At 40.7% G+C, this 72,089-nt stretch overlaps 1 pseudogene; it reads left to right on the top strand.

Annotated features, from left to right (window-relative positions):
- Window positions 1-47,427: 47,427 nt before the first annotated feature.
- Window positions 47,428-64,889, top strand: LOC129086134 (60S ribosomal protein L8-like; annotated as a pseudogene).
- Window positions 64,890-72,089: the final 7,200 nt, after the last annotated feature.

Here is a 72,089-nt window from a genome sequence, read left to right as displayed (position 1 = left end):
TGAAAGAAGAGATAAGGGGAATCATATAAAATCTATAAAATGCTTAACTAATACCAGAGAAGGCAGAAAAATGGTAGGGTGAGTGGGAAAATAAAGAACAAATATAACAAATAGAAAACTTTACAATCATGGTAAAATTTAATCCAACTATGTTAATAATCACTTTACATGTGAATGACTAATATACATCAATTAAAAGACAGATTGTCTAATAATCACTTTACAGGTGAATGACCAATATATATCAGTTAAAATACAGAGACTGTCAGAGTGTACTTAAAAAAAAATTAAACCCAATTATACAATATGTTGTCCAGAAAAAACCCAGTTTAAAGAATCAGATAAAGGTAAATGGATAAAGAAAGATACACCATGCTAATACTAACCAAAAAAAGATGGATTAGCTATATTAATTTCAGACAAAGTAGATCATAATAAGAAAGTGTTTCAAGGATAAAAAAAGGGCATTACAAATAATAAAAGGGGCAAATTTTCTAAGAAAACATAACAGGCTTAAACATGTATGCATCTAACAAAACAATGTCAAGATACATGAGGCAAAAATTGAGAGAACTGAAAATAGAAATACATAAATCCAGTTAAAGATCCCTCTGTCAGTAATTGATATATTGAGCAAACAAAAAATCAGTAAGTATATAAAGATGACCTCAACAGCACTACAATTAACTTGATTTAATTGACACTTATAGAATACTATATAGAATGTGCTATTTTATAAATTATATAATATTATATATTCCATACATTATAGAACAACATCAAACAAGAGAATACATGTTCTTCTCAAGTTCACATGAAACAGTCACCAAGATATACCACATTTGTGCCATAAAACACACCTTAACAAATTTAAAAGAATAGAAATCATACAAAATATGTCTTTAGATCACCATGGAATTAAATGAGAAATCAATAACAGAAAAAAAACTTTAAAATCCTCAAATATTTAGAAATTAACCTACACACTTCTAAATAATCCTTAAATTATAGAAGAAGCCTCAGGATAAGTTAAAACCTATTTTGAACTACATGAAAATGAAAATATGATTAATCGAAATGTGTCCAATGCAGCAGAAATAGTGCCTAGAGGGAAATTTATAGTGTTAAATGTGTATATTAAAAAAGAAGATCTAAAACCAACAACCTACACTTCCACGTTAGGAAACTAGAAAAAGAAGAGCAATAAAGCTTAAAATAAGCAGGAGAATTAAGATAATAAAATTTAGAACAGAAATCAATAAAATTTAGAGCTGTAATCAATAATTTTAAAAACAGGAAAACAATAAAGGAAACAAAAACAAATATCCAGTTCTTTTTAAAGATGAATAAAACCAATAATCCTCTAGCTAGATTAACAAAAGAACGGATAACACAAATTGCCAATATCTGAAATGAAAGAGGGTCACCACTAATCCCACTGACTTAAAAGGATTATAAAGGAATATTAAAAACAAATCTTTGCCCACAGATTTGCTAACAAGTGAAAAGGTCCAATTCCTTAAAAGAAACAATCTACTAAACTCATCCGAGAAGAAATAGATAACCTGAATAGCCTTGCATTTTACCTAGCCCTGTATCTATTTTAAAAATTCAATCAAAGCAAAGGAAACCATCAACAAAATGAAAAGACAACTTACTGAATAGGAGAAAATATTGTGAACCATATATCTGATTATCCAAAATATATAAAGAACTCATACAACTCAATAGCAAAAACACAATCTGATTAAAAAATGGGCAGAAGACTTGAATAGACATTCTCCCAAAGAAGACATATAAATGGCCAACAGATGCATGAAAAGAAGCTCAACACCACTAATCATCAGGGAAAATGCAAATAAAAACCACAATGAAATATCGCCTCACACATGTTATAATGGCTATTACAAAAAGACAGTGTTGGCAAGGATATGGAGAAAAGGGGGTAAGTGAATCCTTGCACACTGTTGATGGGAATGTAAACTGGTATGACCACTAATGGAAAACAGGATAGGGGTCCCTCAACAAATTCAAAATAGGACTACAATACAATCCAGCAACCCCACTTCTGGTTATTTATTCAAAGAAAATAAAACACAAACTCAAAAGTCACATGAACCCCCATTGTTCATTGCACTATTATTTACAATAGCCAAAATATGGAAACAACCTAAGTGCCCATCTGTGGATGACTGACTACAGAAATTATAGTTTATCTGTACACAACAAAATATTATCCAGCCATACAAAAGAATGAAATCTTGCTATGTACAATAATATGGATGGACTTCAAGAGCACTATGCCAAGTGAAACAGGTCAGACAGGAAGCTCATAGATAAAGAGAACATATTGGTGATTGCCAGAGGGAGGGGGTAGAGGGTAGAAGAAATGGGTAAAGGAGGTCAAAAATATTTAAATTTGAATAAATATTTAATAACCTTCCAAAAATTTAAAAACACTAGCCCCAGAGTGTTTCACTGATGAATTCTATCAAATATTTAAGAAAGAAATACCAATTCTTCACAATATTTTCCAGAAAAATACAAGCTGAGGGGATACTTTTTAGCTTATTTTATGAGGTAAAGAACAAGGCAAGGATGTACTTTCTCACCACTTCCATGCAACATCACACTGGAAGTCCTAGCTAATGCAATAAGATTCTTTAAAGAAATAACAGGTATACATGTGAGAAAGAAAAAGAGAAGAAAGAAAGAAAGAAAGAAAGAAAGAAAGAAAGAAAGAAAGAAAGAAAGAAAGAAAGAAAGAAAGAAAGAAAGAAAGAAAGAAAGGAAGGAAGGAAGGAAGGAAGGAAGGAAGGAAGGAAGGAAGGAAGGAAAGAAGAAAGAAAAAAAGAAAAGAAAAGAAAAAGAAAGAAAGAAAGAGAAAGAAAGAAAAGAAAGAAAGAAAAAGAAAGAAAGAAGGGAAGAAAGAAAGAAAGAAGGGAAGGGAAGGGAAGGAAGAAAAGATTGTCTTTATTCACAGATGATATGATTGTCTATATAGAAAAACCCCAAAGAATATAAATAAATACATACTTACATACTCCTGGAACTAATAAGCAAGTACAGCAAGTCTCAGAACACAAGTTCAGTAGACAAAAGCTGAATGTTTTTCTCTATGCTAGCAATGAACAATTAAAACTTGAAGTTTTTTTAAAGTACCATTTATAATGGCACCCAAAAAAATGAAATATTTAGGTATAATCCTAACAAAATATGCACGTTCTGAATGCAGAAAACTACAGAACACTGATTAAATAAACCAAAGAAGATCTAAATAAATGGAAAGATATTCCATGTTGATGAATTAAAATTTAATATTGTTAAGATTTCAGTTTTCTCCAACTTAATCTATAGATTTGATACAATCCTAATCAAACTCCTAGCAGCTGTTTTGTAAATATAAACAAATTATACAGTATATACAGTGCTTTGGACTGAATTATGTCCCCCTCAAAACTCATATATTAAACCTAACACCAATTTGACTGTAATGGGAGATAGGGTCTTCACAAAAGTAATTAAGGTTAAATAAAGTCATAAGAGGAAGGCCCTGATCCAATAAGATTAGTGTCCTTATAAAAAGAGCCACCAAGGACACAACTCTCTTTGCTATGTGAAGACAGAGTGAAAAGGTGACTGTCTGCAAGCCAAGAACGACACTCTTACCAGAACTCTTACCAGAATCAAGCTGGCACACTGATCTCAGACTTCCAGCCTCCGGAACTGTGAGAAAAATTATGTCTGTTATCCAAGCCTCTCAGTCTATGGTATTTAGATATGACAGCCCAAGCTAACTAAAACATGTAGAAAGTCAAAATACCTAGAATAACCAAAACAATCCTAAAGAAAAACAACAAAGTTAGAGGTCTTATGATACCTGATTTTAAGACTTAAATCTACAGTGAGAAGCACAGTATGATATTGATAAAAGAACACATATAGATCAGTGAAACAGAAGTGAGAGCCCAGAGATAGACCAACACAAATAGGGTCAACTGATTTTCACAAAGGTGTAAAGGAATTCAACAGAGAAAGAATAGTCTTTTCAACATGTGCAAAATATGCACCCAGACACAGACCTTACACCTTACCAAAAATTAACTCAAAATGAGACATAGGCCTAACCATAAAATGCAAAACCATTAAGCTTCTGAAAAAAAAGGGGGGGGGGAATTTACGTGATAATGGGTAAAATGATGAGTTTGTTTGTTTATTTATTTATTTATTTTTTAAATACATTTGTCTCTGCCTCCCTACCACCACTTTCCCTTGCCCCCTCCCTCCTTCCCTCCCTCAGCTCTTCCCCTTTGGTTTTGTCCATGAGTCCTTGCTATATGTTCCTTGACTTTCCCCTTCCCTTCCCTTTCCCTGCCCCCCGCCTTCCCTCTTGTCTCTGTTGATTTCTTTTCCTTTCAGTGTTGCTGGTCTTATTTTCCTTGCATCTTTGTTTTGTTGGTTAGGTTCTGCTTATAGGTGAGATCATATGGTATTTGTCTTTCGCCCCCTGGCTTATTTCACTTAGCATGATGCTCTCCAGTTCCATCCATGCTGTCGTGAAGTTTACTAGTTCTCTTTTTCTTTCGGCTGCATAGTATTCCATTGTGTATATGTACCATGATGTTTTGATCCAATCATCTACTGATGGGCATTTAGGTTGCTTCCAACACTTGGCTATTGTAAATTGTGCTGCTATGAACATTGGGGTGCAAAGGTTCTTTTGTATTGGCGTTTTGGTGTTCTTAGGGTATAGTCCCAGCAGGGGAATCACTGGATCAAAAGACAGTTCCATTTTCAGCTTTTTGAGGAAATGCCACACTGCTTTCCACAGTGGCTGCACCAGTCTGCATTTCCACCAACAGTGTACTAGGGTTCCCTTTTCTCCACAGCCTCGCCAGCACCTGTTGTTTGTGGATCTGTTTATGATGGCCATTCTGACCGGTGTGAGGTGGTACCTCATGGTGGTTTTGATCTGCATTTCTCTGATGGCTAGTGATGCTGAGCATCCTTTTAAATGCCTCTGGGCCCTCTGTATCTCCTCCTTGGAAAAGCATCTGCCAGGTCTTTTGCCCATTTTTTTATTGGATTGTTTGTCTTGGAGTGGAGTCGAGTGAGTTCTTTATATATCTTGGAGATCAAACCTCTATCTGATGTATAATGATGAGTTTTTAGATACAACATCAAAAACACTATAAAAGAAAAAAATTGATAAGTTGGATTTTATTAAAATAAAACTTTTACTCCATGAAAGACACTGTTAAGAGAATGAAAAAACAGGCCATGAACTTGGAGAAAATATTTGCAAAATGTATATCTAATAAATGACTTGTACCCAACACATACAAAAGACTTTTCAAAGTCAACAATAAGAAAACAAACAACCCAATTAAAACTAAAGCCAAAAGCCCAGTAGCAAAAGTTAAAACAATTTGAGCAAGAAAATATTGTAGTATTGATTATAACTTAAAGTATAAAATTAATATCCATGAGTCCATACTGCTGTAAATAATTGGGGGGAAAGATACAAATTCCAAATGCAGAAGAATTCCAAATAATTTATGTAGATTCTGTGCTGTGGCACATAAGTCCCCCCTCCTTAAGTGTGACTTCCTTCCAAATAGTGACTTCCTTCCAAAGGATTTAGCATGGAAAGGGGTGAGGGTGTGAAGCAACTTCTTTCTACAGAAGAAACCTGACACACATTACCTCAGCTATGTAATGAAGGTCACTAACAACAGTGATATGTCATGATGATAATATGCACCCTTGACACGATGTGATGATAAAGGGCGCTGTACCTCTTTGGCCTTCCTCCCAGAAACCTAATACCCCAGTCTAATCATGAGGAAAACAACAGATAAATCCCAATTGAGGGAGATTCTACAAAATACCTGACCCACACTCCTTAAAACTGAAAATCATCAAAAACAAAGAAGTCTGAGAAACTGCCACAGCCAAGATGAGGTATAACAACTAAATGAAATTTGGGATGAGAAATATGAAAAACAAACAAAAAAAGACTTTAGGCAAAACCTAAAGAAATATAAATAAAGTATAGATTATGGTTAATAATAATATATCAATATTTGTTCATTTATTGTGACAAATGTACCATACAATGTGAGAGAGATGTTAATAGGAGAAACTAGGTGTGGGATATTGGGGAACTCTGTGATTTATTAGCAACTTTTCTGTAAATCTAAAGCTGTTCTAATATTAAAAGTATATACATATTCTTAAAACTATATAATAGTAGTTTTGATTATTTTCCCCATTTTAAGATCAGGAAACCAAGGCTCTGAAAAGTTGGGTGGCTCACTGAGGGCCACACAGCTAGCCAGCTGCCCATGGAAGCCAGATGACCATGACAAAAATTAAGGGGGACAGGTCCAAAAAGAAGGAAAATAGAGCCACTTTGTAAGTCATTTTAAAAGGTAGTGCACGGGGCTTTGAAAATTACCAAAACATTCTCAGTACCAAGCTGGGAATGTGGCGCTGCAGGGCTCCACGCCCAAACTGGGTGCCTCTCCTAGATCAGGCCAATCCTGCAGCTGTGACCCGGCTTCACTAGGGTGTGCCACCCCAACTCTAATCCCACCCCCATCCCACCCCCACACACACCTGCTGCCAAGCATTTGTGCAGCCTCTGCCTTCAGCATGGGAGGCACGTCCCTGTGGTCAGGCAGAATCTTTTCAGCCCTGGATGCCTGCCCACCAGCATGCTGCTGCCTGCCTCGTGGCCACCTCCGAGACCTGACGGCAAGCAGGGACTGCCATCCAGCCAGGTGTGGGGAGCCTGCATTTATCCCCAACGGTGCTGCTCCCCTTTTGTCTTCTGCAAGAAGGAGTGCTTGAGCATAATAGGCCATGTTTAAATCTCTCCATGCGCTGATTGCTCACTCTGTAATTGCATCTTCCCTAGGTAACTTCTCAGAGCTCTTCTGATTTGCGACCTTTTTTTTCCCTTAAACTTGAAAAACACTGCCTCCCTTGCTAGCTCACTTTTGGGATTTCTCCAAGGTGTCTGGGAATGAAAGTGGTTTGCAATCTCATGCTGAGGTACCAACTTCCCCATATACCTCCTGGGGCTGTAACATACTGGGCCTGAAAGTGGGTCTCCAGGGCCTTGTCCACAGGGCCTCCTGCTCGGGGACATGTGGTTTCTCCCCCACAACAGCAATCACTGCCCCAGGGCAGGGGGGCCCACAGCAGCTTTGCTTGAGGTCAGGCTGCCACCGCTTTTTCGGAAAAGTTGAAGTGGGCTTACTGGCCCCAGTCACCACCTGAGAGGTGATCCTGAGCTGACCTACGTGACCCCCCATTCCTGATGCTCTCTGGAATGCTAATCATTCTGCCTTTTCGGCCTGAACACCTTCCTAGTCTTCAGGGCCAACCTTTCACGTCACCTCCTCTAGACAGCCTTCGCTGTCTTGGCACTTTAATTGCTTCCCACATCACTGGGTTGATTCTGTAGATGTGCGTGTAACCTGTTTATCTACCACAACCACCTCATGAGATGAAATGAGCCTTCTCTGGCTCATTTCCCACATGCCTAAGATCAGAGCCTTGAATTTACTCCCAACCATTGTGTGGGGGAAGCAGGGCAGGTTAGAGAGGGGCAGTGGGACTCCCAGGATTGATCTCCCGTGTTTTCCATCTTCCTCCTGCCTGCTCTGGCTCCCTGTAGGATGTCTCTTCTTGCTGCCAGTAACCCCAAGGCCACCCATACTCTGTGAAGCCACTGGAGCTTGTTGCCCTTCCATACTTCTCTAGTCTAATCTGCTGTCTCCCCCATAGAAAGGAGCTACGTGGAGGCAGGTCAGGGTGGGGAGGGCTGCAGATAGCAGCACAAGGAGGACCTGCTCCTTCCCTGTGCTCAGCATGGGGCTGGGCTTAGAGACTGAAGTCAGGTGCTGGAAGAACATTAAAGGCCAAAGCTGGGGTTGTGTCCATCCAGGACGGCCAGACAGAGACAGAGGACAAGGCCCACATGAAAGGATGGGCCAGAGGTATGTGAAAGACAGGCAGACTATGAAGTGTACATTTTAGGGCCTCCTCTAAATTTAAATAAAATTTTAAATAAATAGAAAGATATTTCATTTTCTTGGTAGACAGAGTTCTTACAAAGATATCTATCTCCCTGCATTAATCTATAAATTTAACATGATCAATACTGAAAGAAAATAGTTGGGGAGGTGGTGAGGAGCAGAAAGAGGGTAAGATATTCATATAGACATGAATATCTAAAATTCATATCAAAAATAAAATGCAAGAAAAGCCACAACATGCCTGATAAAGAGGGATATGAGAGAAGTATTAGCCCTAGCAAATACTAAAATGTTATAAAATCATAGTAATTAAAATATTCTTGTCCTGTCTCAGCAACTGATACACAGAGGAATGGAAGTGAATGGAAAAGCCAAGAGGAGATGCCAGAAATGTGGTTTATGTGGAACCAGCTTTTCAATGCAAGGGGGGAAATATATGTTATTCAAAAAATGGTTTGGGTTAACTGACTAACTGGGGTGTCCAACTTTTTGGTGTCTCTGGGCCACATGGGAAGAAGAAGAGTTATCTTGGGCCATGCATTAAATACACAAACATTAACAAAAACTGATGAGCAAAAAAAAAAAAAAAAAAGGGTTTTAAGTAAATTTACGGTATTGTTTTGGGCCGCATTCATAACCACCCTGGGCCACACGCGGCCCACAGGCCATAGGTTGGACACCTCTGGTAGATAATCCAAAGAGAGAATGAATCCCTTCCTCATTTCTTTATATCCAAACTAATGTCAGGTAGAAAAGCTATTTAAATGTGAAAGCCTAAACTATAAATTATTGGAATAAAACACAAGAAAGGTGTTTCGGGGTTTTGTGGGGGTTTTTTATACTTTAACAGGAAGGACATCTTTAAGCACAACACTAAACCCAGAACATATAAAACAGTGGATAAATATGACTGCATAAAATCTAAAATATCTTCATGACAAACATAATATAAACCAAGTCAGAAAGCAAGCAATAAAGAAAAATATTACAAGAACATGAAAAAAAAAATTAACTCCCAACATATGCAGAGTTCTAAATAAATAAATTAGAAAAATAAAAAATACCCAATACAAAAAGTTAGTGAAAAACATCATTATAGGGAAAAAATTGCAACTGGCTTTTAATTATGTGAAAGGACATTTAATTTTACTCCCATTAAAAGAAATGCAAACTTAAATCATGAGATTTGATTTTATTTTTTGCCTATTAAATTGGCATAGAGCAGTAAGTTTAATAATGCACTGGTTGGGGCAGACATTCCAGTGTATTATTGTTGGGAGTTCCAAACAGTACAAACTCTTTGAAGGACAACTTGGCACTATTTATTAAAATTTTAAATTTCACCACTAAAAATGTATCTGATAGTATACATACATATGTTCATTGCAGTACCATTTATAGTAGCAAAAGAAAGAAAATCTAATGCATGTCAATAGGAAACTGATTATGTAAAATGTGGTATATCCATACAATGGAATACTATGTAAGTATTAAGAATAGGCAGACCTACACTATGGAAAACAGTATAGTGCTTCCTCAAAAAATTAAAAATGGAACTGCTTTATGACTCAGTGATTCCACTTCTGGGTACTTATCTGAAAAAAACCAAAACCGTAATTCAAAAGAGTCTATGCACCCATATATTCATTGTAGCATTATTTATGTAGGCCAAGTGTCCATCAATAGATGAGTGGATATAAAAGCTGTGGTACATAAATACAATGAAATATTACTCAGCCATAAAAAGAATAAAATCTTACCATTTGTGACAGCATGGATGGACCTAGAGGGTTTTATGCTAAGTTAAATAAGTTAGCCAGAGAAAGACTAAGGCCATATGATTTTGTGTATATGTTGAATCTAAAGAACAATATAAATGAACAAACAAAACAGAAACAGACTCACAGATACAGAGAACAGACTGATGGTTGCCAGAAGAAAGGGGGTTTGGGGAACTAAAAAGGTGAAGGCATTAAGAAGTACAGATTGGTAGTTACAAAATAATCATGGGATGTAAAATACAAAGTAGGAAATATAGTAAATAATATTGTAATTACTATGTATGGTGCCAGGTGGGTATGGAAATATCAGAGGGAACACTTTGTTAAGAATATGATTGCCTAACCAGTATGCTGTATACCTGGAACTAATACAAAACAATATGGAATATAAACTGAAATTGATAAAAATTGTTTAACTAAATATCAACTAAAAGCTGCATATAATTAATTGCAAATAAAAAGGATACTTTTAAGTCTTAAAGTAAATATACCCTCCAAACAAAAAAAACAAAAACAACAGTAAATTACATTAAATGCAATAATGAATGGAGGCCAGTCAATGCAATATTACCTGCTCTCTCTTTAAAGTAATGGTATACAGAGACCCAAGATGAAAGAGGAGAAAGTGGAATCTACACTATATCTCCTCCCAGGACCAATCTGGAATTACAACTAAATTGTAGAAAAATCATCCAGAATAGCCAACTGAACAACCAGCTGGAGAGAAGCCTTATAACCAAGGACAGACAGAAGAAACCACTTCACCACAATGTGACTGGTAGGGAGTGCAGAGAAGATGCAAGAGGCTGGCTGGGCTCCATTGGGTGGCAACTGAAGTGCTGGAGAGAAATTTCAGTGGCCGGCGGGATACCCCTGCGAAGTGTGGAGTCAAAACCCCAAGCTGGGTTCCCCAGACTACAGCACCAGAGCTGGAAAGGAACCCAGATAACATCTAGCTGTGAAAAGCAGTTTCTATATGCCAGGGAGAAAAGGCTAAAGACACAGAGAGCCTCTTAAAGTGCCAATGCACACAATTTTGTTTGCAGCCACTTAACCAAGGCTCCAGCAAAGCAGGGACCAACTAGACTAGAGATGCTTGAGGAGAGACTGGGGCTGGTGGCTCTGGGGAGAGAATTGAGGGAGCAGCTGCAAGGATCCCTGTGCTGAATCATCCTCCATACTGCAAAAGCCATCTTGCTCAGGCAGACCACCCCCTATAAGAGGCATCAGCCTGAGGGGAAGCATTAGCCCCACCCACAAGAATTACTCTGCTTCACCCTGTGGTGCTTAAACCTTATTGCTGATTACAGATTAACTAGATCTTTTTTAAACATATAAATCATGTTTATTCTATTACAGTTGTCTCAATTTTTACCCCCTTTACCCCCACCCACCCATCCCACCCCTGCCCCTAGCTCCCACTGTCAATTCCCAATCTGTTTTCCATGTCCATGGGTCATTCATACATGTTCTTTGTTTAGTCCCTTCCTCTTCTTTCCACCATTGTCCTTTTCCCCATTGCCTCTGGTCTCTTTCAGTCTGCTCCATGTTTCCATGCCTGTGGTTTATTTTGTTAATTTATCTTGTTGAATAGAGTCCACTTATAGGTAAGATCATATGGTATTTGTCTTTCACTGACTGGCTTATTGCACCTAGCATAATATTCTCCAGTTCCATCCATGTTGTTGCAAAAGGTAGGAGTTCCATCTCTCTCTTTTTTTCTTTTGTTTTTTCTTTCTTTCTTAAATTCAGTTTGATAGTATTTATTTTTTAAATGTCAAAGTAAATTATAAAATAGTAAAAAAAATAAAACCATTATAAAGTCTCAGCAATTAAACCAATATGACACCAGCACAGAAATAATCAATTAGATCAATGAAATATAATGAGCATTCTAGAGACAAACATATATATCTGCCTAACAATATAATATATGATTAAGTTGATATTTCAGATCAATGGGGAAAATTATGCTTATTCAACAAATAAGGTGCATAGACCACTATTACTTGAAATAAAACAAATATAGAGCCCTATTTCACACATTATATAAGAAATATTCAGGTGAGTTAAAAATCAATATGTAGAATCTAAGGAGTTTTAGAAGAAAATAGAACTAATATTTTTCATGACCTGAAGTAAAATATTCAACCCCAAAAGCTATAAATATTGACAATATGACTATATTAAACATTTAAGACTATATAGTAATATACGCATTTTAAAAAAGCTAAAGGACAAGGAATACAATAGGAAAGTATTTGCAACACGTCTAAAACATGGTTAATAGGGTGTTTTTGTTTCTTTGTTTTTTAAGGAAAAAAGTTCTACAGACCTTTAATCAATAAATAGATAAAGAATACCAAAAAGTCATTTAAAGCTTTTTTAAAGATAATAGAAACAGGCAAGAAATATACAAAAACAGGTTTAGTTTCAACAAATAGTAAGGAACAATTAAAATAACATCATTGTCACAATCAGATTAATGACTATTAAAAATGTTGGTAATATCAAGTATTGGCAACTCTGAAAGGAACTAGGTATTCATAAACTCTTTTTCTTCATCTTCTTAAAGCAGTCTCCTTAGCATATTTTGCAATGCTGTTTTGGTGGAGGTGTATTCTTTTAGCCTTCTTTTGTCTGGGAAACTCCTTATTTCACCTTCCATTTTAATTGAGAGCCTTGCTGGGTAGAGAACTCTTGGTTGCAGGCCTTTGCTTTTCATGACTTGAAATATTTCTTGCCATTCCCTTCTGGCTTGTAGTGTTTCTGTTGAGAAGTCAGATGCTAGCCATATCAGGACTCCCTTATATGTTACTACCTCTTTCTCCCTTGCTTGCTTTAGGATTCTCTGATTGTCTTTGATATTTACCATTTTAATGATGATGTGTCTTGGAGTGGGCCTCATTGGGTTCCTCTTGAATGGGACCCTCTGTGCTTCCCAGACTTATGTGACTTTTTCTCTACTCCAGTTAGGGAAGTTTTCCATCATGACTTTTTCAAACAGGTTCTCTGTCCCTTGCTCCTCTTCTTCTCCTTCTGGTATCCCTGTTATATGGATATTATTACATTTCAGGTTGTCCTGCATTTCCCTCAATGCTTCTTCATTCTTTTTAAGTCTTTTTTCATTTTCTTGCTCTTTCTGGGAGCTTTTTTCTACTTTATCCTCCAGCTCGCTGATTCATTCCTTAGCTTCATCTAGCCACCTTTCAATTCCTTCTACTGTGTTCTTCAATTCAGCAATGGTATTCTTCATTTTTTTTTGTCTCTTATTGATAGTTTCTATGTCCTTTTTCATGCTGATATAGTTTGGAGTAAGTTCCTCATAGTTTCCCTGTAGTTTTTGGTAATTCTCTCTGAGCTCACTGAGCTCATTAAACTTCCTTATAACCGTTGTTTGGAACTCAATAAACTGATAGTTTACTTCTATTTCATTTAGTTCTCTTTCTGGTGATTCCTCCTTTCCCTTCGAGTGGGGCATATTTCTCTGTCTTCCCATTATTTGTGAGACTCTTCTCTTTTGCTTCTGCTTAAGTTGATCTTTCTTGATTTCCTGACTTTGTGGTGTGAACTTCTGTGGTTGGAGACTGCTGTTTTTACTTTCTGGATCTGCCTCTGATGTCAGATGTCATCCCTGTCTGACCTTAGGCAGTCTTTTTGAGACTTCCAGGAATCTACTGTTTGTGGCTTTCTCTTTCAGCTGTTAATCCAGTCACTCTGCACTCAGTAGGGTGTCTTAGACAGCTCAGGGCAGGGCAGAGTCCCTCCTGGGGGTTGGGTTATTGGGTCCTCCAAGTGTGGACTCCTCCTCAGGCTGCTGCAGTATGGGGGAGGAGTCCACACTTGGATCCCTCTGGCTACTCTCTCCATTCTCTTCCCAAAGCCTCTGTCCCCAGTCTCTTGGCAAGTGGCTCCAGACCTTTCTGCGCCCCCTTTAGCCAGGGATCTACTGTCTGTGGCTGCCACTTTGCACTCAGCAGGTGGCTTAGACAGCACAGAGCGGGGTGGAATTCCACCTGGGGGTGGGGCTATTGGGTCCTTTGACGTTGGTGCTGTTCAGGGGGAGTGGTCTCTGTCTGAGCAAGATGGCTGCTGCCTCATGAGGAAATGAATCAGCACCAAGATCCTGCTGGCTACTCTCTCAGTTCTCTCCCCAAAGCCTCCTTCTCCAGACTCTCTTCAGGGTCTCTAACCCACTCTGCCCCTGCCTTTTCCGGAGACCAGGGTAAGTGGCTGAAAATAAAAATTAATGCATTGGTCCTTTAAACAGTTCTTTGCATCTCCAGCCGCCTGTCTCTGGCAGAGAGCAACCCTGCCGCTTTTCGCAGCTGGCTGTTTTCTGTGTTCTTTTTGGGCTGTGGTGTTGTGGGCTAGAGATCCCTGCTTTTGGTTTAGACCCTGCTCTTCTCAGAGGGATCCAACTGGCCATTTCAATATCCTTCTGGTGCTGCTGCCCATGGGCGCCCCACCCGCCTTCTTGAGTCTCTCCCATACTCTTTACCAGTTTGATTGTGCTAAACCTGCTTCTGCTGTCTCTAAGGTTACAAGGCTCCTCTCTTGCTATTGTTCAGTTGTTTGTTCCAGGTGATTTCTCCACAATTTAGTTGTAATTCCAGGCTGGTCCTGGGAGGAGGTCAGTGTGACTTCCACTTACTCCTCCGCCATCTTGAAATCTCAAATTTTCAGATTAACTAGATTAACAACAAAAGGAGACAGCCACAGACTGTGGATCACTGGTAGTCTCAAACAGACTGCCTAGGTCCCAACTGGGATACCATCTCACATTACCAGTGGCGGATCCAGAAAGAGACAGTACTGAATACTACATTCTACTGAGATGAATTCCACAGTGGTCTTCTTCATGATTTGCATTATTTTCTCTCCTGCATAGCTGTTTAACATTCATTTTTTTTGTCCTCCAACCTTCTGCCTATTAGATCAGTAGTTTTTATATTAAAGTTTATTTCAAATCTCCTATTTTGCTCTTTCCTTCTCTTACTCCATTTTACTTTCTTTCCTCTTCTTATTTTTATTTTAAATTTTATTTTCTCTCTTGCTATGACTTGTTTCCATTCTGCGCTCTTACTATTTCTCTTCCCTCCAGCCTCTCAAAACCATTTTTTGTCATTAGTCATCTCACATTCTTTCTCCTGTTCTTAAATACCATTATTCTCCTTCCACCTTTATCAATCTTTGCTCTTTGGTTGTGGATATGGTGGTTGTTGTTGCATTTCTTTGGTTTTATTTCTAGATCTTCACTACTTTTGTATTTCAAATCTCAAATTTTACTGTTCCCCACTCACTCCCTTTTGTCTTCCTCTTGCCATTTCCCTCTCTTTTTATTTTTTTGTTTTAAGTTTTACTTTATTCCCTGTTCTAGCCTGGTTTTCACTCTTCACTCTTAGTATTCCTTCTCATTCTATCATCTCAAAGTCACTTCTCTTTCTTCTAGACATCTCTCAAGCTTTTCTTTCTTTATTTCCTCTTATTCCCATCCCACCCATATCAATCTTTGATTTTTTTGTTATTGATAGTGCTGTGGTGGATCTTTTTCTCCAATCTCCCTGGTTTCTTTTTTTCTCTCTCACTACATATTTTGTTATTTTGTTTTTAAACCTAATACTGTATGTTTATCTCCCTCAATTCCACCTTCTTCCCTCTCTTTTTAATTTACAATGTAAATTTTACTTTCTCTCTTCACCTAGTCACTATTCCCTACTATTATTGCCCCTCCCTCTACCATCTTAAAATCATTTTTCTTTCAGTTATTCATCTCATATTCATTTTTCCTTTTTTATAATAGTTTTAATCTCTTTCACCCTTTATTAACATTGGTTCTTTGGCTGTTGATAGTGTGATTGTGGGTGGGGATTATTTTTATAGGTGTGCATTTGTTTCCTGGGCCATTTGGTTTTGGTCTGGCAGCACCTGTACAACAGCATACAAAGAGGTTGTAGGCCAAGTGACTCCCAGTGAGCATGCCAAAGGAAAGGACCCACCAAAGAACAACCCAACAACAACCAAAACCCAATTACAACCAGAGATCCCAAATAAAACATCATAAAGGGCACTCCAAGAACATAAAGTCCAGGAGATCAAAGAGGATACAACACTGAATCCCACAGGTCTCCTACCACAGAAGGTCACACCATGAAGACAGGGAGTCAAGCAGATCAACCTAAGAAGAAACAAACAAGAAGAATCATCTAAAATGGGGAGACAAAGAACACCCAATTGAAAGGAAGGAGGAATCCCCAGAAAGAGTGCTAAATGAAATAGAGGCAAGCAAGCTGTCAGACATTGAGCTCAAAATAATGGTTATAACGATACTCAATGAGCTCAGCAAGAATTACAAAGAACTCCAAGAAAGCTACAAGGAACTTACTGCAAACTACACCAGCATAAAAAAGGACATAGAAACTATTGATGAGTCCGGAGGAAATGAAGAATACAATATCTGAAATGAAGAACACAGTAGAAGGAATTAAAAGCAAGCTAGATGAAGCAGAGAATTAAATCAGTGAGCTGGAGGATAATTTAGAAAAAAATTCCCAGATAGAGCAACAAAACACAAAAATCTCAAAAAGAACAAAAAAGGTTTGAGGGAGCTGTAGGACAGCATGAAACATAATAATATCTGTATCATAGGGATACCAGAAGGAGAAGAAGAGGAGCAAGGTGTAGAAAACCTGTTTGAAAACATAGTGATAGAAAATATCCCTAACTTGATGAGAGGAAAAAGTCATGCACCTCCAGGAAGCACAAAAGGTCCCAATCAAGATGAACCCAAAGAGGCCCACTCCAAAACACATCATAATTAAAATGACAAAATATAAAGACAAAGAAAAAACCTTAAATGCAACAAGGGAAAAACAGCTAGTAACATACAAGGGCACTCCAATAAGACTAACAGCTAATTACTCAACAAAAACAATATGAACCAGAAGGAAATGGTAAGAAATATTCCTAGCATGAAAAGCAAAGGCCTGAAACTAGGACTACTCTATCCAGAAAGGCTCTCATTTAAAATAAAAGGTGATGTAAAGAGTTTCCCAGACAAAAGGCTAGGAGGCTAAAAGAATAAATATCCACCAAATCAGCATTGCAAGAGATGCTAAAGGGACTGCTTTAAGATGAAGTGGGGATGGTGGGAACACAGGTACAAAGGAAAAAAAATGGCAATGAATAAGTACCTATCAATAATAACCTTAAATGGAAATGGATTAAATGCTCCAATCAAAAGACATAGGGTAGCTGAATGGATAAGAAAACATGACTCATAAATATGCTGCCTACAAGAGACTCACCTCAGAACAAAAAATCTACACAGACTGAAAGTGAAGGGGTGGAAAAATGTTCCACTCAGATGGACATGAAAAAGAAGCTGGGGTAGCAATACCTGTATCAAACAAAATAGATTTCAAAGTAAAGGCCATAAAAAGGGACAAAGGACACTACATAATACTTAAGGGAATAATCCATCAAGAAGATATAGCCTTTGTAAACATATATGCACTCAGTATAGGAGCACCAAAATATTTATGGAAAATCTTGGAGGACTTCAAGAAAGATATCAGTAGAAACTCACCCATAGTGGGAGACTTGAACATGCCATTGTCAATGATGAATAGATCTTGCAAGCAAAGAATCAACAAGGATATTGTGGCATTGAACAACACTCTATATCAAATGGATTTAATTTATATATACAGAGCCTTTCACCCCAAAAAAGCAAAATATACATTCTTCTCAAATGCACATGTAAGATTTTCAAAGACAGACAACATGTTAGGACACAGAACAAGCCGCAAATTATTCAAGAAAATTGAAATCATATCAAACACCTTCTCAGATTGCAATGGCTTGAAAATAGAAACCAATCTCAAGGGAACACTCAAAAACATTCAGATTCATGGAGACTGAAAAACATGTTATTAAATAATGAATGGGTTAACAATGAGATCAAGGAAGAAATCAAAGAGTTTCTGAAAACAAATGAAAATGACTCAACAGACTAAAAACTATGGGACACAGCAAAGGCAATCCTGATAGGGAAGTTCATAGTAATACAGGCCTACCTAAAAAAGATTTTAAAATCTTAAATAAACAACCTAACCCAATATCTACAAGAAATAGAGGAACAGCAACAAACAAAGCCCAGATTGAGTAGAAGGAAGGAAATAATCAATATCAAAGCAGAATTATGTGACATAGAGACTAAAAGAACATGTCAAAGGATCAATAAATCCAGGAGTTGGTTCCTGAAAAGATAAACAATTGAAAAGCTTTAAACCAGACCCAACAAGAAAAAAAAGAAAGACCCAAATAAATAAAATCAGAAACGAAAGAAGAGAAATTACAACTGATACCACAGAAATACAAAGGATTGTAAGAAATTACTAACAGGTATATGCCAAGAAATTAGACAACCTGGACAAAACAGACAAACTTCTATAAACACATAACCTTCCAAAACTGGATCAAGAAGAAGCAGGAAGCCTGAATAGGCCCATAACAACTAGTGAAGTTGAAGGAGTAATCAAAAAACTCCCAGCACACAAAAGCCCTGGACTCGACGGCTTCACAGGTGAATTTTACCAAATATTTAGGGAAGAGCTAACTCCTACCCTTCCCAAACTATTCCAAAAAATTCAAGAACAGGAAAGACTCCCAAGCTCTTTTTATGAAGCCAGTATTATCCTAATTCCAAAAACAGGTAAAGACACAACAATGAAAGAAAACTATAGGCCAATATCACTGATGAACATAGATACTAAAATCCTCAACAACATATTGGCAAACCAGATCCAGCAATACATTAAAAAGATCATACACCATGATCAAGTGGGATTCATCCCAGGGATACAAGGATGGTTTAACATTCACAAACACCACATAAAATGAGAGACAAAAATCACATGATCATATCAATAGATGTTGAAATAGTGTTTGACAAGGAACAGCACCCATCTGCGATAAAAACACTCAGCAAAGTGGGAATATAAGGAGTATATCTCAACATAATAAATACCCTATATGAGAAACCTACAGCCAAAATCATGCTCAATTAACAAAAACTAAATGTTTCCCCCTTAACATCAGGAACAAGGGTATCTGCTCTCACCACTCTTATTCAACAAAGTACTGGAAGTTCCAGCCACAGTGGTCAGACCAGGAAAAGAAATAAAAGGCATCTAAATTGGAGAGGAGGAAGTAAAACTATCCCTATCTGCAGACAACATGATAATGTACATAGAAAACTCTCTAGGGTCCACCAAAAAACTATTTGACCTAATAAGTGAATTTGGCAAAATAGCAGGGTACAAAGTCAATGTTCAGAAATTGAAGGCATTTCTGTACACAAAAAAATGAAATATCAGAAACAGAAAGTGGAGGGGGGGAATCTCATTTACTATAGCAAGAAGAAAAATAAAATACCGAGGAATAAATTTAACCAAGGAAGTAAAAGACCTGTACTTGGAAAACTATAGAGCACTGAAGAAAGAAATAAAGGAAGATACAAATAAGTGGAAGCATATACCATATTCATGGGTTGGAAGAATTAACATCATTAAAATGTCCATAGTACCCAAAACAATCAATAGATTCAATACAATTCCTATGAAAATGCCAATGGTATATTCCACAGAACTACAATAAATACTTCAAAATTTCTATGGAACCAAAAGACCCTGAGTAGCCTTGACAATCTTGAGAAAGAACAAAGTAGCAGGGATCACAATACCTGATATCAAACTATAATACAAGGCTACTGTAATCAAAACAGTCTGGTACTGACATAAGAACAGACACATAGATCAATGGAAGAAAATAGAGAGCCCAGAAATAAACCCATGTCTCTTTGGTCAATCAATATTTGACAAAGGAGGCACGAGCATACAATAGAGTAAAAATAGCCCATTCAACAAATGGTGTTGGGAGAATCGGACTGGTACATGCAAAAAAAAAATAAAACTAGACCACCAACTTATACCATACACCAGAGAAAACATAAAATGGATAAAAGGCTTAAACATAAGCCATGACACCATACAAGTCCTAGAGAAGAACATAGGGATTACATTTTTAGACATCCCATGCAGCAATATTTTCACTGATATATCCTCTAGGGCAAAGGAAAGAAAGGAAAAAATAAACAAATTGAGTTATATCAATTTAAAAAGCTTCTGCATGGCTAAAGAAAACATCAGCAAAATGAAAAGGCAATGAACCATATGGAAAAATATATTTGCCAATGATATCTTGGACAGAGATTTGATCTCCAAAATATATAAAGAATTCATATGACTCAACCACAGGAAGACAAACAATCCAATTTTTAAAAAAGGCAAATTACCTGAATAGACACTTCTCCAAGGAGGACATACACATGGCCTATAGGCACATGAAAGGATGCTCAACATCACTAGCCTTCAGAGAGATGCAAATTAAAATCACAATGAGATACCACCTCACACAGGTCAGAATGGCCAACATTAACAAGTCAACAAACAAGTGCTGGCAAGGATGTGGAGAAAAGGGAACCCTAGTATGCTGTTGGTGGGAATGCAGACTGGTGCAACCACTGGGGAAAACAGTATGGAATTTCCTCAAAAAATGAAAAATGGAACTGTCTTTTGAGCCAGGGTTTCTGCTGCTGGGATTATGCCCTAAGAATTGTGAATCACCAATTCAAAAGAACCTATGCAGCCCTACGCTCATAGCAGCATTGTTTACAATAGCCAAGTGCTGGAAACAGCCTAAGTGCTCATCAGTAAATGAGTGGATCAAAAAACTGTGGTACATTTACACAATAGAACACTATGCAGCAGAAAGAAAGAAGGAGCTTCTACCTTTCGTAACTGTGGATAGAACTGGAGAGAACTGTGCTAAGTGAAATAAGCTAAGCGACAAAAGACAAATACCACATGATCTTACCTATCAGAGGAACCCAATGAACAAAACAAACAAATGAGCAAAATAGAACCAGAGGTATGGAAACAATGAACAGAATGACAGTGACCAGTGGGGAAGGAGTAGGGGATAAGTGGGGAAAGAAGTGGAAGGGTCTAGTCGAGGAACAGGCATAAATGACACATGAACAGGGACTACTAGGTGGAGACTGACTGTGGGAGCAGGGGATGTGTGGAGCAGGGGAGAGCAATGAGGGAAAATTAGAACAATTGTAATAGAACCACAATAAAAAATAAATAAAGTAATGGTATGCAATCAATAAATATCTTAAACGTATTTACTGTTTTCTTTAAAGGGGAAAATATCATAGTTTAAAATTTATATAACTTCCATTTTTACCTAAAAATTTATCATTAACATTAGTTTCACAGTAATTAGATTGTCAATATCTTCTTGTTTACATGTGCTTTTCAAAGTAAATATTTCAATTAGTAAAAAAAAGAGAGAAAAAAAGAAAAAGAATAAGCAAACCTATATGTAGTAATATGGAAGAATCTCCCAAAAGTACAAAGGGCAGAATGCAAAAGTTTGTGTACTATTCTACAATTCATACTTTTAAGTGGAGTACATAAATATATACTTGTATATAAAGATCAGTATTTTTCATATTGGGTGGCAACTGTTTGTAGATTTCAAAATCAATTTAGTGGTGCTTGCCTTTTTATTTTGGGATTTTATGTGGTTTTATTTAAATATTTATGAATCATATTTGATATCAACTATTTTGTTTTTCTTCATCCATGTGGTATAATATGGTTTTGTGTAACTTGTTACAATTACGTAATTGCATAGTGGATTGTGATGGGCAGTGTATTTCTTAGTCTGGGTTACAGATCAAAAATGTTTGAAAAACAGCAGTATCAACTATCTCTAGAAACACAAACAACAAATGGGTAAATGGCCTTTGGGGACTGACATTGGGGACTATGGGGTCAGAAGTTGGAAAAAGAATGACTTTCCCCATATATCTTTGTACTATTTATATTACCTATTAAATTTTTTGAAGAAGAAAGAAATAAAAGTTAAAATCAAATTAAAAGATTTTTTACATTTTATTTTTTTGTAGTAATGAGAGTGCTTACTTACACTTCTGTTGAGTGCATGCCAGGAAAATTACAGAATGTTTGGACTTCATTGTTTTACCCTACTTTTTGGCCTTCAGTTTTACCCCCAACTCCAAAGACATCTTTCTCCATGTTATCAACATACATTTCACTCAGAATTACGTCAACATTGATGTACTTCCTTCCAGGAAGCAAGTCTTTTCAGTTAAGAACTCCACTGAATTTATTTAAATTCTCAATCAGTTTTATATACTGCCACATTAAATCATTTCTATTTTTGCATATCTTTTTCCTTTTAACAAAATCAAGTTGTATAAGAATAATTTTTATATCATTTTTAAAATATAGGATTCATTGATCAAATTTTGTTCATATCAAATAATTCATATTTCTGCCATTAGGAAATTCTCTTTGTCACCATTTTGAATAAGCCCAGTTTTCTTGAATTCAGTTTTGCCTATTTAAATTGTACCATGTAGATCCCTACCAATAAACCATGTGTAGTTTTATTTTGTGTTGGTTATTTCAATCACAGATATTCATTATGATTTGGCCTGAATGCTTTATAGCTAATCCATAAAAAAATTGTAAATATTCTTCATAAAATATTCCAGGCTCACCCTGTAGTCCAAGATTGGCCTGTTAGATTTTGAAGCCAATTTTTTGATGTCCTTCTGAACACTCTGAATGATGTACCCTATTTCTCCAATTCACTGCAGAAGCCAAGAACAAACAGCTCATCATACACTGGTATCAACGGCTCTCAATTTGATTGATGGTGTCAAAACACATTACGTGACACCTAACAGCAGACCATTGCTGTGGGGTCGAGGTAACCAAGCAGGCTCTTTGCCAGGGGATTGAATTGTAAAAATGAAAAGGCCAACTCTTTTTTTTCTTATTCTTCTATTCTCATGAGCTTATGTTTGAGCTCCTAAGAATAGGAATGAACTTTTTGTGGTGAACTGATGGAGTATGGAGCACTGAGATCTGTCCTCCTGGGAACTTTGTTCTGACTAATGTCACCAAGTGTGCTGGGTTAGGGCAGGTAAACACAAAGAGTGGAGATGGAATGAAGAGTGTAAAGCCAGTATCCAGGGAATCCTATGTGGACAATTAAATTTATGTTTCCTTCTATCTATTTCCTCTCTGGCCCATTTGTCTCTCTTCTTCTCCCTCTTGGAACCCAGATCTGGAACCAGAGCTTCAAAAATGCCTGATTTTTCTTACTGTCTCTTTCTATGACTTTTCACAACCTTCCACCATGCCTCCATCAAGGCTTGAGAACAGAGCCAGAGCACCAAGTAGCAGAGGCTGAGGGAGCTGACCTCCTGTGAGGAAGAGGACCAAAAGAGGAGGCCGGCAGTCTGCCCTGCACTGAGAATGCAATATGCCCGTCGTGAATGCCTGATTTAAATTGCACATTGTTTTTCCTTCCTTCAGGGAAGCTTTGGTTGGTTTGATTCTTAAACCATTTTTTCATAAACAATTTATGACCCTGGCAAATATTAATGCTAATCACAGCACTAATTCCAGAGTTTATTTAAATGCATAGTTTTGGGCTTTGGTCAAAATGCATTTTGTCTGCAAAGTTACCGTATTAATTTTCTTCATCGGACAGAATGTTTGACAAGATGATAATTGTTTTAGCAGCCAGTTCCCTGCTTAGAAACAGATGGAAATGCCCACTGCTAAAGCTCTCCGACTTGCCAGTCCTCTGGTTCTCCTCCTCAGAACTTTCTTTGCTGCATGTAGCTCACACCTATGCAAATGGGAAAGGACAGTGGCCCAGATGAGGGTGGGAGAGCTCTCAGTGAGACTCGCCATCCCTTCCACCTCTTGGGCTTGACCTGAGAGCACAGAGCCAAAGGGAGCCCACGTCTCAGGCATCCAGTGGTCACAAACCCAGCGTTTCCCACCACAGGCCACACCTGAAGAAGGCAGGGTGAGGAAGCAAACAGCACTCTCTGCAAGGAGCTGACTGCAGGCAGGAACTAATACATTGGAACATAGTGTTATTGCATTGATTTTAAATAGATGTTTCACTTCTTTTTAGTAAGGAACTGCAGACTCTGAAGGGAGCCAAAAGAAATCAAAAGAAGAAAAGAGAGGAAATAAGAAGTAAGAAAAGCAACCCCCTAAATGACTTCCTAGGTTAAAATTCTAGGAGGGTCTTTAAAAGCCTGTTCTGAATTGCTGGGGCTATTACAGCACAATTGTCATAAACTGGTAAATGTCTATTTATACCAAAACATAAAACCCATGGGTGGTTATTTACAGGACAAATGCATTCTGACAGATATCTAACTTTATTCCATTAATAGGATGTATTTTTGTCAGACTCTTCATTTCGTGTGAGACACAATTGCTTGGTTTCTAGTTCCATGCCGTGGTGGAAATGCATTTGTCAGGCCCTCCAGCCCCAAAGTCAGTTTAAAAAATTGCCGTTAGAACTCTGCTCGAAACCAAGGAAAATGGTAAACATCTCCTATTACCCAATTACTCAAGAAATATTACCAAGTAAATAACTTTGTGCATCCATTTGGGTAACAGAGAGAATTATTCAAAAGTCTTCAAAATAGACTGCTGGCAAATACCAGCCACCCATGGTACACTGAATTACATATGAGCATAAAAGGAAAGAAGGCTAGTTCCCTCAATGCCTAATGGGCAGAAGGAGGAGGCCCAAGGTTGTACTGGCTAAGTTTTCTTTTTTCATGTTTCAGCTCAAAAGTTACCTCCTCTAGGCAGCATTTTCTGACTCATCCAGCAGACTCAAGCTTTTCTTTATCTGTTACCATTGTACCTAGTCATATTTTCATTAGACCTTTTCATTGCTCTGCATTTCTGGCAGAACACTTGATTTTCATTTTTATATCCTTGATGTCCAGAAGAGCACCTAGTACATAATAGCTATTCAATGAAAAAATAATGAATGATTATCTCCTAATAGCATTATCACCTGAAATTTCTCTTTCACCTAACATTTTCCTCCACCTGATCATGAGTTACTTGAGTATGCAAACTATCTTATTCATATCCATTTCCTCAGCTATGATCACAGTGTGGCATATAGCAGAGACCCAGTAAATGTGTTAACAGTATGGATAGATTAGTGAGTGGGTGGATGAATGAATAAATGACTGTTTAAAGCTTCTAAGTATTTCTAAAAGTCACCAGTTACATATACACCAAATACCTTCCTTCCTTTAAGCTCCTAGTCTTTGGATTTTGAACTTCATTTTTCCAAGACTAGGTAGCGTCTGATTTTAAAACGTGTTTCCTGAATACTTCAAGAACGATTAGGGAGCCTTTAAAAGAGAAGACACCTTGCATGCCTTTTGTTGGAGCCTATTAAATGCCCCTTGATGTGCAGTCTCCCATTCTTCCCTAGTAATAAAACCTCCAAGTTTTAGCTCTGCACAAGATGCCTGGAATAATAACACTTTCCAGACTCCCTTACAGATAGGTATGAATATGTGACTAAACTCTTCCAATGGGATTTAAGTGGAAGGTCCTATGCAATTCCTGGAAATATCCTTAAAGGAAGGCAAAAATGGCCTTCTTCCCCCTCCCTTCTGCTAGAACACAGATAAGATGGCTGGATCTCAGGTAGCCACATTGAACCATGAGTTGAAAGCCACATGCTGAGGATATGAGACTAGCAAGATACCAGCCTAGGTTCCTGACCACTTTGTGGCCAGCCCAGTGAGACTGGACTCTAACTCTATATTTCTTCTACATGAGAGAAATTTGGGGCTTTCTGTCACTTGCAGCCTAACTAATCCTAACGAATATAGGCATCCTGCCAGATACGACATGAGAAACATCAAGAATCTTCCAACAAGCTGAATTGAATCAAACTGGCACTATGTACATCAGACATGTCCTTTTAAATAAGATAAACTTCACTGGAAACTCAAGATAAGAGATTTTTGAACTTGACAGTGCATCCCTGAAAATAGCTATTCTCATATCCCTTCTCACTCTGTTCAGGGCAGGTTCTCTCCTGAAGCTCATTTCATCCTTAATGAGAGAAAAGAAAAACAACTACTAATGCTACTGTTAAAATATCCCTTGGCTTCTCTATTAGGCACAGTCCTAGTCTGAAACTGTGGGTCAATCAACAACCTCCCTAATGGGGGAAATCCCTCAGGGAGAAGAGTTTTAACTTAGGGTTGAAAGTTCCCACCTCCAGCCCGTAACTGTGAAACATCTTGATTCAAACAGGCCAGAAGCTCAATTTCCATCTCCATTTAGAGCACTTTGACTGTGGTCATTTTTCTGATAACGTCTGGGAATTTCATGGCTTTTTAAGCAAGATGAGGTTGAATGGTTGGATTTACTGTGGATGAAATGCTGCCAGAAGAAACTTCAGTTTAGCAACTGTTATCATGGACTATAAATCGAGGACTCCTCGGAAGAGTGGTGCCATTGAAAACAGTTATTACTCAATGTTAATAAAAAAAAATCATGGATCTAATAAAAGTTAATGGGGAAGTATCATATGCCATTAAAACTGCAATCAAAGCAAAGAATGCTGGGTTGGGGGAGAAGAATCCACAATAATTCTGTATTTTCTGTGAGCCAAAATTGGCCATGTCCATAACACTTCTGAAGTGCAAATGGTTACACAAATCAAACTGAACTGCAGAATACTTAGTAACAGGATCACCTCCTTTTGTGAAAACAGAAAGGAGCAAATGCATTAACTACAAGTCAGTAAACTTCTTTCTTAGGAACTCTGTGTTTCCCAGCTAGGAACTTTGTTCCTCCAATGGGCATTGTCTCAACAGCGTAGCTATGTTTCTTAGGAATTTAAGCTTCACATAGCATCCATGGTCCTTACTGAGATGTTGGAAATCAAGAAATCAAAACCCTTCCCTCCATGCATCCCATTGCCACCCTAGTCAGGTCACCGCCATTTCCAGCTGGACCCGCCTCCAGCCTAAATGATCTCCCTGCCTCCACTCTTGCTTCCTTCTTTCTCCACCATTCAAATCCATTTTCTACATGGCAGCTAGACTGATATTTTAAATTTATGAATAAGGTATTTTTTCATCACTCTGATGTTTAAAATCCTTGAGGAACTTCCCTTAGCTCTTAGGATTAAAACGAAAGTTCTTTTTGAGACACTAAAGGTTTTGCCCAATTCGGATCCGACCCATTTCTCAATCTCATCATGAGCCACATGCCCCCACATCCACTCGTATGATGGGGGTGTGGCCCTGCACTCTTAGTTCTGGGAATTTCCAATTTCTGCTCCCACCTCATCCACTGTCTGCCAAGATCATCTGGACTCATCCTCAATTTCATCTTTCAATAGATTTCACCTATAAATCATCTTTAATTTCATTTTCTCAAGTATGACTTCCACAGCCTCCAGGTTAAGTAAACATCTGCTGATGCATGTACATGAGCCACTCTATACTTGCCCCTTTTATACAATTTAGTAGATGATTAATTATCTGCACAATGTCAATCTTCCCCACTGCACTTTAAGCTGAATGATAGGTTCCATGACTTTCTTATTCATCACTTTCCCTAGTACCTAGTCCAGAGTGTGTTAATTATAGGTACTCAAACTCTTGTTAATACAAATGAATAAATAATGAATGGATTGTCCCAAAAATCCAGAAACACGTTGCTAATGCCACCAGTTACAAGATGAAATGACTGCTTATAACCCTCTATAAGACAGAGATTAAGACATGGTGCTACAGAAGAGGTTTAAAAGCCAAATCGGGAAGGTGCGGCACACATGAAGGGAGAGGAATTTCAGGAGTAAGCAGTGTGTATGGCCCTCCTCCTGACACAGAAACTTTTCCAACAGCCTTAAATCACCTCTCAAGGTCAGGAGTGAATAAGCTAGGGAGGCCCTTTCACAGACATCCTCAGAGTGCCGAAGTTGGGAAATCATCATTTTGAAACCACTGGAGTAAAGAGTGGTTCAGGCAAGAATTCTCAGTAGGATGCTAACTATAGGGCAAAATTCTGATGCCTGCATGGACCTAAAGTGTTCCCCCATAGATAAATGATTAGTTGCAAAGGCAAAAATAGTAACTATACAATGAAAAAAATGAACAACCTTTTCACAAGTTGATGAAAATGAGGAAGGGAGAGACTGATACTGTGTGACTCCAGATGTGACATCCTGAAAAGGACATAACATCACTGAAGGAGGGTCTGACCTGGAACATGTAGCCCATCCAATGATGAAGCAGGATGAGATAAACCTAACATGAGTGACAGCCTTCAAAGAGAAGTGGGAGGAGGCTCTATATCAAAAATATCAATGCTATACAGGACAAAGAAAGGCTATGGAAGGTTTCCAGATTAAAAGAGACCAAAGACATGACACAATAAATGTAATACATCACCCTAGATTGGATCCTGCACTGGAGGGGAAAAATGTTCTTAAGGTTACCATTGGGTTAATTGACAAAACTAGAATACAGACAATGAATCGGGTAAAGATACTCTATAAATATTAAGCTGACTGAAGTTGATATCCTATGGATCTGTGAGAAAAAGGGAAAGCAAATACTCCTGTTTTAAGGAAATATACACTGAAATAGTTGGGGGGAAAGGGTCATGATGTATCTCACTTATTCTCATGTGGTTAAGAAAATATATTAGAGAAAGAAGACAAATAATAAAGCAAATGGATTAAATGCTAAAAATAGAGGAATCTGGGTATAATAGTTCACTATTCTTATTCTTGTAACTTTTCTGTCAGTTTGAAATTATTTCCAAATTATAAAAAAACTCAAAGGGGACTTCACACTGTAACAAGTCTTCTCCTTCTTCAAGATAAGCTTTCTGTGGCAACCAGGTAGAAGAAACAAAGCCCTGGCTCTCAGAGCCAAATCAGGTGAGGCACCAGAATCTTTGTCTGATATGGAACATCCCTGAAGATAAGGCAGAGAGGAGGAGAGCCCACACTCTCACACACAAAGCTCCCCTCTGCTGAGCCCCAGAACCCTGAGGGTCTTCAGAAACCTTCCCAACAACTTTAACATGCGAAGCACTGCTGCAGAGCATGGTGCTGCTTAAGAATGTCTGGTTGCTTAATAATCCGGGCAATCCTACTTCACAAGATAAAGCTGAAGCCTTACCTCTGGGTCCCAGGGTTGCTGCCCTGGAGAGAGAGTCTGTCTTGGTCAAGTTCCAGGGGAGACTCCAGCTAGATCCAAGCCTAGGTCCTGAGCCCTATAAAGCAACATCCATGGCAATGAGGGCTTGAACAGATCTTCAGTCAAATCACTCCAATACTCTGAGCCACGGTTTCTTCAAAGGCCGAAGGGAAATGGCTGGGATATATCAGTGATTCTGAAATCTAGCCGCATATTAGGATAACCTAATGAGCTGGTAACCAACCCCATTCTCTTTTCAATGAGATCAGAATCTCTGAGGATAGGGCCCAGACACTGGTGTTTCTTGAAAGCTCTTCATATGATTCAAATGTGCAGGCAATGTTAAGAATCAAGGGGCTAAATGACCTAATAGGTCCCAGGTGTCTCTTGTTGAGCTAATTATCTGATGCCTGTTGGGATATTTTAATTCCTAGTCTTCCTGCTTTACCTCCAAATGGAATCCCGTGACCCCCACACTTTAGGCTCAGCTCTTCTCCACCACTAGGACTATGCCTGACTTGAGCCAAAGTTCCTCAATCCTAATTCAGCCATTTTTGCTGCTGGTCCAGCCACTGTCCAACTCCATATTCCTCAAAGCTCAGACCTACCTTGTGCCTGCCAAGAACTATGAAGGGTCTGAAGTTTTACAATATTTGCAAAGTAAGAAGTTAGCCGGTTGCATTTTTATGGATGCTAGTAAAAAAACATGATATTCCTGAGTCAGAGACAAGAGACCATTTAATACAATAAAGACAGTGTAGTGTTCTTTTTGCACCAGTTCCCCAAGCCTCAGTGTTCACAGAGCAACATGAAGAAACCAAGATGGGCCCTGGCCAGTGTGGCTCTGTTGGTTGGAATGTCAGCCCATACACCAAAGGCTGCAGATTCAATACCTAGTCAAGGCACATACCTAGGTTGTGGGTTTGACTCCCCTCCAAGTTGGGGTACATATGGGAGGCAACTGATTTCCCTCTCTCTCTCTCTCTCTCTCTCTCTATCTGCATTGAAAAAATGTCCTACTGCGAGGATTTAAAAAAAAAAAAAAAAAGGCCAGATGACACCTGCATACAACATGGGTTGTATCATAGAATAGGAAGCCTAAGCTTAGGAAACCTAAATCTTTTATAATGGGCAATAGCATGATTACCATTTCTCCAGAAAGAAACATCATCTCTATCTTCTGAGCTGTTCACTATACAATCATCCTTGAAGAGATAGTTCAGTGCCCTGCACACAAAATGTGCAGATATATGAGAAACCCATAGAGAATTGTCTCTCATCAGCACCCCAACTCTAATGCCCAGTGCTGAAACTCCTGACTTACCTGCTTAGGATAAGGGCCACTGGGGCTGCCCTTGCCCTTGTTAGTTCTCTCAGAGCTAGTGTCCTACCTCTGCACCCCAGTTCTGCATCTGGGCCCTGCTTCCCTAATGCCAACTACCTATAGCCAGCCACCTGGGTTACCCATCACCACAATCTTCCAGATTACTTCTCTCCAAAGTTTCTTCCCAAATGGGTTCGCAGGCTCTGACACATGGTGGAAGTTTCTGAACTGGGACAGAAAATGAGAATGGGGCAAAACTGGCCTGAGGTTGCAGAGCAAGGAGCCAGAGGAAATGGGAAGAGCAGCACCTAGAACAAACTGAGGGCTGCAAGCCAATCATACAATCTAAACAGTAGTTCTCACACTTCACTGCATATCAGAATCACCAGGAGGTGCTGCTGAAACAAGATTTCTAGATCCTACCCCAAATACCTCTACTGACTGGGCCTGAGGTGGGGTTGGCAAATATGCATTTCTAGCAAGTTCCCAGGTGGTTCCGACACTGCCTTGGCTTAAACATTGTCAATCCAAAGCATGTGGACTGAAAAACGACAACCAGGTTGAGAGACATTGGATTCCAAGTGGACCAAAGAAGAGAAAAAAAGATTTAGAGGATCTGAAGGCATATTCGCCAGACCTGCAACCTAGGAGCAGGAAACTTTTTATGAAATCCCTTCAGCTTTGCCTGTAGATCAGAGAGGACACTGTTGAGATTGTTTAGGACAAAGATATGTTGGCTCCCCGACGTTGACTTCTTGTGATCCGAGATGCCATGCTCACTTCCTAGTGTTTGCAGTGGGCTCTGCTCTCTGGGTCTTGCCCTAGCCCACAGGTAGATCTAGTTGAAGTTTTTGCTTCTCCCAGCCCACCTGTTCCTACTAGAGCTAACTCAGTCATACTGGTTAGCCTCTGTCTCCAATCTCCCCCACCACTGTCACTTACACACACCCACTAAACCCATCCTTTCCCTGCTCTTTGCTCTGTGCCATGAAGACTGAAGCCCTAACATACTGCAACACGCAGGCCATTAAGTTTGAAAGGAGCTCCCGTCATTTTTTTCACACTCCCTCTTCCTCTTCAGCAATGTCTTTCTCACACTTGCATCCTACCCTGCCTACCGCCACTACTGGTGACTCCTGCACTGCAGTTTCAGACTTTAAACTGGAAAATTGTTTCCATGAGACTATTTCCTCCTCTTGTCTCTTCAGCACCCACGGTGGTAATGGCTTCCCACCGCAGCTTCCAGATGCGCCACAACCTGTTACTGTTCCCTTAGCCAAGCCCACACCTCTGGAAGTGGTCCCTTCTGTGAAGTCTCTCGAATCTCTGAGTTGGATTATTTTCTGCTGGGACCCTGACTGACAGACACCCCTGTCTTGCCTCGCCACACCCCAAGATGTGCCAGAGCTCCTCTCTTCTAAATAGAGGTACTGATATGGGCCTTTCTCAGTGACAGAGTGGAGAAATAGCTCCCTCCACCTGCTTCAGCATCAATCCTGAACCCCATCCCACTCCACAGGGCTCCTCAGTGATCTGGAGACAGCAGCAAGGTGAAGCACAACAGGTATGACCAAAGGCTTTGTCACCGGGATGGAAGAGCTCCTCTCCCAGACAGTATCCCTCAGGCAGAAGCATGGTTTTGTGACAGAGCCAAGCAGAGAGAGCAAGGCTGTATACCCAGATAGCCAATGTGCTCTTGAGGCCCTGCTAATCCGGTCTCCCAAAACCATGTCAGGAACAGCACTCTGGTACAAGCAGGACTCTGGAGTCTCAGATGATGTTGCCATGGTAACACTAGGGTCACTGCTTAGCAACAGGCAAGAGATGCAGGAAGTTGCTAAGATATTTTCATGTGTGTTAAAGCAAATGGATGTTTATCTCAGTCTTGAGTGCAAATACACTGTTGGGGGGAAAGAGAAAACATATACACATAAACCACCTACTGATGTGCATATCTGCTGATCCTTGAGGGCTGGAGAATATGCCTTCTCTCTGGAGGAGGCAGACAGAGAGACCCTGTATGGCCCAGTGAAGAATATCCTCTCTTACCACTAAAATATCTGCCCACCTGACTTCCCTTTCACCAAGCCTTAAGGCCTTCACCACCACCTAATGTCTAATATAGTTTCCAAACCTAAGTGGTTTTTGAGAGGCCACCTAGTTCAGGAACCACATGAGTGGACTACAAAGCCAGGCTGCCTGGGTCTAAATCGTAGTCTTGCCCTTTCTTGCTCTATTACTTTGGACAAGTAACTTCTCTGGGCCTCAAGTTCTTCATGTGTAAAACAGGAATATTAATAGTGCCTATCTTTCAGGGTTATGTGTGAATTAAATAGCCTATTCCACGTCAAGCACCTAAAACAGTGCCTGGAATGTAGTAAGTGCTTTATTAAGGGCATCTGTTTTTAATCTTCAGTGAACTCGTGGAAACTTTTCCATGTGTCAGACCCTGTAGGAGGAACTGAGTTGACCCAGCCTTCCTGGGGTCCACATCTATTTCTATGTCCATGTGGTAAGGAGGGGGCCAACTCTTAGGCGGGTCATTGAAGGTACCCCAAAATATAGTTCCTGGCCTAGCCAACTTAAAGGGTAGTTGTGAGAATTAAATAAATACATGTAAGAGTTCAGGATGATGTCTGACATACAGTAAGTGCTTAATAAAGGTTACCTATTACTACTGAAATAATTATTATCATTATGCCCCCACTCCACACAGGCTCCAAACTGGTCTGTATTCTGGCCGCTAGATAACCCTCATATACCTCCATATCTGGGCCCTTCGTTACACTGCTTTTAACTACCTGCGATGCTTTCCCCCTTCTTTCCTGCAGTCCATTTCTATATGGGACCTTCAAGGAAAAGTTCAGCCATACTTGCTCCTAAAAACCCCCCAAATTCCCTGGGCCATGGTCATCCCCTCTGCCTTGACCACAGCCGAACTCCCATGGGGTTCACTGTCTGTCCCTTCTTCCTCGTGTTTTTAGGTGTTTGTATCTTCCTGCCTGAGCCAGAGCGTGAGCCCTCACTATCAGACACTTCTCATGCATCTTCTCAGGTCCTCTCAGCCTTACCTGTCTTGGGTCCTTTTCCACCAGTTCACCTCTGTTGGCACCACAGTTATCAGCTCTGCATGAACTCCCCCCAACCACCACCCAGTCACCATGCTGGCTCCTGGGGCCACTTTGCCTCAGCAAAGGAGCTGCACAATGGGCACATGACTGTGGAGTTCACTGGACTTACCATGGTTCCCACTGTCCAAAGCCAGTGGCTAAAAAGCCTGGCAAAATAAACAAAGGCACCGGCTCAGTGACAACAGCCACTGTCAGTTGGGTCAGTGACAACACCCAAAAACGCTAAGGCACTCTTATCTGGAAGGAGGCATATGCACTGACCCAACATCCTATATGGTCCCATGTCTCCAGCAACCATGATGTAGAGACTGGAAACCAAGGAGTGGATGGAGAACTTGCACTCTCACCGTGCCCCTCTCCCCACTTCCAGAAATTTACACTCTGACTGTTGCCTAGGCCCTTCCAGGTAAGTGGTCTTGTTGTCAGGGAAGAAATTCTTCTGTCAGTCAGAATTCCACTGGCCTTGAAGTCGAGCTTATAACTGAGTCAATGGGCACTCCCCATACCAATGGACAAACAGGCAAAGGCAGGAATTACTATACTGGTGGGATCAGTAGCCCTGATATCCAGATGGAGCTATTGTTCCTACACAATAGGCACAGAGAGGATTACTTCTAGAACACAGGAGGTTCACTGTGGCTTTTCTAGGTGCTTAAAACCCAGTAAAAACAATAAAAGGGCAATTGCAGCAACCACAGTCTAGAAATGGCATGGCAACTAAGGGCAATTAAAGAATAAATTTAGTCTCTGTCTGCTATGCAGTGGACACCTGGATCTGCAGCACCAGTGTTACCTGAGAGCTCCTTAGAAATGCAGACTCTCAGGATCCTCCCCAAACCTTGGAATCTAAATCTGCATTTTAACCAAACTCAGGTGATTCACATGCACGTTGAAGTGGAGAAGCCTACTACTAGGCAATCCACTAAGCAAGCACCCTGGGACTTTCACTGAAGATGAGAGATGTCTAGAAGAGCACTTTCCAACAGGCATGCCACAAGAATTTTTAAAACATACAACACCTGACTATTTAGTCAGGACAACTGACCTCTTTTCCCTTAGATTGTCAAATTAAAAAAATGAAACCAGCCAACACAACAATAGCCATTGGTGTGAATGAATCAAAATTATAACTATTTTTTTTGTCAGATTGGCAAAAACTATATTTTTTGTGTGCTGTAGAATTTTAGTAGTAATTAGTTTATGTGTGCCATGAGATAAACAAGGTTGAAAATACTGATCTGAAATGAGTACAAATGGGGAGAGGTGATGAATATTAATTGTGTCCTCAAACCAGTGGCAGAAGTGGAAACCGTGGACTCTTTCACTTACCCCCTTTTCAGAGAGTTAACTGTTTACAGCCTTGATGGAGAATTTGTGACTGAATGAGTTTGTATTTTTCCCTCAGGAAAAACATGAGGGGGTTTCATTCTCACAAAAATTCAGGCTTATCTTCTAGTGTGGGACTGGATACGCCTATAAAGGAAGAACATTAGCAGAGCTGAGTGGTGCCAGCCTGGATTATAGCAACATCTATATGCCACTTCAGATCCTGTTGTCTTCACCTCTGTTGGGGCCCGTGGCCACTTTCTCCACACCAGCTGTGACTCAGTGTAGACTCCACCACCCAGCACCCAGCCCATCTTACAGACTCAGATGATCACCGTACTTTAGTGCTTGGTGTGATCTGGCTTCCACAGTGGGCCTCAGGGGGAAGGAACATGTCATGCAAACTAGTTAACAGTTAATGGCAAAGTTTGATGAAAGAGAACAAGAGATGGAACAGTGCCCCTCTGTGCACCCCTCCCTTTGACAAACTATCCTGAGATTTAGTAGCTCAAATGGCCTCTCTGAAGATGATGTCACATTAATGAGCAATTACTGGTACTTTGTATTAAACAGTGGCCAACTTGTAATGTACCCCTTGCATTTCATCTTCTTCCTCTGCTTCCTGCCTCCCATTTCTTCCTCACTCCCACCTCCTCATTTTCACTTTCCAATAATATTAGAAGCAATAATAATATTTTGCTTCAGGCTCTGCTTTCTAGGGTTCTTAAGCTATGACATCTTTAAGGGCAAAGCCAAGGTTTTATCCTCCCTTGCACAGGGCACCTTGTCCAGTGGCTTACACAAGGTAAGAACTAAATGTTTAATGCCTGGAGAGACTAACCTGAAGAAAGAGAAAGGCTGGCCAGGATGTGGGATACTCCCATTTGTAGGATGTGTAAGATCAACACCAGTAGTTAAGGGATTCAGAAGGGAAATGATGCTAGGAAGTTGCTATGCTGCCCTGTCTTTGGTTTAATACCATTTTGTAAATAAATAGCCAACATTCACCAGCCTTGAAACCATATGTGCATTTGTTTGTTTGTTTTTTTCTCCGATTAAGTGTAGTCACCTGTGCAAGTATCTTGCACAGATTGAGCAATGGTTCATCAGCAAATGGTGATTAGCAAAACTCTCATCAGGAACATGTTTCCTCCTTCCTTTGACTTTACAGCATCAACTTAAGGTAATTCTCAGTGAACTGCTTTCTTAGGTTCTATTTTAAAACATGCCAGACCAGCACCAGGCCCCTGACCTCTGACTTTTTCACATCAAGTCCTGATTCCACAGCGGCTATCGCCCTTGTGGCCCTGGACTCCCAGCTGACCTATGCACCAGCCAGGGGAAGCAAGCCAGGCTCAGTGGCAGCTGTTTCTACTGAGGTCCCTCCCTGCCCCCACTTGCAAAGTGCAAGAAGCAGGGCCAGCAAGTAGGAAACCCTCTGCAAAAGGCAGCCACTATGACCCTAATTTTTTTTATGCTTCCCTTGACCAAAAGGCTTCTGCCTAAAACTTGGATTCCAGAGGCGTCCCCTACACCAGGCGTCTCTGGGAAAAAGTAAGATTATGTAACTAAGATTCTTGTCCTGATGAGGAAATGAAAAAAAATACAGTAAAATAGCTAACAAATATTGGGGATTGCTATGTTCCAGGCTCTGTATTATTTCATTTAATCCTAATCTAAGAGGTAGTTGCCATTATCTCAAGTTTACAAATGAGGAAACTGTGGGTCAGAGAAGTTTAAAAACTTAGCCAACCTATAGAACAGGAGAAATAATATATCTGACAAGGGACCTGTATCTAGAATGAAGAGATTCATTACAACTCAGTAATTTAAAAGACAATTCCAATTACAAATGGGTAAAGAATATGAATAGCCATTTTTCCAGGGAAGATACACAAATGACAAATAAGCCCATAAAAAGATGTTCAATATCATCATCAGTCATGAAGGAAATGCAAAGTAAAACCACAATGATATACCACTTCACACCCACTAGGAAGGCAATAATTAAAAAGACAGACAATAACAAGTGTTGACAAGGATTGGAAAAAGCAGAGCCTTCAGACATTGATGGTAGAAATGTGAAATGGTGCAACTGCTTTGGAAAACTGTCTAGCAGTTTACAAAAAGTAAACATCAAATTACCATTGACCAAGTAATTCCATTCCTAGCTGTACACCCAAGAGAAATGAAAACACATCCACACAAAAGTTTCTACATGAATGCTCATAGCAGCCTTACTTATAATAGTTAAAAAGCAAAAAAAAAAAATCCAAATGCCCTCACCTGAAGAATGGGTAAAAACTGACTTCACATCACACAGCCTCTTCTTCTGAGTAAATGAAAATTAGACAGGACCCTTGAATTTCTTCCAAGACAAGTATGATAACAGCGAAATGAACAGAAGTTGGTGGTGAGGAAAGAAGCTTAAGCTGGTGAGTCTGTGGACAAGAAGGTTCTCCTGAAACCTAAGGACATTTCCGCCATATTTCTGTGCAATTCCTACAGGGGTCCTCCAGCATCTCAGATGACAGTCTGAATGGCAGTGCTGTCTCCTAGTTCCCTTCACTGAGCAGGAGAGCAGCAGGTTGTGTGGGAGCGGAAACATGACACAGGAAAGCATGTATCTGATTCTGACCTGACGGGACATGATGTGTTCCTTTCAGGTAGTGTCCTGGCTTCCTGTCACCAAAGGGCCTGATGCACTGCAAATACTCAAGTACTTGATGAATCAGATTGAAATATATCTGCGCAGGAGCTAAACAGTCTCTTGGGAAACCCATGCCCCGCATAGCCCCAACATCTAACACAGTGCTTTGTACATAATAAACATTCAACAAATATTTGTGGAAAAAGATGGATGGTTAGTTGATGGAGATTGGTTGTGTTCCTCCATCACAACCATTGGATGGATGTGCGATGGACGGTTGAGGGAAGAAGTACCACTTAGTCGAGGAGACAGGCTACTGTACATTTGTGAGACATATCCAAATGAGGAAAATGAAGTACCAAGTTTAACTCCTAAGAGAAAAAATAAAGTATGCGATCATGCTTCAGCCCCAAAAGGTTATCCTCCTCTCCCACTACCACCACCACCAATGAAACAGGACATCTGGAATTTGGGGCATGGTTTTAAAGAATCCCCCAATTTTTGGTTTGCAGCTTGGTAAATGGCAACATAAATATTTTTAGCTAGAACACACCTTTGAAATCCCTGAGCTATTGAAGAAAAATTAGCCTGGAAGAACAACTGTCATTTTGTGGGAGTGTGACAAGTGGCTGTGTAATTTCCCGAGGATAACCTGAGTCATGACAGGGAGTTCACACATCAACAGCAGTGTCTGTAATATCAAAGTTTAGGAAATTGACACTGTGTCTTTCACACATTATTTGAACTGATTACTGGTTCTGGATAATTCACTCTCCCCAATAGTGTGGCTACCTGACCATGGTTTTGCTAGAAGGTATTACAAGGAAAAAAAGAAACCTTCCCCAGAAGGCCTGGTGTGACATTTCACACAGGTGAGTCGCAACGAAGGGCCAGCTGGAGACCACAGATCCGGTGCCTTCCCCAGAACTGCCCCAGGAGACACATTCTGAGTCCAGAACCTCAGAAGCCTATTCACCCACTGCAAGCAGCAGGACGATAAGGACAAAACTGTTCCCTGAGGAGAACTGTGTCCTTGGGCAGAGCAGTGAGGCGAACTAATTTCTAATAATGAGGCTGTAAGCTACAGTGTTTGTCTACAAAACAGGCTGATTCATGAAGAGTAAATATGTCAACTAATTCAAGAGACACACTAAATCTCCATTGTTTTCTGAAGTTCAGGTTTTCCGGCTCTGTAAAATGTGATGCACGCCTTCAATGTGTGAAGCAGAATCTGTGAGATTGCAGAATGCCACATTAAACTCAGAGCTCCTGGGCTAATGAGGGTAAGTCCATTTTGCAGTAATGAATTGTTGGTAATAGCCCATCATGGAACAGATGTTTCATCCGTCATTGCACCGAGACACCCACACTCCAGAGTACTAGGATAGCCTGGGGGAGTGGCACAGGCTGGGGAGGGCCCCTCATCTTTGGATTCCCGAGTGGAGCCAGCCTCAGGAAGAGAATCGGTGGGTGCCTAGACGGTGTGATCGGAGGCCCCCCAGATCTCCCCTAACTCAAGCTATGTCCCCACCTACCTGTCATAGGGCTTAAAATATACTCCTTTGCACTGCTTCCTATTAAAATGTAAATATGTCACGGGGAAGAAGTAACAGATTAAATTAGCATCCATTATTACTTACTTTCACATCAGGGAGAGCTGGGCCCTGAGGAAGTGAGATGAGGGCAGGTAGTTGGTGTTGAAAGGTGACAAAGAAGAGGCCTGAGAAGGTCCCAAGTAAAAGGGGCAGGGCCAGGCTGGGCCCACACTGTGCATGCCAGCACAGCAAATGCTTGAGCATCTCGTCATACTGATACTGTGGGTTTTTAAAGCATATATTTCTCCAATTACCTGAGCCACCCAAGGGAGGGGGGGAGGTGTAACTTATTTATCTTAGCAAATTCCTAGAACCTGGCACATAAATATTTAGAAGAACCCAAGTACCTCTCCAATATGTGTTTGTTAAATAAATGAATTTTATCCTCACAATCTTTTAAGGAAATCAAAGGAGGTATTATTACTATTTTGTAATTGAGGAAACTGACTCTAATGAAGGCCCATTTACTTGCCCAAGCACAGGCAATTGAGGAGACACAAGCTCTGGACAACAAAGGGGCAGAAAAACATGTGCACTTTGAGGACAAGAGATCATGGGAGGTAAGAGTGGAATAAATCAGGGCCAAATTTTGCGTGCTTTTGAATATCAACCTGAAAGTTTTGTGTGTTATTCAGAAAACACTGAAAGTTTATTTAGAGACTGGGAATGCAGGAAGTCAAAGAACACAGTGAAATGTGCAAACTAGTATTTTAGAAAGATTATTAGCAGAGAAGATGGTAGGAAAAGGAGTTGAAGAATCAAGACAATAATGACTAGTTAAGAGATTCCTCGTGTGGGTCAAAATCAGGATTGTACCAGTGGAATTAGAGAGGGGCTGCACATTTGAGAGACTTTGTGAACAACGAACAGAACAGTCTTAGTGGCGGATGAATGAGGAGCGTGTAAGGGACAGGAGGAATGAGGGACAGTGACTAGATTTCAGATGCACTTAACTGAATGACAGCACATGGACAGCAGTGGGAAATCTAGATAAGAAGCCAGTTTTGACCAAGAACGGTAAGTTCCACTGTAAACATGTAGAGTAAGGTGACAAAAGAATACCCAAGTGAAGATGTCCATGTGACAGTTAGAAATTTGGTGTCAAACTCTCAGAGAGATTTAGTAGAAGCAATGAGATTAGCTGCAATTCTTTCTCAGGACTACAGAAGGAGTAGAAAATGAGTCCAAGTGAGAACCTACCAAAGTGAAGAAGACAGGGTGAACGGTGTGGTGACACTCAAAGCCCAAGGGGAGTGTTTGAGAAAGGCAGAAGTGACAGCACTAGATGCTGCAGAAAGACAAAGAAAAGGAGCAGAGACATATTGCATCTCGAGGATAGGCCATCTCTGGTTTTCTGTAAGAGGACACTTCAGAAGAGTGGAAAGGGCAGGAAAACCTAAATGGAGTAGGGGGCAGCAAGGAGAGGAGGTAATGGCAGGGGAAGAGAGAACCTGCTCCTCTGTGGCAGGGACAGTAGAGACAAGCCTTATTTGTTTGCCCCTTCAGGAGAGGGAGAGGGAGGCTTATTTTATCTGAAAGGGAAGGAGCCTGCACAGAGAGACTGAAATATCAAAGAGAGAAGGAGACACGGGGGTGGGGGTGGGGGGGAGGCATGGCATGGAAAAAGCAGGAAGGGAGGGGTGGGGAAGGGGCGGTCGGGGGGTGGGTTGAGAGAAGGAGAAGGAGGCAGTGAGAAGAGATGGCATGAAGGAAGGGAAGGGAGCAAGCAGGGAGGCATGCCCAAGAGATCGTTTCACTGGAAAAATCAGAAAGATAAGTTCCCAGGATTCAGTCTGTAGACCCCCAGGGAATAAAATAGGCAAAGAACTAGATTCAGAAGTTGCCAAGACTTGCCCAAAGTAAGAGAAGAGAAAAAAAAAATCATCTCTACAGTTAGAATCTCATTTATATTTTGCTGACAGTCCAAAACAATGAAATCGGCACCTAGAATTAGGAAGTCAGTGAACGCCAGCGCTAGAGAGGTCCTGAAACATCATCTGATCCGTCTCACTTCACCAACTAAGAAAATAAGGCCCAGAGAGGTGAAGTAAGTTAATCAAGATCACACAGCTAGTTAAGGGTGAAATCTGGACCAGAACCTAGGATTCTTGACTGCTGGTCAAATAGCAACTCTGTGTGCTAGATCTCCTGGGATAATTCCAATCATATACGATTTATTCTTTCCAATAATAATGGTTTTATTAAATATATAAGAAAATATTATTTCATTCTGTAACTTCAAGTGGCTTTTCATATTAGAAATTTGAAAAATGCAATAAATCAGGAAAAGCATATCTGTCAGAAAATGCCTCCCAATTTGTGGTTCTGCAAATATAGTCACTGCGATCACAGGCAGAGGTATTACAAGTGTAGCTCTGGAGTCAGGGAGCCTGACTGCCAATCCAGGTGAGCCCACCACTTACTGCGTGCATGACATTGAATGAGACACTTGACCTTTGCTGGGAGAGGGGCCTCAGCGCTCTCAGGGTGGCAGAGAGGGGAGTGAGGCAGCAGCAGTCGGCCACACCGTCACCGCTGCCCTCTGCGTGAAAAGAAGTGGTTTGTGAAGAAATCCAGAGAGGGAAGCAGCCAAGCTGCAACTAATAACGTTTTCCCTCTGGAATAATCCCTGTGTTTCAGCCAGAGATGATGTGGAGGTTTTTTGAGAGGCAGACCTGAAGAGAAAATGTAATTACTTTTTCCTGTACTTGAATTTCAAGGCAGTGTCCTTTTAAAATGAAAAAGGCACTTGAGGGGTATAAGGGAGGCGGTGGGAGAGAAGTGAAGGATAGAGAAGAATCATTCGTTCTGAAGTATGTGACATTTCACCAAAGTGACTCCCTTTGGGAGCAGCTGGTACAAATGTCATTCAGCTGAGACAGTAGGAAGCAGAAGAGAGAGGTGGGCTGTGCAGAAAATAGCATGACCCGCTCCTCCTCTCACCAACCGCTCCCCTTCCCCAAATCCTGACTCTCTGGGGAAGAAGTCAGGACCAGGCGCAGCTGAGGTCACTGGCCTTGGGGTGGCTTCAGAAAGCTTGCTGTTTTCACTGTGGTCATAATGAAGCACATATCCAACCCCAGGAGAGCTGAACCAACAGCAGAGCCTTGTGGGGAGGGGGGTCTCTGTCCAGAGACAGTAAAGTTCTGAACCCCATATGGGCCAGAGGACCAGGAGAGGCGACCATGCAGCCACTTTCACCAGAGCATCTCAGCTCTCAATGTGAGTGTCTATAACAGGAAACCCTTGTGTTCTTCAAGCTGATGATCTGGGGGCATAGAAGAAGGAAGGAGAAGAAGACAGAGAGTTAAGCTAACCAATCCAGCCTTGCCACTTACTATATGAACTTGGCAAATTATTTAATCTCTGTGCCTCAGTTTCTTCATGTGAAAAAGATGGGTAATATAGCTATAAGGGTGTTGGGAAGATGAGATGTAGATGTTGCAAGTACCTAGCAGTGAGGAGGTGCTTGACAAACAACAGTATTTCATATATACATGGATTATGAAGGAAATATTAAATTCATGTGCACGTCCCTGGCTGAGGTCTCAAAGTCATCCTGCAGGAGCATAAACATTCATAAAACTCAAAAAGGTGTGATGAGACTGTTCTTTCAGGCTACTGACACTCCTAGACAGTTGCTTCCTATCTCCAAAGATTGATGAGACATTCAAAACTAATGAAACCTTCTGGGGCCCAAGATACTTGACCCACTGGCAAAAAGACTTCTTAAAAATCTGTGTTTCTTTTTATTTACTTGCAATGATTTATGCCTCCACATACTTACCAAAAATATTTGCTACAACTCACTGATGTGAAATCTACCTGGCAGCATAACATTTGGTACATGGTAGGTATGCACTTACTGTTGAATGGGTTCTTGAGCTTTTGTTAGGGTCTGTCTGAATGTGCTGTCCAAATGCTGATCTGGAAGGGGTCCCTGCCATTCTGGGAATTGGTGGTGTCCGGTATAAACTGAGGCCTTACAACTACCAACCATATAGGGCTGCATCTTATGAGGACTCTAGCAGATTAATCCAAAGAAATAGATTTGGAAAAGATAAAGCTTAAAGCAAGTTGTCATTAAACATCAATAAAAATAGTCACAAACAAGAGAAAGTCATATGGAGAGAAAACTTACTGAACAAGTAGGAAATGAAAGTTTCTTCATTCTGGCAAATACAAGTGACTATATGTATATGAATACATACAGTTCTGTTTCAGGAGAAGAGAAAAGAAATAGCTCGACAAACTGAGGCTTTCTGTTTTTCAGAACATGTCATGTATTGAATCTCATCTGCCACAGGCTCCCTGGTCAGGTGGGATGTCTCCCAGCAGAGCAAGAGCCTTCCTGGTCCTAAAACTTTCTGCATACACCTAAACAGACTGCATCGCCTCCCTGGCCCAGAGGTTTCCTGTCTGTAAATGGAAATAACAAGTAACCAGAGCCCCAAAGCTCACAATCCAAAAAGATTTAAACTATAATAGAAAAATTTAGGGTGAATTGAAAAATGTTTCTTACTCAAAGTTCCAATGATTGGTCCCTTTATTTGTTCTATATTTGGGGGAGTTGGTTGTGTGTTTTGTTTTTAACAGATTATCTCTATTTTTAAGGGAAGATCTTTTAGTTTCAGCTAAACGTGTCTTTGGGAAGTAAACTCTTGGGACCTTAAGACAATAACCAAGATATCCTAATTGAAACTAAAATACCTGCGAGGGACTAAGCTGGCACTTGAGTGGTGGCTTGCAAGTCTGACTACACGAAGTTCAGTAAGAGAAGTGGTTCTTTAACAGCTGGAGCTCCATGACAATGGAATGCATCCTTTCACTACAAAACGACTTCCCTGTATGTCTCCTGGGTGCTTTGTGAGACACTGTAGAGGACAATTCACAGATGGCAAGGAAGGTGGACTATAGGATCCTTATCCACACACTGGGTCACTGTTAGTACACATCAGTGGGTAACCAAGGAGCTGCCTGCTACACAGAGAAAGCAGGAAAAGGGAGCCCAGCCTAATTATGTTTTCTTGCAAATTAGGTGCTGTGACAACTCCGGCACTGAAACATACACAGTATCTTTGCTTCATTAACAAGCTGGAAGAAACAAATGCTAATAATTGATGGATGCATGAGAATGAGGCATTGGAAAAACAGCAGCAGAGTTCTGCCTGCCAGCTCTCCCTCTGAGGCAGTGACTAGCATTCTATAGCTCCCAAAAGAAAGATCTATAGACACAGACTCAGCTACATGTAGGCCCTGCCCTTGACTCATGAGGAGGCAAGTGGATGAGGATGTAGTTCTCCATTCTTCTAATTATCCACAAGTGCTAGCCCAAAACCCCTCTGGATTGGGGAGACAGCATATGTCACAACAGGCAGGCTTCCCTGACCCGTTTACCCTTCGGTAAGACTGTGAGTTGTGAATGGGTCCAGGCCAGGAGTGGCTAGGGACAAGCAGCCCTGCCATTAGGGCCTTTGACCCAGCAGACTTAACCTTGTTTAAAGTGTCTATGGCAAATCAGGAGGCTGAGTGGGACCTCTGGAAGCCCCAGCAGGAGAATCACAGCACAGACCTCCAGGGTGTGGGAGCAAAGACATGCCCTCTCCGTGGATGTCTCTTCTTCCGAGAAGCCATTCCTGGCCTGTTTGTTATTGGGCCTCAGCAGAAACTAAACACCTAACCAGGAGATAGAGAGTAACCATGGGATCTGAGTTGCCCATCATGAACTAGATGCTATCTGAGCCTTCAGATCAATAAATTTGAATGTATACAAAAGCATTCTATCATCAAAAAGAAGAAGGATACTCAAGAAGCTGGAATTACAGTGGACCTGCCCGGCAGGAGCTGCAGCCACAGATAAGGAGAGGAGATCACTGAGACCCTTCAAGCCCAGTATCTCCAGGCAATACTTCTAGCTGCGCAGTTATATGAGGGCCAGTTCTCATGTAAAAGAGAATAGCAGTGGTTCTCACATGGCAGCGATTCTGCCCCCAATGTCCGAAGACAATTTTGAGTGTCACAACTGGGGGAATGCTGTAGGCATCTAGTGGGCAGAGGCCAGGATGCTGTTAAGAATCCTACAATATACAGGGGAGTACCTCCCCTAACCATACAAAGAATTATCTGAACCAAAATGTCAAGAGTGGCATGGTTGAGAAACATTGTAGAAGAAAGGAAAGAAGAGAAAATGAAGGAAATCAGAGATTAACATATACCCAACAGAAAACATGCACACTGATAAATTTCTTTATTTCAACAACCAGTTACAAGGTCATAGTTGATATTCTTTCATTCATCTCATGTTCTTCTGTATGCAAATTAATTCTCCTGGACATAGGGATCATGCTTTTTCCAGATCCTCTGAGGAGTTTTATTCCAGGAAGAGTTTGACTCCCTGCTCTGCCTAATTACTTATCTCTCCCTCTTCCTGCTCCAGGCCAATTTCAGAGAACAGCAGGCCTAGGACACTGACAGGAATGCTTTTCTTACCACCTATCAACCTGATCTAAAATCCCCAAGGTGAGTATTTTTTTGGCTTGGGGTCATTTCCATTTGTGCAAAATATAAGGGTAGTTGAAATTTTCATTATATTCTGACTCCACATCTATGAATTCAATATTAGAATAACTCTTTTCATTCATTTAATCAATAAATATTTATTGAGCACCTACTATGTGCCAGATGCTATGCTGGTGGATATTACAAAAGTAAAGATAGCAACTTCTGCCTGTCTTCACAGAGCTTAGGACTATGGTTGATCATCACTATCATTTCCATTACAGACTTGTTGGAATGGGAGACCAGAACTCACATCTCATTCAGTTCTTTCCCCAAGAATCTGCGATTCCCTTTCATAGTCTCCTGCCCTGGGCTTAACCTGCCCAACACCTATTGGTTGGGGGAAGTACCATGCAACATCCCATTGTTTTTCACTGTCTCCAGAAGCTTTTTTCCATGGTTTTCCATCCCTCTGTCCCTGGGTGGTGAATTACTACCCTATTCTCTGCCTAACCCAGGACTCCGAAGGATGTACTAGGGAAAGACCAAATGTACACACTTAAAATGAGAAAGAAAATGTCCATTTCCTTCAAGAGGCCAGAATAGCCTGGCTCTAATTTTTAGAGTCCCCTAACCTAATATTCCTCTATTTCCCCCAGAGTAAAACACTTCTATCTGAGGTTTTTGGATTGTTCCATGGTGCAGGCTTCCAGATGGAGCCAAAGCTGATCAGCTTCTGGCCTTCAGCTCATCTAGGAATGTCTGGTATCTTTCAGGGGCAGCCTGTCAGATGCCACTCTCAATAGCAGTCTGTGAATCTACCTGGAAAAGGATACTGGAGCTGGAAAAGCTGTTCTGGAAGCTCAGCTTAAGGGGAAGACATCTACAAGAGTGTCCTGCACTTGCTTATTGGTTCAACTCCCATTGCCCGGTCTTCCGATTCCATGGCCCTACCTTCTGCGATGGTTCTTATCTGTTGTGCTTCCTGTTATCTCTATTTTTAACTTGAGGTTAATGTTATGAAATGACATCCTGCTATTTACTTAAAATCAGAATACTTGGTACTATCTTTTTGTACCAAGAAAGGTACATTAAGAGTGTACTCAGACTTTTGGAGTTTTTCACTTTTCTTGCGTTTATTTATTATTTATTCGGTAAATATTTATTGAGCATCTCCTTTATGCTAGGCACTCTTTTAAGCACTTAGAGTTTACATTGACAGAGAAAGCAGTGACAGGAAATAAACAAATTGACAGAGGTACAAAAACATCAAAGCAAAGTAGGGATAGAGAGTGACTGGGACAGGGAGCAGGGTTACACAGAGGCCAGGATACCTGCTGAGAAAGGAAAGGACAGAACAACTGGAAGGAAGGGAGGGGTCAGCCATGCCAAATCTAAGGAGAGAACATTTCAAGCAGAGGGAAGAGCAAGTACAAAGGTCCTCAGGTGGGAGCACGCTTGGCACGTTTAAGGGCCAGGACAGCTGAAGCAAAGTTATCCCAGGGGCCTTTGTGAAATAAGGTCAGACACATAAGCAGAATGAAAATCACATCAAGTCACATGCACCACAGTAGAGTATGGCTCTCATTGGGGGTTTGATGGAAAACATCAGAGGAATTTGAAAAAGAAGGACACGTGACCTGATTTCCATTTAAAAGAAGAATTGTTCTGGCCACTAAGAGGAAAATCTCCTAGAGGAAACCAGGAGGGTGAGCTGGGGGACCATTTAGGAGGAAATAGCGGATGTATAGGAGGGATGATGGCAACTTGGGCTGGTGGAGAAGATACCTAGTCAGGCTCGGGATAAATTTTAAAGCAGCACTGACAGAACTTGCTGATCATTAGACAAAGAGTGAAAGAGTAAGAGCAGCATCAAGCATAAGTGCTGGGATTTGGCCAGATGACACATCACTACAACCAAGTGGCACATTACTGCAACCAGGTTATACATTATTACAACCAGGAGGCACATTACTACTACCAGGTGGCACATTACTACAACCAGGTGGCGCATTACTACATCCAGGTGGCACATTACTACATCCAGGTGACACATTACTACAACAGAGGGACCTGTGAGAGGTGTAGTTTGGGGAAGATACAATGGGATACAGAATCAAGCATTTGGTTTTGTGAGACAGACATGCAGAGACAGATATCTAGAATTGCAGTGAAAGGTCGGGTTCACGGAGGTAACTTTTGGAGATCATCAGCATATATACAATATTTAAGCCATGGACTGAATGTGACCCTTTATTGAGGGTCTTTAGATTAAAAAAAGTCCAAAGATTGAGTTGGGTTAGAGGTTAAGAGGCAAATGAGTAAGAAAAGGAACTTCCCGTGACGTGGGAGAAAAACTAGGTGTGGTGCCCTGGAAGCAAGAAGCTTTTTTAAATAATTGAAGAGTGGGAGAGGCAGAGGGCTTCAACTCTATAAGTAACATGTCCAGCCGTAAACAGGGTGACCTCATTCTGATCTTTCCACATCTTATGTAGGAATAAAGTAATGTTTATAACAAAGAAGGGAGAGATTGAATATTTCAAATGCTGCTGAGAAGTCAAGACAAGAAAGAGAACTAAACCACTGTATTTGGCAAATGTCTTACTAGTGATCTGTTGGGAAACGCCCTGTCTGGTTTCAGAAGGTGTAACTCTGCCGACAGGCAGGAGGGCCCCACAGCTGGAAATAATCAGGAGGCCTTGGAGAAACAGGCTCCTGAGGAGACATAGCCTGTCCCCCCTGGCAGGGGCGTAGCTCCTGCCTCTCTGCTTTGCCCTGTGATGGTCACTTGTTGATGACAGGTAAGACCCCTCAATGGAGGGGTGACCTAAGACAGACATCAACTGGTATGGGTAACAGACAAGAAATTGGGGGACAGGGAGAAAGGGCAAAAAGGCCCACACCTCTCAGCTTGGCGTGGACATGGCCGGAGTCCTCATTCTGTCCAAAGGTGGTCTCCTTGTCTCTTGGCGGCTCCCTACCCCCACCTTGTTTAGGCTTGAAACAATACAGGGACAAGCCCTAAACTAGATCTGGCAGTTCTTGGGAAAATCAGGCCTAAAAGTAAATTCTTTAAAGTGTGCTTTTTTCTTCCCTCAAAAGCTCTAGCCAGCCCGTGCTGGAAAGGAAATTTACATTATTCACAGACCCTACCCCTATACCCTTGGGCACTCTTATGTTTACTATGCTCTCAAGTTTAGCTGTCTCTCTTGTTTACCAGTCTCCTTTCAGACCCATGTAAATCGGTGTGTTCCTGCCATTTCTTTTCTTCAAAACATCACCCATTCTCAGTGAACATTAACATATGGATGTAAGGAGATAACCTGTGCATTCCTGTTAACCTAACCCCACTGATAACCTTTTCAATAAAAGCCTTTGGAGAAACGGACTCAGGACTTCTCCACTAAGAGGAAAGTGCCACTGTTCCCTCTCCTGGCAAACGGAGAAGTGTTTGTGATGACGAATGTTTATTCCCCTCATCTGTGACAACCTCCAACGCGCTCTGCCTCTGCGGAATTCAGAGCCCTGCTCCCCTCTCAGCGGGCCTCGGACGGTTTCCCTGGGATTCAGGGAGCGCTGCGCTCCCGCGGCGTGCTCTGTCCCACCCTCGACGCGACGCTGGCAGTTGCAGCCGGGACCGGGACTAGCAACGACCCGCGGCGCTCCCCCACCCTGTCCGGCTGCTGCACAGCGCAACAGTGATCAGGATAAGAACAGTTCCAAAGGAGGACCGGGGCTCCTTTTAAAAGGGTTGGGGCCAAGTCTCTTTTCCCAGGAAGCTCCTTCGCCCTTTATGCAGCTACTGCTTCCCCAGGAGCCAGCACTATCCAGGGAAAATAGGAAAGGAAACATTGCCAAGTCACAAAAGCTGTGTTATCCCCCCCATCCCTAAGCAAATAGGGGCCTCTTGTAGATTTTCCCCTGGAAAAATCAAGGGCTGTTGCATGGCAACATTCTCTATCAACCTAACACTGAGTGAGACAATTGGGTAGAGTGGGGGGCCCTGCATTAGCAGGTGCAAACATGAGCTAGAGAAAAACAAGTGACTTATCTGTTCCTCCATCTGCTAGAGCTCACAGAAGCTTGGGTTGCACTCTTCATTTCAACAGAATTTAACAAAACAAGCCAGCCACCCTGCCTTTCCATAAAAATGACTTAGGCCTTGGCTTAAATCTATTGCTACTTGTGTGCATAAAAAGAGTCCAAAGAACTAGTGCAAAGACAGGTGAGGCTCAGCTTTGGCAAAAGAGAGGAAACAGATGTGGACAGTAGGGGACAACCAAGTAAAGCACTGGTTAAATGTGTACGATTGACAGGCTGGTCCCTAAAAAACAACTGCTAGGTTGGCTCCAGTGCCCCAGCTCTTTGCTGTCTACCTTGTCCCCGACCAGACAGCCAGTGCCCTCAGGCCGGTCCCCTGTGGGGGCCACACTTACCCTGCCTTCCCAGCTGGCCTCCATCGCTCCCCTCCCCATCACTAATCAAAACCAATTTCCACTTTTTCTAAGTACTCATAGGAGACTAGTGTTAACCTGATAAATTAATTCAAGTTAATGCAAATTATAGCTTAATATATTATCCTTCCCAGACATTTACATTTTTAAAAGTGGAAAGCAGGAGTACCTTTCTCAGCTCCCCTAAGGGCAGATGTGGAAGGTCCATCTGTTCTTTCTGATAATCACAAACTACATGGGCCAAGTGGCACCAATATCAAATCTTTCCATAAAACCAGGAGATTTCCATCTTAAGAAAATATGTTTACAATGAACTTGGTTATTGCCTATATTACTCTACTGTATACAGATGGAATTCCCTGTTCAATCAAAATGAACCTATAATAGCGGTTTGTTTAATTTCCTCTTCTGCCCCAGGGTAGGTGAGTTGCCCCAAGACAAGAAGAGAGAAGAGCATGCACCTGTCCAGCGCCAGCACAAGAGATCTGTGCCCAGGACTGGCAGCCCTGCCCGGGCCACTACAGGGCCTCCTATGCTGGTCTGGATGCCAGGCAGGAAGGTATCAGGCAAGGCCTGCTCCAGCAGCCTCTGTGCTTTTGGGAGAAGCAGAGGGAGGACCCAGGCCGCCAGAGGAGCCAGCTACAAAAAGAAGTTCTGGCACAGCATGTAACTGTCACCTCACCAGAAAACTCTGTGGCAGTATGTGTGTGCATCAGGGAACCAGACCTGTTGATGTCTAGGTTTGTCATAAGAAGCCCTAAGCCTGGTACAGAAATGGTAGTGAAGGCCCAAAAAAGCTTTCCCCAACTGCCCTCAGCTTTCCTTGGTGTGTGAATGAATAAAAATCCAACCTGCTACTTTTCCAGGCATCCACAGCCTGTACTCCCACCCCAGGATGGAGAGAGGCTGACCCCTGCTGCTCCAGAGGAAGCAGACACAGGGACGGAGGCAGGGGTCGCTGCCCAAGGAGCCCCTGGACAGCCTGGAGACCCGGACCAAGCAGCAGGCAGGGAGGGGCTGCCCTTGCAATGACAGTGCCCACCAAGGCTCACGGTGACCTCTGCGTGGCCACCATAAACACTCACCCACCCATCCATCCATTCATCCATCCATCTGTACAGTCATCTGCTATTTTTTATCTCAAGAAACCAGCAAGCAGCCCTGCTCCAGGACACAACTGACGACTTCCAAGAGGAGTGGGACACATCAGTCCCCAAGTGGATATATTCCCTACTTACTAGTGAGCTTGGGTATGGTGTTTCTGTGAGGAAAGTGTTTGCCTTTAGTGGTTAAGGAAGAATCCAGCATCTTCCTGTAAGGACAAAGCAAAGAGCTTTGGCCTAGTTCCCACGCAGTGGTGAGGAGCCAGAGCACCCAGCACTGTGCCCACCCCCAGGCCAGCTGCCTTGCTTCTTCTACAAACACAATGCTCTCCCGAGTTAATCTTCCACTAAATGTCTCTATGCTTCTGGAACTTCAATTACAGCCCCCTCTGCCCTCAGGCAGATGCTGCCACAGTGAAAACACAGTTTACATCATCACACACAGTTTTTTCATGTGCTTTCTCATGCGGGTACTGTTTTCCCACCTCTGCTTTTGTCAAGGGCCCCTTTCAGTTCGTCTCTCTTTTCTTCCTCTCCAAAGAGCTTGGCACAACAAGCTTTCCCCTGCATATGGCCCTCTAAAGTTTCTTCTCCCTGTACATTCTTGCCTCAAGGATTCTCTCTGGTTTATGCTTCTGGTTTCCACCTGCCAGTTTACTGACATTTGATTTGAAACCCTTACTTGCTTTCTGCTACTCCCCAAGTTTCAATGATTCCCAGGCCACCACCTTTTATCTGAAGAGTGGACATATCCCCACACCCTGAAACTGCCCTATCTTACACAAAACCCAGAAATTGACTCCTCTTCATTCTGGCTTCCAGGAGCTTCAGGGTAGTCAGGCTCATACCCTGACTTCACATGCTTTTTTCCTGGAAATAGAAGATGGGTTATGAGCACTTCTAGTGTTTGCGTCACTTTCTAAGGATGGGAAGAACACCCTAGAGGGCTGGTATCCCAGCTACACGCAAGGCAGTTTTACAAGGTCGTTTGCCAAGACCTCAGGGCTCCTTCCACCTCCCTCACATTTGCAATACATGTCCCTTCCTTTTCCTCTTTGTCTTTGTGGGAATAAGATCACCAGACTTTAGGAAGGAGTAACTCAAGACTGAATGTTGCCTCCATTGCTGCAATGCATGTTTCTCCTGCAAGTTTTTTAAGAAACAGGGGCCAGGAGATGAAGCTCCAAATGCCCAATCAAGCCTTTTTCCCCATCACTGTGTTGCCTTAATATGGTGGATTTTTTTTTCAGACTTCAAGTGCAGAAAGGGCTATGTAAATCCTCTTTTATGATAAATCATCCTCATGAAAGGGTATAAAGAAAGGAGCAATATTTAAAATATTGTCTGGCTGGCTGTCCTAACTCAGACCTTCCCTCTTTTGACCTTAAAATATAAAACCACAGGGGAAAAAAATCAAAGACATCTGAAAACTGTAAAAACTAAGACTAGCATTAACCTATTGCTTGAATTCAGGAGGAGCCTCTGCTACTCAGCAGGTCAGTGGAGCCGGAGTGTGAAATAGGTGATGAGGCCAGGCACTGTCTAGGGGAAAATGGGCCTCCCAGCTTCCTCCGGGCAGCAGGGTGTGCTCTCAGAAAGCAGGCGCTGGGTAGAGCCAGGAGCAGGACTGTTCTTAGACAGTGCTCCCAGGAGCAAATCCAGGGGAAAGGGGGAGGCAGGATTAGCAAAGAGAGAAGCTGTACAATGTTGTGGTCTCCTTGAAGGCCTCTGCTCCCACAGAGACACAGGGAGTATGCAAGAATTTAGAAAATATACTCCTTTATTTCCCTTTCCTAAACAATAAATATATATATATATATATATATATATATATATATATATACTTAAAGATATGTAACATCCTAGCTAATGCATAGGACAAGAAAATGAGATAAAAACTATTCAAATTGAGAAGACTAAAGGAAAACTTTCTTAGTTTACAGATGACATGATCATCTATGTAGAAATCCAAAAGAATCAACAAGGTTGTAGGATACAAGATTAATATACAAAATTCAATTTCCTATGTATCAGGAATGAAAAGAGAATTTGAAATTAAAAACACAATACCATATACATTAGCACCTTCAAAAAGTAAGTATTTTGGTATAAAGCTAAAAACTATATATGCACAAGAGCTAAGGAAAATTAGAAAATTGTGATGACAACACCAAAGAGGAACTAAATAAGTGAAGAGGTGTTCACGGACAGGACAATTCAACATTGACAACAGATCTGTTCTTCCCATTTTGACCTATAGTTTTAATGCTATACCACCAATCAAAACCCCAGCAAGTTATTTTTATTTTAAAATGTATACTTTAAACTTTATAGCCAACACAATATTCAAGGAAAAAAACAAAGATGGAATACTGGCACTACCCAACTGCAAGAATTACTATAAAAATACAGTAATCAAGACAGTGTAGTATTGGCAGAAGAATAGACAAATGTATCCACAAAACAGAATAGAGAGCCCAGAAAAAGACCCTCATAAGTACAATCAACTAATCTTCAACAACAACAACAAAAATATATAGACATAGACCTTTTACCCTTCACAAAAATTAACTCAAAATGGATAACATACCTAAATGTAAAATGCAAACTATAAAACCCTTAGAAGATAACATAGGAAAAAGGCGAAAAACCTAGATGACCTTGGATATGGGGATTACTTTTTAGATACACCACCAAAGACACGACCCATGGAAAAAAGAAAGAGTACACTGGAATTAAAATTAAAACTTCTCCGAAAAATGCAATGTCAAGAAAATGAGAAGACATGCAACCAACTGGGAGAAAATATATGTGCAAAAACTAAGCATACTCTTATCACATGATCCAGCAATCACATTTCTTGGTATATACTCAAGCAGTTGAAAACTTATGTCCACACACACAAAAAATGCACACTGATGTTTATAACAGCTTTATTCATAATCACCAAAACTTGAAAGCAACCAAGGTGTCCTTCAGTAGATGAATGGAATCATAAACTATGGTCCATCCCGACAAAGGAATATTATTCAGTGCTAAAAAGAAATGGGCTACCACGCCATGAAAAGACATAGAGGAAACTTAAAAACATATTGCTGAGTGAAAGACGCCAATCTGAAGAGGCTACATACTGTATGATTCCAACCATAGGACATTATGGGAAAGGCAAAACTACAGCAACAGTAAAAAGATCAGTGATGGACAGAAGTTAGGGAAGAAGGCGGGATGAATTAGTGGAGCACAGAGAATTTATAGGGCAGTCAAAATACTCTGCATGGTACTGTGATAGTAGGTACATAGGAGTATACATTTGTACAAATCATAGAATATAAATATCAGCAGTAAACCCTAATGTACACTATGGTCTTTGAATGCTAGTAATGTGTCAATGCAGGTTCATTAACTGTGACAAATGTATTGCTCTTTTGCGGTGAACCTAAAACTGCTCTAAAAAATAAAGTCTATTAAATATTTTTATAAGCTATATAACTAAGAATGGGGAAAGTTACTTCCTGACTATTGAAGTCTTCTAAATATAAATCTGAATTGCTGTAAATATGATTGCAAACTAATATAAATGTCAGAAATAATTTTTTGAAAGAGAAGACATACAATGTAAAAATAATAATGTTTTATAATGGGCTAATAATTTGGGCCAACAGTCCTGCTGGAAACAACTAAAAATTCCAGAAATGTATTTACTAAATCTCTTTAAAGGCAAAGAAGGCCTGACAACAGGCCAGGGAAGTAACTGGCCAAATATAAGTGGGGTTGGAAGCCCAGTCAGTGAAACAGAACAATAAAGCAGTCTTTGTTCTGAGGGTGTCTCTCTATCTCCGCAAACATGAGCCTCACTTTTGACATCAGTGCCTGAACTAGACGAAGGGGCAGATGTCACATCAACATTTATCCAGAGACCCTTCCCACACAAAAATCAGATCCTAAAAGACTGTATTTTTAATATAAGGGTGAACTAGGAGTAAACAATCACTTACCGCCACCCCAGAACACTAGCAGGAAAGTTGCTTTGGCACTGATCACAGAAACTTACCTGAGAAGTTACAAACACAAGCAGCTCCTAAGTAGATTTGTAGCTGAAATTCACATGATTTGGTTGGAAATTAAAAAAAAAAAAAAAAAAAAAAGCAAAAACACATGGCATGAATTTAATTTAACCTGGTTCTAGTCTGGTAGTTCCCCTAAGCATGCAGAAGTAAAAATAAGTCCTCTCTTAAGAATGCACCTCATGCTATGTCTCAAACAGTATCTAAAAATAATATCTGAGGGCAATGATATTCATACAGTCAAAATAATAAAACATTTAAAGGAAAGAGAACCAGCAGAGACAACAAAAAGCAGAAACAGATCCACAAAGACTTCAGGTACTAGAATTATCTGGCTAGATAAAATATAGTCACCTTTCTATATTTAAAGAATGAAAGACAAGTTTTAAATATCTGCAATAAATCTCTGCAAGGAAACTATAAAAATTATAGCATATGGAGATTAAGATGGCGGAGGAGTGAATGGGAGTCACTCTGACCTCCTCCCAAGACCAAACTGGAATTGCAACTAAATAGTGGAGTAATCACCTGGAAAACAATGGAACGATAGTGGGAGAGGAGCCTTGGAGCCGCGGACAGTGGATTCGACTCTCACACATCCCAACGGGTGAGAAGTGCAGTGGAGGCTCCAGAGGGTGGGCTGGATGCCCACGGGCACTAGCACCAGAGGGACATTGAAATGGCCAGTTAGCTTCCCCCGAGAAGAATGGGTCTGAATCATAAACAGGGACCCCTAAACTACAGCAGCTAAAACCAAGAAAATACAGACAAAAAGCAACCCCAAAACGCTTAGGGGAGCTCTCTGCCAGAGACAGGTGGCTGAGGATGCAAAGAGACATTTAAAGGGCCAACGCAAAAATTGCAGTGGCAGCCACCCTCCTTGATCTCTGGGTAGAGGCAGCAGCAGGGTGGGCTGGTGTCTGGGAAAAGACTGGTGAGGAAAACTTTGTGAAGAGAACTGACTCGGCGGCCGGTGGAGCCCGGGTGATAACGCACTTCCCACCCTGCAGCTACCATCTCGCTCAGGCATACGGGAATCAATTAACCTGCCTTTTGTGCGCTCCACACACAGCTTGTGCATGTGAGCTGGGGGGCTGAGTGCAGACTGGCTGGGAGAGCCTTGAGGAGAGACTGGAGATGGAGGCGTTGGGGAAAGAATGGGAGGAGGAACCGGGGAGTCCTGACTCCCTCCCCGTTCTTTAGTCTCCATTGTGGGCTGGAAAGACACGACCCCAAAGAGGCAGAAGCCAGGCGCACACGAACCAGACTGCCCGCGATTGAAACGCAGTCCGCACAGGTGGTGGATCCTTGGCCGAAGGGGTCACAGAACTGCCCAGAGACCCCTGAGGAGAGACTGGAGACAGAGGTGTTGGGGAAAGAACGGGAGGAGGAACCAGGGAGTCCCAACTCCTTCTCCCTGTGTAGTCTCCACTGTGCAGGAAGAGGCCATACCCCGAAAGAGCCAAAAGCCGAAAAGCACACACAGACACCCCCAAACCACCCAGTGCAGGCGCACACACTTGCACCGAGTGGCCGGCGAGAGTTGGCGAGCGTGTGTGTGACCCGCGCGGTCTGGCGAACGCTTCACTAGCCGTCAAGGCCTCCCACAGATTGGCACCGATATGGCCTGCGAGGGAGTAGAGTACACAGAGTGGCGAGGGCAGGCGTAAATTGACCCGCCCACCCCTCGAGAGCGCGCACACTTGCGGAGAGGCTCACAGAATTAGTAGATCCCAAGTCGAAGGGGTCACAGAGCTGCGCAGAGTCCCTGGAGGAGAGACCGGAGACAGGATTAACCGGAGAGTCCTGGAGCTGACTTCCCATTTCCGTAGTCTCCATTTGGCGAGGGCAAGCGACGCACCCAAAGAGCCAAAAGCGGGGAAAACACACAATAGAAGACCCTAAACTGACCAGTGCCGGGGAGCTCACCGGCCAGGGAGGCCAGACGAGTATGTGAGGTCGTGAATAAGTCCCCGGGTCTGGGGGCAAGTACGTGTGAGCCCAGGCAGGCGGGGGATCTTGGCAGGCTGGGGTGCGCGCTCAAGGAGCCAGTGTGAGAGTGTAGAGTGATCCCAAAAAAAGAGTCCATCACTGACTGAAGGAATCAGAGAGCTGCCCCAAGCAGGAGTCAGACACAGACAGTAGACTCCTGGAAGGCTCAATCAAACAACCCAAGGTCATATAGGGTCAACAACTGACATCATCAGAGGCCGGCCCAGAAAGAAAAGTAAAGGGGAAAATAAATAAATAAATAAATAAATAAATAAATAAATAAATAAATAAAAAGACCCACCTACTACCATAGATGTTTAATCCACAAAGTCAGGAAATCTAGACAGCCCGATTGAAGCAGAAGCAAAAATAAATAAGTAAGTAAATTACTTAACAGACTCTCACAAAAATGGGAAGAAAAAGAAGTTCCCCCCAGATGAGTGGGAAAGGGGACTCCCCACAGAGAGAGCTCAATGAAATAGAGGCAAGGGAACTATCAGATATGGAATTCAAAAAAATGGTTCTAAGGAAGCTCAATGAGCTCAGCCAGCTCAAAGATAACTATGAGAACCTGCAGAAAAACTATCAGGATCTTACAACAAACTATATCAACCTGGAAAAGGACATAGAAACTATCAAGAAGACACAAGAGGATATGAAGAATACCATTTCTGAATTGAAGAACACAGTAGAAGGAATCCAAAGCAGGCTGGATGAAGCCGAGGATCGAATCAGTGAGATGGAGGATAAAGTAGAAAAAAGCTCCCAGAAAGAACAAGAAATGGAAAAACTCAAAAAGAATGAAGAGGCATTTAGGGAAATGAGGGACAACCTGAAATGCATTAATATCCACATAATAGGGATACCAGAACGAGAAGAAGAGGAGCAAGGGATAGAGAACTTCCTCGAAAAAGTAATGATGGAAAATTTCCCAAATTTGAGCAGAGAAAGGCTCTCATGGATCCAGGAGACACAGAAGACTCCACTCAAGAGGGACTCAAGGAGGTCCACTCCAAGACACATCATCATTCAAATGGCAACTATCAAAGACTAGAGAGAATCCTCAAGGCAGCAAGGGAGAAGGAGAAAGTAACATACAAGGGGGCCCCCCGATACGCCTAGGAGCTGGCTTCTCAACAGAAACACTACAAGCCAGAAGGGAATGGCAACAAATAATCCAAGTCATGAAAAGCAAGGGCCTACAGCCAAGGCTGCTCTACCCAGCTAGGCTCTCCATTAAAATAGAAGGGGAAATACGGAGTTTCCCAGACAAGAGAAGGCTAAAAAATACATCTCTATCAAACCAGCACTCCAAGATATGCTAAGGGGACTGGCTTAAGAAGATGAAGGAAAAGAACGAGAGAAAGGGGAACACAGGTAGAAAGAGAAAAGATGAGTAAGTTTCTATCAGTAATATCTCTCAATGTGAATGGACTAAATGCCCCAATCAAAAGACACAGGGTAGCTCAGGGGATAAGAAAACATGACCCACACATATGCTGCCTATAAGAGACCCACCTCAGAGCAAGAGACCTACACAGATTGAAAGTAAAGGGATGGAAAAAAATATTCCAAGCAAATGGGCAAGAGAAAAAGGCCGAGGTTGCCATACTTGTATCAGACAAAGTAGATTGCAAAAAAAAGGCCATAAAAAGAGACCCAGAGGAGCACTTTATAATACTTAAAGGAAGAATCTATCAAGAAGACATCAACATTGTAAACTTATATGCTCCTAATATAGGAGGCCCCAAGTTTATAAGGAAATTGTTGGATGACTTCAAAAAAGATATAGACAGCAACACACTGATAGTAGGGGATTTCAACACCCCACTGTCAAAAATGGACAGATCTTCCAAACAAAACTTTAATAAACATATTGTGGTGCTGAATGACACACTGAATCAAAGAGACTTAACTGACATATATAGAACCTTACATCCCAAAGAAGAAGAACACACATCCTTTTCAAATGCTCATGGCAGTTTTTCAAAGATAGACCACATGATAGGACACAAAGCAAACCTCAGCAAATTCAGAAAAATTGAAATCATACCATTCTTTTTCTCGGACCACAAGGGCTTGAAACTGGAAATCAACCTCAAAGAGAAACTTCAAAAACTTGCAAACTCATGGAGACTGAACAGTACACTATTAAACAATGAATGGGTCAATAATGAGATAAGAGAAGAAATCAAAAAATTTCGGGAAACAAATGAAAATGAACAGACAACTGTTCAAAACCTATGGGACACAGCAAAGGCAGTCCTGAGAGGGAAGTTCATAGCAATACAGGCTTACCTAAAAAAGATAGAAACATTTCAAATAAAAGACCTAACACTACAACTTCAAGAACTGGAGAAACAACAAATAAATCCCAGAGCAAGTAGAAGGAAGGAAACAGTCAAAATTAGAGCAGAACAGAATGACATAGAGACAAAAAGAACAATTCAGAGGATCAACCAATCCAGAAGCTGGTTCTTTGAAAAGATAAATAAAATTGACAAGCCTTTAAGCAGACTCATCAAGAAAAAAAGGGAGAGGACACAAATTAATAATATCAGAAATGAAAGAGGAGAAATAACAACTGATACCACAGAAATACAAATGATCATCAGAAACTATTATGAACAATTATATGCCAAGAAATTTGAAAATCTTGATGAAATGGACAAATTTTTAGAAAAGTATAATCTTCCAACACTGAAGGAGGAAGAAACAGAAAGCTTGAACAGACCGATAACAGCTGGGGAAATTGAAGCAGTCATCAAGAAACTCCCGGCACACAAAAGCCCAGGGTCGGACAGTTTCACAGGAGAATTTAACAAAACATTTAAGGAAGAGCTAACCCCTGTCCTTCTCAGACTATTCCAAAAAATCCAAGAGGAGGGAAGACTCCCAGACTCTTTCTGTGAGGCCAGCATCACCCTGATCCCAAAACCAGAAAAAGACCCTACAAAGAAAGAAAACTACAGGCCAATTTTGCTGATGAACATAGATGCCAAAATCCTCAACAAAATATTGGCAAACCTCATCCAGCAGTACATTAAAAAGATTATCCACCACGATCAAGTGGGATTCATCCCAGGCATGCAGGGATGGTTCAATATACGCAAATCAGTAAACGTGATACATCATATAAATAAAAGAAAAGACAAAAACCACATGATCATCTCAATAGATGCAGAAAAAGCATTCGATAAGGTACAGTACCCATTTATGATCAAAACACTCAGCAAAATGGGAAAAAATGGGGCATTCCTCAACGTAATAAAGGCCATATATGAAAAGCCTACAGCTAATATCATACTCAATGGGCAAAAACTGAAAGCTTTCCCACTAAGATCAGGAACACAACAAGGATGTCCGCTTTCACTGCTTCTTTTCAACATCGTATTGGAAGTCCTAGCCACAGCGGTCAGACAAGAGAAAGAGATAAAAGGCATCCAAATAGGAAAGGAGGTATTAAAACTATCATTGTTTGCAGATGACATGATAGTGTACACAGAAAACCCTGTAGACTCTACCAAAAAACTCCTCAACCTAATAAGTGAATTTGGCAAAACAGCAGGATACAAAGTCAACATTCAGAAATCAAAGGCATTTTTGTACACCAACAATGAAATAGAAGAAGAAATCAGAAAAAAAAAACCATTCTATATAGCAAGAAGAAAAATAAATTACCTAGGAATAAATTTAACCAAGGAGGGAAAAGACCTGTATGCAGAAAACTACACAACATTGAAGAAAGAAATTAAGGAAGACACAAATAAATGGAAGCATATACTGTGCTCATGGATTGGAAGAATTAATATCCTTAAAATGTTCATACTACCCAAAGCAATTTATAGGTTCAACGCAGTCCCTATTAAGATACCAATGACGTATTTCACAGAAATAGAACAGACATTTTAAAAATTTATATGGAACCATAAACGACCCTGAATAGTTGCAGCAATTTTGAGAAAGAAAAACAAAGTAGGAGGGATCACAATACCGGACATCAAACTATACTACAAAGCCACTATACTCAAAACAATCTGGTACTGGCACAAGAACAGATACATAGACCAGTGGAACAGAATAGAAAGCCCAGAAATAAGCCCAGGTCTATATGGGCATCTAATATCTGACAAAGGGGGCAGAAGCATAAAATGGAGCAATAATAGCCTCTTCAACAAATGCTGTTGGGACAGCTGGACGGCTACATGCAAAAAATTGGAATTCGACCATCAGCTGACACCATACACAAAAATAAACTCAAGATGGATAAAAGACTTAAATTTAAGTCGCAACACCATAAAAGTCCTAGAGGAGAACTTTGGCAGGAAACTCTCAGATATCCCACGCAGCAATTTTTTCACTGATATGTCTCCTAAAGCAAGGGACATAAAGGAAAGAATAAACAAGTGGGACCTCATAAAAATAAGAAGGTTCTGCATGGCTAAAGAAAACATCAGCAAAATAAAAAGGGAGCCAACCGTATGGGAAAATATATTCGCTAATGATACATCAGATAGAGGTTTGATCTCCAAGATATAATAAGAATTCACTCGACTCCACTCCAAGAAGACAAATGATCCGATCAAAAAATGGGCAAAGGACCTGGGCATACGCTTTTCCAAGAAGGAGATACAGAGGGCCCAGAGACATTTGAAAGGATGCTCAGCATCACTAGCCATCAGAGAAAGGCAGATCAAAACCACCATGAGGTACCACCTCCCACCGGTCAGAATGGCCATCATAAACAGATCCACAAACAGGTGCTGGCGAGGCTGTGGAGAAAAGGGAACCCTAGTACACTGTTGTTAGGAATGCAGACTGCTGCAGCCACTGTGGAAAGCAGTGTGGAATTTCCTCAAAAAGCTGAAAATGGAACTGCCTTTTGATCCAGTGATTCCCCTGCTGGGACTATACCCTAAGAATACCAAAACACCAATACAAAAGAACCTATGCACCCCAATGTTCATAGCAGCACAATTTACAATAGCCAAGTGTTGGAAGCAACCTAAATGCCCATCAGTAGATGATTGGATCAAAAAATTATTGTACATATGCACAATGGAATACTACGCAGCAGAAAGAAAAAAAAGAACTACTAAACTTCGTGACAGCATGGATGGACCTGGAGAGCATTATGCTAAGCGAAATAAGCCAGGGGGCGAAAGACAAATACCATATGATCTCACCTATAAGTGGAACCTAACCAACAATACAAAGATGCAAGGAAAATAAGACCAGCAACACTGAAAGGAAAAGAAATCAACAGAGACAAGAGGGAAGGAGGGAGGGGGGGGCGGGGACAAGGAAGGGAAGTGGGAAGTCAAGGAACATCTAGCAAGGACTCATGGACACAACCAAAGGGGAAGAGCTGAGGGAGGGAAGGAGGAAGGGAACAAGGGAAAGTGGTGCGGGGCGGGGGGGGGGGGCGGGTTAGGCAGAGACAAATGTATTTGAAAAAATAAATTAATTAAAAAAAAAAAAGAAAGGAAAAATAAGAAGAAACCAACAGGAATGGGAGGGAGGAAGGGACGGAGTTAGTGGAGAGGGGAAAGGGAAGGGTCAGATTAAGGAACAGGTGTGAAGGACACATGGATGAAGTGAATGTGGGGAAGGATTAAGGAGGGGAGGTAAGGGTGGGTGGGGCAGGAGAGAGTCGTGGTGGGTAAATGGACACAAATATATTGGAACAAAAAAATAAAATAAAAAATAAAAATAAAAAAATAAAATAAAAATAAAAAAATTATAGCATATGTTTTCTAAATAAATAGAATGTTTAGGAACTTCTTGGAATAAAAACAACGGATGGGTGGATATAACAGCTGACAGACATTATGATGAAGAACTAAATAAAGAACTTGTAAGTTAGGTAAGACAGAAGAAATGATTCAAAACATAGAATAGAGTCCCAGCAAGAAAATGGAGAGAGAATAGAGCTGTGGTAATATTTGAAGTTACAATGGCTGAGAATTTTCCAGGATTAATGAAAGACACCAATACACTGATTTAAGAAGCCAAACAAATCCTAAGCATGAATAAAAAGAAATCCACACTCAGTTCCTACATAAATAAACTGAAGAATATCAAATAAAAAATCCTAAAAGACAGATTATTTCAAAGGAGCAATAGTTACAGTGGTAACCAGCTTCTCAACAGCAACAGTGACACTCAGAAGTCACAGTGTGATTTTCAGTGTACCTAAAAGAAGCAAGTGTCCACCTAGAATTCTCTTTCTGGCCAAAAAAAAAAGTATGTTTAAAAAATGAGAGAGAAAACAGAATCTTTAAAAAATAAAGGAGAAAGAAAGGCATGTTCAGACCAACAGTAACTGAGAAATCACCAGTAGACCTCAACCAATGGAAATTCTAAAGGCTGTACTTCAAGTAGAAAGTAATCCCAAACAGAAGGACTAAAACGGAAGAAGAAATGAAGAACTCAGAATATAGTGAATACATAGGTAAATTCAATTACTGACTATCTAAAACATTAGTGTTAAATGTCTCAAGGAATAAAAAAAAATTAAAATATATGGCAACAATAATGTACATATAGGCCAGCAGTGTGGTAAAAAAACAAAAAAAAACAAAAACAAAAAAAAACTAAAATAGTCTTATATTATCAGAGGAAACTAAAGATATCAATTAACTTCATACTTTGGTCACTTAAGTACACATATAATAATTTCTCAGGTAACCACCAAAGGAACACAAACAAAGTAAATGTTTCCAAACTGTCTGAAAAAAAAGTTTTTAAAATCCTCCATAAATCCAAATTAATGGAAGGAGAGTAAAAGAAACATAGAACAGGACCAACAAATGGTAACCACAAATAACGTGGTAGATTTAAATGAAAACATATCAGTAATTACAATAAATGTAAATGAATTTATTGCACCACATAAAATCAAAGCTAGTCATGCTGGAGGGACATTGACAATGGTGTGGGTATTGGCTGTGGGAGCAGGGAATGGGCAAGGCAGATGAGGGCAAAGGAGGGAAAATTGGGACAATAGTAATAGAATAAAACAAAAATAAAAAGTAAAAATAAACAAAACCTCGCCTTTTCCAGCCGCGCTGGACAGCAGACTCTGGCCATGGCCGCGCGATCCCTGGGCAGAGTGAGGGCGCCAGCTCCGTGCTCCACGCGCACGTGAAACACTGCAAGGGCGCCGCACATCAGGTGACATGGACTTCGCAGAGTGGCAGGGCTACATCGAGGGCATCATTTAGGGTATTGCCCATGACCCAGGCCACAGCGCACGCCTAGTGAAGTGGTCTTCCCGGATCCATGCAGGTCTGAGAAGCAGGCAGAGCTATTCATCGCCTGCGAAGGGATCCACACCGGCCACTTCACTGCGGCACGAAGGCTCAGCTGAACATTAGCAATGTGCTCCCCGTGGCCACCGTGCCTGAGGGCACCAACCTGAGTCGTCTGGAGAAGAAACCTGATGACCAGGGCGAACTGGCCCAAACCTCCGGGCACTATGCCACCGTCATCTCCCACAACCCTGAGACCAAAAAGATCGGAGTGAAGCTACTACCCGCAGCTACAGGAAGGTCATCTCCTCAGCCAGCAGAGCTGTGGTCGGTGTGGTGCCCGGAGGTGGCCACATTGACAAGCCTATCGTGAAGGCCAGCTGTGCCTACCACCACACGCAGAGATGCCCTTGCTGCACACAAAGTGAGTCTCATCGCTACCCGCCAGAGCGGGGGTCTACAGGGAACCAACACTTTGCAGGAGAAAGGGAACTAGAGCTGGCGCCTCAATATATCTTGTCCTCTGGCCAAAAAATAAATACATACATATATACATACATAAATACCTCGCTATATCAATCTTGCAAGAATGTGTCAAAACCATAAAGATATAGAAAAGTTGAAAATAAAAAATAGTGTTTATATAGACATTTGCTTAATAATTATTTAATACCAAACATGTATTTTATGCATTTTCTTTAATATCACAATAAAACTTTCTAAAGTACTGTACATATTTAAATGTTTCTAATACTTAAATGTAATCAGTAACATAATTTAAAATAAGACGTATTTTCCAAATCACTGAAGAATATAAAAGGATATAAAACATATTCCATATAGCTCAAGATAGAAAACAAATAAAAAGCAAAGAAGCATAAAAATGGGAAGCATAAAATAGGCGGCAAATATAAAAACAAATAAATCAATCATAAAATAAATATAAGGAGCTTAACTACCCTAGTAAAATAAAAATATTCTCCAAATGTGCTACATATTCAAGTCTTACTCTATACTCCTACAAGAAATAGACATAAAGGAAAATAGCAAAAAAAAAAAAAAATCGGTGTGAAATAAAAGAATGAGTAAAGATATTTCAGGCAACTGCAGAACAATCAAGCACAGAAGTGACTATTTCAATTCTGGAAAGCAAAAAACATTCAACAAAACATAAAATGTCACCTTATATTTATGAAAGTTACAATCCACATGAAAATATAATAGTTGTAAATTTTTATATGTCAAATAAATCAGCGTCAAGCTATAAAGAGCAAAAATTGTTGGAAACATACAGGAATATTGATAAACACATAATTGTAGAATACTTAAATGACACTCTTTCCTGATAGAGTAAGAAAATAGAAATAAGGAAAGACAAAGTATATGAATAATAAAATTAATAAGATTGGATTAATAGAAATGCATCAAATGATCTACCCTATAATCACCAAACATGACTCTTCTCATGTGTCTGTGAGACATCTATAAAAGTTGATACTGAGCTACAAAGAAAGCTCCAGTAAGTTCCTAAATGCATTTATTATGTAAGCAACATTCTCTGACAACATAATGAAACTAGAAATTGATAACAAAATGTCTAGGTTAAAAAAAATACATAGAAATTTAAAAACACTTTCCTAAATTAGATATCTCAAAGAGAGAAAATTAAAAATAGATATACAGATGTACATATAATATGTTATTTATATTAGTAGAATATCTGAAGTAGCTAAAATTCAACAACAGAGGTATGGTAAAAAAAAATATATATATATATATTAAAAAAAACAAAATGGCACTTCTATTAGGCAGTTAATAGGAAGTTTTACCAAGAATTTTAATGGCATGGAAAAAAACTCAAGATGTACTATCAATGGTTAAAGAATGGTATTTAATTTTACATATATAACATAATAATTATTATAGATAACATCAAGTATACATATGTATATATCATATATTGTGAACTGAAGTTTTGTGTCCTGCAAAAATCTTATGTTGAAGCCACAAACTCTGATGTGCCTGCATTTGGAGATGGGGCCTTGAAGGAAGTAACATGTGTAACTTTCATAACTAGAATAGAGGGTAGATATGTAATCAGCAAAAGAAAGAAAAAAGGCTGTACTATTAATGTATAAAAGGCTGAATCTGTCCATCTTATAACAGGAAAAACTGCTTTTAGGTAATTAACACAGGACACCTGGCCAATGAAAAATTATGTGGAAGCTAAAGACTTGAGAACTTGGAACAGAAACCAATAAAGATGATACAGGAGAATTTTCTGCTCTTCTCTGCAGGAAATCTTTTTAAATTTTTAACAGAGGGAGGGAGATAAGGAGGGAAGGAGGGAGGATATCTGCCAGGTGTTTTCATTAAATTTTCTCATTTAAACTTGTAACGTCTATGCTACGAGAAAGACCATTATAGCCATTTTACAGATTACAAGACAGTTCAGAGCAGTTAGGGCAGTGACAAAGCTGGTACACAAACCCTGGTCCTGTGATGTCAGACCCAGTAGTCTTCATATATAAAGCAGCCTGAAAGTGTTTGTGGCTCAGAAGCAACTTTGGAATCTCCTATATTCAATGCTGGACCAAAGCTAAGATTTGACACAGGGTTTTTATACCCTGCTAAATATTTCATTGGGCATCTGTCTCAATATTGCCTAAAATGTGTATCCTCATGAAAAGGTTGTTTCTGACCAATATTTGAAGAACCTGTGTGATCTTCTGACTCCAAGGTCCAGCGGTATCTTGTCGTGTAGAAACCAGGCCAAGGGGCAGTGTAGACTTACTCTTAACACACAGCTCCGGGCTCCACTGCCCACCTGCTGTGTGACCTTGAACAGGTTCTTAATCTCCATGAGCCTCAGTTTCCTCATCTATGCAATAGAATTAATGATAAGTATTTCAAAATATTATAGCAAGGGTTACAGTTTCTAGCACAGAGTAGGCCCTTAGTAAAGGAAGCTATTTCCACTACAAATAAATGGCTTGTAAGCTATCTCACATTTATTTATTAATTTATCTACATAAATTATCTCATCAGAGCTTCAAAATTCCAATTCACAAATGATGAAATTGAGGCTTCAACAGTAATACTCCACTGTGTACACATACGTCACGTTTTCTTTATGTATTCATTTGTCAGTGAGTACTTAGTTTGTTTCTATGTCTTAGCTATTGTGAGTAATGCTGCAATGAAGATGGGAGTGCAGATATTTCTTCAATATCCTGTTTTCATTCCTTTCTTTCTTTCTTTTCTTTTTTTTTTTTTTTTTTTTTTTTTTTTTTTTGCTATATAGCCAGATGTGGAATTACTGGATCATAAAAGGTGGTTCTATTTTTAATTATTTGAGAAACCTCCATGCTGTTTTCCATAGGAGCTTTACCAGTTGATATTCTCACCCGCAGTTGCAGCACTGAGTCTCCTTCAGATTCTAGTGTTTCACCACCCAGTGCAGCATCACTCCCTCCAATGGCATAAGAACATGCCATCCAGAGGAGGTACATCAAGGTTTTTCTCTTTTAATTGGGAGTTTTTCTAAGCTGACAGCTTGGGCTCTGGTAATTGTTGACTAATCCAACACAAGCTTACAAATCAGACATATTTCATCCTGAAGAAAAGGTTGTTTCTGGCTCCATTCCTTGCCCTTCTGCATCACTTTGAAGAAGCTGGAGACAGTGTGGCCCTAAGTGTTGGTTCACAAACCTGGCTGACAATCAGTTGGTTCTCTTTCTAAAACTACAATACTCCAATCCCTCCCCCAAGTTATGATTTATTAGGTGTGAAAGGGGACCCAGGAAACTAAATTTGTTTAAAATTTGAATTCTAAATGGCTCCCTACATACCTACTGGAGTCATTAAAATAAACAAGACTGACCACACCAACTATTGTGGGGACATGGGACAACTGGAACTTGCTCCCACTGATGATGAAAATATTACAGTTAAGCAGACATTTACCGTATGTAGCCATTTCATCACCAGCCATTTCAGTCTGAAGTATCTACCCAAGAAAAATGAAAATGAAAGAGCAAAAGTTATACATGAATGTACACAGCAGCTTTAGTTGTAATGGCTCAAATCTATAAACAATCTAAATAAACAACAAGTGAATGATTAAATGAATTGTGGTACAGCCATACAATGTAATACTCCTCAGCAATATAAAAGAATTAACTACTGATATATGCAACAACAGGGCTGAATCTCAAAATAGTTATATTGAATGAAAGAAGCCAAGTCCCCTTCCCCCCTACCAAATACTACATACTATACTACTCAATTTGCATAAAATTCTAGTAAATGCAGGCTAATCTACGGTGACAAAAGCAGATTATTGGCGGCCTGAGGAGAGAATAGGGAGATAAGGAGGGCAGTTGGGAGGGACTACGGAGGGGCACAGTGAAACTATGGGGGTGATAAATATGTTCATGATCTTGATGATGGTGATGGTTTCAAAGGTATATACATGTCAAAACTTATCAAATTGTATACTTTAAATATGTGCAGTTTATTGTACCTTAACTTTTCCAAAATCTAAGTGTCCTGCCAGTAAGGAATCATCCTGATCCTAATGAGAAGTCCTCAAACTCCAGTGGCTGATCCCATGCACCACCCCCACCACCCACCAGGTGGCATCAATCCCTGCTGTGTGCTTTAAGCACCACCCTGACTACCCTCAGGTCTCTCTCAAATTAACTCTTTAGACAAAGATCTAAAATGAACATGGAGTTAAAAAATAAATTTACACTAAGTATTTTTATTTGGATACTTCTGTTAACTCCTTTACCCAGGTAGCTGGAGAAAAGAATCTGTTGCTGTTGTGCACACAAGCATTTATTGACCACCAGCAGGTAGAGCACAGGGCTGGTCTTCTTGGGGCACAGGGGCGAAGGGGCAGGGACTAGATAAAAATGACTATAATACAATCCTGCCCCAGGGGCAGCGTGTCAGAGTGACTCAGAGCTTGGACTCAGCACTCTGACAGCTAAATCAATAGCTTGGCAGAAGTAAGAAAAATACCACATTAAATAACTGAATTGTTCACTTTTTAAATAATCAGACTGTATCACATGGACAGACAGAGATTGGCACCAAAAGTTAAATTAGTGAACTGGAATATCAGCCTACAGATGAGAGCCCAGTGCCCAGTGCAGGGAATGTAAATGGAGAAACCTCACAAGGGGGAAATGGCAGAAAATAGGAGTAAAAGGAATGTTAAATTTTTTAAATAGGACAGAGGCATGATCAGATATATGCTTCAGAAAAATAAATCTAGAAGATGGATTGAAGCTGAGATGGGACTAGGGCCCAGCAGACAATTAGGAGGTTTCTGCAATTCAAATTCACAAGCACCCCTATGTACATCGCAGCGTTATTTACAATTGCCAAGATATGGAAGCAGTCCAAGTGTCCATCAGTAGATGAGTGGGCAAAACAACTAGGGAACATTTACACAATGGAATACTACTCAGCCGTAAAAGAGAAGAAAATTTTACCCTTTGCAACAGCATAGATGGACCTAGAGAACCTTATGCTAAGTGAAATAAGCCAGTCAGAAAAAGACAAATGCTGAGGTGGAGCTGGGCTCTGACCCGCAGAGTATACTCTGGGTCGTCACGGATGGAGAAATAAAATAAGCCATTCCAGACACTTTTCTCTCATTCTGCCAGGGAAAGGGGTGGAAATTCCCTCTAGTGGAGAATGCCCCGAGCCCCTGTCTTGAAGTGGTTTTTATTGAGAACCATATGTGCAGGGGTATGGATGCAAAGCTCATTGATGTCAAAAGGCTGTGTTTACAGAAAACAAATAGAGATCATAGATAACAATTGAAGGAACACAAGAGATCTGCCTCAAGTTGGGGTATGTGAATAATGTAAATTTCCTTCCCAGCAGGAATCGGTTATCATAGTTTTTGAGGGAAAAACAAAGCATGCTTCAGGAACTTACTTCTGGGCCTGATTCACCACCCTGCCGGGAACCGCCCAATCCACTCTAGGGCTGTCCCCATTATTGTTTCAAGCCTGAGCCAGGCAGGCAGCGCAGAGCTGCCAAGAGATAAGGAGACTTCTTTCAGATAGAGTGATGACTCCAGCCATATCAAAGCCGAGGGGTGAGGGTCTTTTTTTCCCCTTTCTCCGTGTCTCCCAAGTCCTTCCCTGACGGTTCATGCAACTGTGCCTGTCTTAGGTTGCCCCTGCCATTGAGGGGTCTTACCTGTCATTGACTACAGCCATCCTTCAGGGCCAAGCAGGGTGATGTGAGGGAGGCAGGGGTTGTGCCCCTGCCAGGGGGACAGGTTTTGTCTCCTCAGTGGCCTATTTTCCCTAGGCCTCCTTGCTTAGCTGCAGCCTTGGGGCCCTCTCGCCTGCCGGGCCCTCTACAGTCCCTGAAAGCAGGCAGGATGGTTCCCAACAAAATACCATATGATCTCACTTATATGTGGAATCTAAAGAACAAACTGAACTAACAAGCAAAATAGAAACAAACTCATAGATGGAGAGCAGGATGACATCTAAGGGGCAGGGAGGAAGGGGGTGTCAGGATTGAACAAAAAGGAAAAAGGACTCATGGACATGGACAACAGTGTGGTGATTGGGAGAAGGGTGGGAAGAAAGGTACAAGGGGACAAAATGGCAATGGAAAAAATGCAATAAAAAAATTTTATATAATAAAATATTTTAAAAATCATCTAAGACATGGCTAATGAAATATCCTCCAGGAGGAAAATGTAATCATGTGGAAGTAAAAAAAAAAACTTAATTTGGTTTTTCTCTGGATTCTTTTTAAGGAACAAATAAAAGGGTGAATTCATCTAATATTTTAGTTAAGAACAAGAAATACATTTTATTTAATAAATAAAGAGATATTTTAAATATCCTTAATGTTGGGAAAGGCAGTCCCATGCACACCCTGTCTGAACCCCCCACTCAGCTGCATAAGAATGGGCCCTGAGCCTGGAACACTGCCTCACTGAAATAAAGAGCCCTGCAATCTGCTGGACTGACCACCCCGCAAGGGATTATCTTTCCCTGTTTCAAACTCAATGTATATGCCTTTGCTCTGTTTAAGCATGGGTTCCATATGGTACTTGGTACCATTGCTATATCTGTCCTCTTTGGGGAGGGGACAGAATCCCTCTGCTCCAGCACAAGATGGGTACATATGGGTCAGTGGCCCTGCATTAGCTATTGAGAAGGGCCTGCTGGGCATTGGTGACTGACACTGACTATTGGAGTTGATCTTGTTCTGTTTATTCTCTATATGAGTGAAGCGCTGTTCCATCAGGGGCTGTATTGTATCTTCCCTGGTATCTTCAATACCAAGATGCAATAGGCAAAAGTGCTCAGGTATCTACTCTTTGCAATAGGTAACAGAAGCCATTGCTCATCACTTCAAATCAATAATATAACCAATCAGGTAATAAAAGGAAGGGAGAGCAGGATAAAGGATAGCACAAAGTTGTTGGCACAACAGGTGAAATAAGATAAGTACTTGAATCAAACCATTGAGATGAAGAAAAGAGAGAAGGATACAGGCTTGAAAACTGTTTAGAAGATAATTTTGATGGACTTGAAAATATATTGAATATGGAATACACTGGCCATGTCAGTCACAGTGTCTTCTATGCCTCCTTCCCTTATGATGGGTAACTGTCCAGTCCACATCATTCAGAGGGAAAACAAGTGGT

This window comes from Pteronotus mesoamericanus, unplaced genomic scaffold (genome assembly GCF_021234165.1).
Source record: "Pteronotus mesoamericanus isolate MK-2021 breed Mesoamerican mustached bat unplaced genomic scaffold, CSHL_Meso_final scaffold_36, whole genome shotgun sequence".
Classification (NCBI taxonomy): Eukaryota; Metazoa; Chordata; class Mammalia; order Chiroptera; family Mormoopidae; genus Pteronotus; species Pteronotus mesoamericanus.
This window is presented reverse-complemented; position numbering and strand designations above follow the sequence as displayed.